The sequence below is a fragment of the Somniosus microcephalus genome, unplaced genomic scaffold (assembly GCF_052327205.1).
Source record: "Somniosus microcephalus isolate GS21.2 unplaced genomic scaffold, FLI_Smic_1.0 unresolved_chr4, whole genome shotgun sequence".
NCBI lineage: Eukaryota > Metazoa > Chordata > Chondrichthyes > Squaliformes > Somniosidae > Somniosus > Somniosus microcephalus.
The window spans coordinates 2706142-2769334 of NW_028225182.1; the positions used below are offsets into that span (position 1 = coordinate 2706142).

Genomic DNA, 63193 nt, shown 5'->3' on the forward strand with positions numbered 1-63193 from the left:
TCTCGAACTGATACACTATCTCAAGTTAATACACCTCAAAAAAATATAGCACCTCAAAGTAATACAGCACCTCAAACCAATTCAGCTCCTCAATCTAATGCAGCACCTCAAACTAATCGAGCACCTCAAACAAATACAGGTCAAACTAATATGGCACATCAAATTATGACAGAACCTCAAACTAGTACACCTCAAAATAATACACTACCTCCAACTAATACAAATTCTCAAACTAATACACTATGTCATAATAGTACAACACCTCAAGCTAATACACTGTGTCAAAATAATACAACACCTCAAAATAATACAGCCTCTCAAACTAATATCGCGGCTCAAACTAATGCAACAGCTCAAAATCATACACCTCAAAATAGTACACTGCATCAAACGAATACAAAACCTCAAACGAATACAGCAACTCAAACTAATACAGCCTCTCAAACTAATAAAGCACCTCAAACTAATACAGCACCTCAAAATAGTACACTACATCAAACGAATACAAAACCTCAAACGAATACAGCAACTCAAACTAATACAGCCCCTCAAACTAATAAAGCACCTCAAACTAATACAGCACCTCAAACTAATACAGCGCCTCAAACTAATACAGCACCTCAAACTAATAGAGCATCTCAAACTAATACAGCACCTCAAACTAATACAGCACCTCAATCTAATACAGAGCCTCAAACTAATACAGCACCTCAAATGAATACGGCAGCTCAAACTAATACAGCACCTCAAACTAATACAGCACCTCAAACTAATACAGCACCTCAAAATAATACAGAGCCTCAAAATAATACAGTGCCTCAAACTAATACAGCACCTCAATCTAATACAGCACCTTAAATGAATAGAGCGCCTCAAACTAATACAGCACCTCAAACTAATGCAGCATCTCAAACTAATACAGCCCCTCAAACTAATACAGCACCTCAAACTAATACAACACCTCAAACTAATACAGCACCTCAAACTAATACAGTGCCTCAAACTAATACAGCGCCTCAAACTAATACAGCGCCTCAAATTAATACAGCACCTCAAACTAATACAACACCTCAAACTAATACAACACCTCAAGCTAATACAGCGCCTCCAATTAATACAGCACCTCAAACTAATACAACACCTCAAACTAATACAGCGGCTCAATCTAATACAGCACCTGAAACTAACACAGCCCCTTAAACTAATAAAGTGCATCAAACTAATGTAGCACCTCAAGTCATAGAAAGATAGAGGATAGGAGCAGGAGTAGGCCATTCGGCCCCTCGATCCTGTTCCTTCATTCAATGAGATCATGGCTGATCATCCAAATTCAGTACCCTGTCCCTGCCTTTTCCTCATATCCCTTGATCCCTTTAGCCTTAAGAAATATATCTAACTCCTTCTTGAATATATTTAATAAATAAATTGGCCTCAACTGCCTTCTGTGGTAGAGAATTCCACAGGTTCACCACTCTCTGGGTGAAGAAATTCCTCCTCATCTCAGTCCTAAATGGCTTACCCCTTATCCTTAGACTGTGACCCCTGATTCTGGAGTCTCCCACCATCGGGAACATCCTTACTGCATCTAGTCTGCCTATTCATATTAGAATTTTTTAAGTTTCAATGAAATCCCCTCTCATTCTTCTAAACTCCAGCGAGTATAAGCCCAATCGACCCAATCTCTCCTCATACGTCATTCCTGCCATCCCAGGTAAATCAATACAGCATGTAAAACTAATAAAGCACCTCAAACTAATACGGCACCTCAAACTAATACATGCACCTCAAACTAATACAGCACCTCAAACTAATACGGCACCTCAAACTAAAACAGCACCTCAAACTAATACAGCACCTCAAACTAATACAGCACCTCAAACTAATACAGCCCCTCAAACTAATACAGCACCTCAAACTAATACAGCGCCTCAAACTAATACAGTGCCTCAAACTAATATGGCACCTCAAACTAATACAGCACCTCAAACTAATACAGCACTTCAAACTAATACAGCACCTCAAACTAATACAGACCCTCAAACTAATACAGCACCTCAAACGAGTACAGCAATGCAAACTAATACAGACCCTCAAACTAATACAGCACCTCAAACTAAAAGATCACCTCAATCTAATACAGCACCTCAAAATAATACAGCACCTCAAACTAATACAGCCCCTCCAACGAATACGGCACCTCAAACTAATACAGCACCTCAAACTAAAAGAGCACCTCAAATTAATACAGCACCTCAAACCAATACAGCACCTCAAACCAATACAGCGCCTCAAACTAATACAGCACCTCAAAGTAATACCGCACCTCAAACTAATCACAGAATCACAGAAACCTCACAGTGCAGATAGAGGCCATTTCGGCCCATCGAGCCTGCATCGACACATATCCCACCCGATCCCCGACCCCACCCTATCCCCGTAACCCCACATATTTAATCCCCCTAACACTAAGGGTCAATTTTTATCATAGCCAATCAACCTAACCCGCACATCTTTGGACTGTGGGAGGAAACCGGAGCACCCGGAGAAAACCCACGCAAACACGGGGAGAATGTGCAAACTCCACACAGACAGTCACCCGAGGCCGGATTCGAACCCGGGTCCCTGGCGCTGTGAGGCAACAGTGCTAACCACTATGCCACCGTGCTGCAATACAGCACCTCAATCTAATACAGCACCTCAATCTAATACAGCATCTCAAACTAATAAAGCACCTCAAAGTAATACAGTGGGTCAAACTAATAAAGCACCTCAAATTAGTACAGCATCTCAAACTAATACAGCACCTCAGACTAATACAGCGCCTCAAACTAATACAGCACCTTAAACTAATACAGCACCTCAAACTAATACAGCACAAACTAATACGGCACCTCAAACTAATACAGCACCTCAAACTAATACAGCACCTCAAACTAATACGTCACCTCAAACTAATACAGTACCTCAAACTAATACAGCACCTCAAACTAATACAGCACCTCAAACTAATACAGCACCTCAAACTAATACAGAACCTCAAACTAACACAGCACCTCAAACTAATACAGCACCTCAAACCTAATCAAAAATAAAGAATGTCAGAAGTGGGATCTGAACCCACACCTCCAGGGGAGACCGCTCGACCATCCTGACTTCTAAACGTTATGTCGGGGCACCTGCAAGTTGATTCTGAACGAATATCTGTGATCGTGTCTTGTCCGCTTATTTAACTGATGCCATCAGGCTCTTCTCTCCCTGACTCTGGGGAAACAGTGAGACAGAATTTCGAGCAAGCGTCTGGTTATTGTGAAGCAGCAAAGAAAATATTAAATCTGGATTTATCCAAAAAAGTTGTGACCCGACCTGATTTGAACACACAGCTAACGTTGTGCCATGAGGTCGACAACAACAAGCGGGGATGTTTATATATATAAACGTTCCTCAATAAAAGGGCTTTAAAATCCCACTCCCACTCGGTGTCAGACAGCTGCAGAAGCAGCGCTTACCTGTCAGTCACCGGACGTCTTTTGTTAAACTGTGGTCTTTTTTTCACGGGAAAGCATAATTAATTATCCGATTATTATCTTTTGCACAACTAAAGGAATGCTAACGGAGCGAGAATCGATTCTTCAATCATTTGTTCTGTGCTTTGCATGTTAACTGTTACCCATATCTCATTTTACAGACTGTGCTTTAGGAACCTGGTTTAAAATGTTCATTGCTGATGACACCAGGAATCTGGGCCAACTTTTGTCAAATTGAACAGGACCGGTTATATCTACCGTGCACAGAAAATAGAATCAGCAGTGAATATCAACTCCAATGGTGCTGACTTTCAGATTTAACGCAGTCAGATTTGCAATCAAGTGAAATAATTTCACAGTGAAAAGATTGTAAGTGTTACTCGCATTTGTGCCTTTAATTAAAGTTTGTGGCGTCTGACTCCCGTTCATGTCTCTTCTTCCTCCGTTGAATAAAACAGGAGGGGCTGGACGTTGACCAGACTGCACTGCCCCTGATGTCTGTGAGCTCATCCTTTATATTGAGTGGTTTCTCGCCCTTTGATCGGCTGCAGTGTGGCGGTTACCGTGTCCGCCTCACACGCGATGGATCACTCGGTGAATCAGTTTACTCTCACTCAAAGTTATCTATTTAGTGAAGTGAAATAAGAGCAATTGAAGAGTAAGTGAGCAGTCGCTGCAGCCCTTTTGGTTAGAGAATGAACTCGGAAGCAAGCTTAAACATAACGCTCACGCCCGGGATCGAATCGGGAACCTACTGCGTGCAAAGCGAACGTGATAACCACTACACAAAAGGAACCGCTGGCTAAGGACTTTTAACAGAGGGGAACTGACCAGTGAAGCAACTCTCTGCTGATTGGTTCACCTTAAACAGCATCACTCATGTAAAGGATGAGCTCACTAATATCAGGCGCAGTGCAGTCTGGCTAACGTCAAAACCCTGCTTTCTTATTAAACAGAGGAAGAAGAGACATGAACCGGAGTCAGACGGCACAAAATTTAATTAAAGGCACAAATACGATTAACAATTACTAACAATCGTTTCACTGATAAAATCTTTCACTTGACGTAAAAGCTGACTACGTTGAATCTGAAAATAAGCACCGTGGGATATTTTGTTCACTACTGATTCTATTCTCTATGATCAGCTGTGCAGCAGTGTCCGTAGTGTATCGGTTATCACGCTCCCCTCACACGCGGAAAATCCCCGGTTCGAGCGCAAGTAAACACAATACATTCGCAAAAATGTTATTCTGTTCAGTGAATAGTCCTGTTAATTTTAGCAAAAGTTGCCCCAGATTTATGCTTTGATAATCAATTAATATTTTAAACGAGATTCCTATAATGCAATGTGTAAAATGAGATATGGTTAACAGTTGATTACTTACAAAGGGCAAAATGCGTTATTGAAGTGTCTATCGCCTTTCTTTCATTCTGTAAATTATGGTAATCGGTTATTTAATGGTGATTGCAAAAGATTCAACTGCAGTTTGAATAGTGGCCGGCGACACGAGCGCTCGTTTGGGATTTGGGGCTTTATTTATTCAAACAACCGAAGCGAAAAATCGATCCCCGAGAACGCCGGTTCAAATCTAGCCAGGTGAGGAGCTAACCATTGCAAAACCATTTTGTGTGTGTGCCTATTCTTGATGACCAGAGCACTGGAGACCGAGACATTGACTTTGCCGTTTCGACCTGTCTTCTGAAGCGGCGCCCGGTCCCACTGCTACAGTTAATGAGCTGTTAGGATGTTAATGTATCCGGGCTGCAGGAGGGCGCTCCAGGTGCAGCAGAGGAGTCTCTGCATTAGTTCTCCGTGGAAACGGTAATTTCCCCTTCGCTCTTCCTGCTCTCTATATCCCTGTGCTTTTATGTCTCTATTTCTCCCCCGGCTCAGTTTCCGGAATCATAACACGGTGTGGGGCATTTTTGGAGACGCGTTTTCTTTGTTTCTTATTCAATGGACACTCAGGCAGACCGATTGAAACTGCACTTTGAATCCCGTCGCTGACCCTGTGTTTTCCTATTAATCTGTGTTGTTTTGCTTCCACATTCTCAATGAGAAAGTCCCCAGCCTCAAATTTTAAATAAAATAAGGCCCACCTCGTCAAATTGCGACACGCGCGGCGGAGATTCCCTAAATCAGCGCCAACTTTCCCCAAATCCTCCTTACAGTACCGCAACCCAAACTGTGTCCTATATGGGAAATACCATTGAGAATTACTTCACTCATTGTAACGCTGCCATTTGAATGGCATAATTCGCCTGTCCATAGGAAGAGGAGGAGGCCATTCAGCCCCTCGAGCCTGTTGCGCCATTCAATTAAATCAGAGCTGATCTGTATCTTCACTCCATCTACCCGCTTTGGTTACGTAACCCTGAATAAACTTACCCAACAAAAATCTATCGACAGTACCGGCAATCTTCAGCCGGAAGCCATCACCTCTCCCGGATCCAGACAGAAACGGTTTCTTACTGACTGCCACCCTGCAGATTCATGGATTACATTTCTGAACTTCAGCGATTCGGAGACTCCAGTGTTTAAAAGTGAACATAAGATGAAATGGGTCTCACTGTGGATCGGTTTTCTCTCACTCGAAGTTATCTATTCAGTGAAGTGAAATAAAGAACAATTAAAGAACAGGGGAGAAGCCGTTGTGGCCCTTTTGACAGGAAGATAAATTCGCCTCTGGTTGCTCGCCAAACCTCGAACGTGACAACCGCTACACTGCGGACACCCCGGCTCTATAGCAGCAGCAGAGGGGACCTGACTCAGTGAACTCCGTCTGTGCTGATCGGCAATGTGTTGCCTCACTTTAAACAACTTCTGTCCCACACTGAAAGCTCTCAGTCCTTCTTCTCCGCTGCCCTTTACAAAAAATGTCACTGATTCCCCCCGCACACCCCTAACGTGTTCTCTTCCACACCCACACAGTGGGGCCGCTCAGCCTCCCCCTGCCTGATCACGATCAGCCATGTCACCCAGTTTGTAATATTAAACCCATAACAAGCGCCCCGCAAAGAGAGTCTGTAACCTAAATCTGTAACAGAAAGTACTGGGTTTATTAACGGTGATGGAAGCAATTATAACTCGTCTCACAGACTAGAATTACTTATATAAAGTGAACTGTAGCCAAATCTTTTGTCACGCTGAATTCCTTGATTAAGCATCATAACCGGGTGAGTTCCAGTCGACCACCAAGGACCAGCAATGATTCTTGTCAACCTGAATATGATTGGGAGCTGTCTAGTCCTCGTGTCGCAACGGTAGTGCGCCTGATCCCGAGGCTGCGTGTTCAAATGACGTCGGGGTCATGGTTGCTTTGCAGCTCATATGAGTCTGGATAATTAATATATTAATGGTTATCTCACAACAATGAGAACTTGAATTAAATGTATTTTATTAGATTGGTTTCTGGGATGTAGGTCTCGCTGGCAAGGCCAGCATTTATTGCCCATCCCTGAGGTGCTGGTCAGCCACTGTAGTCGCCTTTCACCACTTACAGAACAACATCATAGAATCAGGGAATGGATACAGAATAGAAAGAGGCCATTCGGCCCGTCCAGCCCGCGCCGGCTCTCTGCAAGAGCCCTTCAGCTAGTCCCACTCCCCCGCCGTTTCCCCGTAGGCCTGCACACTTTATTCCTTCAGTTACTTATCCAATATTTACATGTATCGGTATTATTTATTCATTTATTTGGGTGAAGCTGTCTCATTCAAAAATATGTTCTGGCTATTTATTTCTGTCTTACTTTTAAATTACACGCAAATGACTTTAAGCAGAACACCGATACACACAAAGACATTGATCAATAACACACAGATACATTCACATTTATTCATCACCAGCGCAATGATACACCCAAAATCCATTTAGAAGGATCACAGTTTTAGACACAGATATTTATATATTAATATCCTGAAGTATGTTATAAAAATAAAGAAAATAAATGTACAACTGACTCCAGTATTTTTACATGTATGTGTAACCTTTAGGTCGATGACCTTTCACCATGAATTCTCTATGTACATATATAGAACTGGAAGATGCCAGCACGCCGTGTGAGATTACATTTGATTTGTGGCTCTTGTACAGCCGGCATGATGGAAATAGAAGAGGTTCGAGCACTTTAATGAGGTTTCCAATGAAGATAGATGCACCCCAATAAATGGCAAAATATTTCAGATATAATGTAAATTGATCTATAAGCCGCAGAGTCATGAAATTCTTTACATGTAAACACGCGAAATTAATTTGTATCCAATACAGATTGACTCATTCTAATTACGATTATTGCGTCACTTCACTTCAGTGTTCCCTGGCAGTCTCATGATTAGAATTCGGCACTCTTACTGTCTGGGTTCAATTCCCGGTCAGGGAAGACATTTTTATAACAGTTTTTTATTAAATTAAACTAATTTTGTTTCAACTCTAACACGCATCTAACCTGGAAAATTGTCTTAATTATTATGAATTAACCGATAATCTTAATTTACAGAATGACATAAATGCTAAAGATACTTCACTAACATATATTGTGCTTTCTATGTGATGAACTGTTATGCATATCTTATTTTACACCATGGCCCGGATTTTACGGTGCTTCCTACAGCGAATGCACAGCATCGGCGATTGTATGCCTTCAGAACGACTACACAAGTGCCAGGTATCCGCACGCCCAGAATTTGTGATCTGTCAAGTTTCGCTTTGACAGATTCACCGCATCCGCTACAACATCACTTTTGCTTTCACAGAGTTGGGCTAACTACTGCCCAGCGAATGCCCAGGAAACCCTTACACCTGATAACAGCAGGCATAAGGCTTTCTTTTACCATCGTAAGGGTTAAAATCAATATTAAAATATATTTTTAAAGTGATATAAACATACACTTACATTTAAAATTCGTTTAAGTAAATTTTGTTACGATTTAAAATGTTACATTTATATTTCAAAACATTCAATTTGAATTTTAAATCATAGATTGATAGAATCACAGATGATACGGCACAGAAGGAGGCCATGCAGCCCATTGAGTCTGCACTGGCACTTTGAAAGAGCTCTTCAAATAGTCCCACTCCCCTGCTTTTCCCCATAGTCCTGCAAATTTCTCCTTTACAATTATTTATTCAATTCACTTTGGAAAGTTACTATTGTATCTGCTCCACCGCCCTTTCAGGCAGCGCAGTCCCGATCACAACAACTGGCTGTGGTAAAAAAACACTCATCTCCCCTCTGGTACTTTTGCCGGTTAGGTTCAATTAGTCTCCTGCAGTTACCGACCCTCCTGCCACTGGAAACAGATTCTCCTTATTTACTCTTATCAAAACATCTTGTAAATTTAGAAACCCCGATTAAATTTCCTCTTAACCTTCTGCAGGAAACAATTCCAGCTTCTCAGTCTCTCAACATAACTGAAGTCAACTCATCCCTGGGACCACTCGCTCTTTGTGCTTGTCTCTCTTTCTTTGTCTCTATCTGTCTCTCTCTTTGTCTCTGCCTCTCTCTTTGTCCCTGTCTCTCTCTCTGTCTGTCTGTCCCTTCTGTCTCTTTCTCACTCTGTTCACAGGTCCATTCTAGTTCTGATCAAAAACTGCAGTTTTCAGTTCTTCGTTGGTATAGTGGTGAGTATCCTCGCCTGTCACGTGAGCGACTGGGGTTCACATCCCCGACGAAAAGGATTTTTTTTTAACAACCCCAATTTTAAACTTCTTCCCAGCTCCTTGAAATGCTCCTTTGAAAAGTTCAATTGAAATAATTTTAAAAGATTTACTGGCATATGAAGAACTGTATAAAAACTTCCTGCACCTGTTCCTCGTTGGAATCGTGCTCGCCCTCTATGTCCCTCTCACTGCTCTGTGGGACAGAGAGGAGTCATAACGTCACAGAATGAGACCATTGAATGCTTAATTAAATTCATTTATTTTGAACATGTGACCATTTATTCTTACTTCCGTGGTGTGAAATGTTATTTATTTGGAGATTTCTATTATGCTTATGGGATTCCGTACATAAAGCATCATAGGAATCCCCCTGTTAGATTGGTTGGCATGGCCAACGTGAATCCAGGGATGCTGCCGAACCGTGAGCGCCAATGGTATCCGTGGGTCTTTATGCAGGCGTACGCCAGCAGGCCCAAGACTGCAAGTGTGCGAAACTCCGGAGACACCAGTTAATTGGGATTTGTTTCTCGGTTCGGAGCCGTAAGCCGGAGCCAAACCTCCGATCGCAATTTCAAGGCCCATCGTATTTTAGGAGGCTGGTTTAAAATGTTCATTACTTACGACATCAGGAATCTGCGCAAATTTTGTTCAACATAAACGGACCGGTTATTGCGCAGAGTAAAAATGTTCCACTCGAACATATCCACCCGGGCTCGATTTGGGAACTGTTCATGTAGGAGGCGAACATGATAGTCGCTGCACTACGGAAACCGGAGCGTTAGTGTCCACGGAAAAGCGAATCAGCAGCGAACATAAAATCTCATGGTGATCATTTTCAGATTCAATGCAGTCAGCCATTAAATAAAGTGAAATAATTTTACAGTGAAAAGATTTGGAAGTGTTACTTGTATCTGCGCCTTTAATTAAAGTTTGTGGCGTCTGACTCCCGCTCATGTCTCTGAATAAGAAAGGAGGGGCTTGACGTTGACCAGACTGCACTGTGCCTGATGTTTGTGAGCTCATCCTTTATATTGAGCGGTTTCTCATCCTTTGATCGCCGTTAGCATCAGCTCAGCGGTAACTTCGCAGCCTTAACTTAATTGTAAGCTCGAATCCTCTCTCACCACGGATGTTGTATGGTGATTTTATAGTCATATTCAACCCCCTTCTTCTACACCGAAACAAATTGCAGCCGTGATTTTAAACCTATGCTGCGTGATTCATAGCGATCACCTTTAAATGATTCAGAAAACCAGTCCTTTCACCTCCGCAACACGATTTCGATTCCTGGTCAGGAAAGTGACTTTTATAACACAGTTCTTAAATCACAACCTGATGAAATTGACTACATTCAGCTGATTTGAAAAATGTAGAATTGTATAAATTACCATTACTTACCCCATAACTTTCATTTGCAGAACGAAAGAATTAATAGCTTTGCACCATTAAAAATTATTCTGTGTGTCTATTCTTCCTACCAAAGTGAATAACCTCACATTTCCCTACATTATATTCCATCTGCCACCTTCTTGCCCGCCCACTCACTTAATCTGTCTATATCCCATTGTAGGCTCTTTGTGCCCTTCTCACAGCTTACTTTCCCACCAAGCTTTGCATCAACTGAAAACTTGGATACATTACACTCTGTCCCTTCATCTAAGTCAGTAATATCGACTGTAAATAGCTGAAGCATGCGCACTTGATCCTTGCGGCACCCCACTATTTACAGCCTGCCAATCTGAAAATGACCCGATAATTCCTCCTCTCTATTTTCTGTCCATTAACCAAACCTCTATTCTTGCTAATACATTACCTCCAGCCCCATGAGCCCTTATCTTGTGTAACAAGCTTTTACGTGTTTGCTTATCGAATGCCTTTTGGAAATCCAAATATGCTGCCTCCACTGGTTCCCCTTATAGTTCCAATGAATGCCTGAAGCAGAACATCCCGTTGTGCGAATGGAGCCTGTTTGTCGGACAAGGCTACATGTAAGGAAGGAGTGTGGTAAGGAGATAAGGGAAGTGATACTCTGGTAACAAGGTCGGGTAATAAAAATATAAAGTGCTGGAAACACTCAACAGGTCAGGCAGCATCTGTGGAGAGAGAAGCGGATTTAACGTTTCCGGTTGAAAACCTTCCACCAGAAAGTGGGCAGTTGTGTTAGGTTACACTATTAAACGTGCACATTGTCACGTAGTAGAGGTATGGAAAAGATATCAAAAGTTTGGAACAGATACTTTAGAATTCGTTAAAGGTTTGATTAACTTGTATATCGAACTCGGAACTATAACGTGTTGGAGATCCTCGGCTAAAATTCGCAAAGATTTGTTTAAGAGCTGTTGTTAATTATACAAAATTTGTCTCCACTTGGAGAGGCAAGGATTAATCAGGGATAGTCAACATGGCTTTGTCAAGGGAAGATCATGTCTGATTAATTTGATTGAATTTTTTGAGGGGGTGACTAGTTGTGTGGATGAGGGTAACGCAGTGGATGTGGTATACATGGATTGCAGTAAGGCCTTCGATAAAGTCCCGCACAGGAGACTGGTCAAGAAGGTAAGAGCCCATGGAATCCAGGGTGCCTTGGCACATTGGATACAAAACTGGCTTAGTGGCAGAAGGCAGAGGGTGATGGTCGAAGGTTGTTTCTGTGACTGGAAGCCTGTGGCCAGTGGGGTACCACAGGGATCGGTGCTGGGTCCCTTGCTGTTTGTGGTCTACATTAATGACTTGGATATGAATGTAAAGGGTATGATCAGTAAGTTCGCGGATGATACAAAAATTGGTAGGGTGGTAAATAGCGAGGAGGGTAGCCTCAGTCTGCAGGACGATATAGATGGGTTGGTCAGATGGGCGGAACAGTGGCAAATGGAATTTAACCCGGAAAAGTGCGAGGTGATGCACTTTGGGGGGACTAACAAGGCAAAGGAATACACAATGAATGGAAAGACCCTAGGCAAGACGGAGGGTCAGAGGGATCTGGGTGTGCAAGTACACAGATCCGTGAAGGTGGCGGAACAGGTGGATAAGGTGGTAAAAAAGGGATATGGGATACTTGCCTTCATTAGCCGAGGCATTGAATATAAGAGCAAGGAGTTTATGATGGAGCTGTATAAAACACTGGTTAGGCCACAGCTGGAATACTGTGTGCAGTTCTGGTCGCCACACTACAGGAAGGATGTGATCGCGTTAGAGAGGGTGCAGAGGAGGTTCACCAGGATGTTACCAGGGCTGGAGCGCTTCGGCTATGAAGAGAGACTGGGCAGATTGGGTTTGTTTTCCTTGGAGCAGAGGAGGCTGAGGGGGGACATGATTGAGGTGTACAAAATTATGAGGGGCATAGATAGGATGGATGCTGAGGAGCTTTTTCCCTTAGTAGAGGGGTCAATAACTAGGGGGCATAGATTCAAGGTAAAGGGCGGGAGGTTTAGAGGGGATTTGAGAAAGAACTTTTTCACCCAGAGGGTGGTTGGAGTCTGGAACTCACTGCCTAAAAGGGTTGTGGAGGCAGAAACCCTCACAACATTTAAGAAGCATTTGGATGTGCACTTGAAATGCCATAGCATACAAGGCTACGGGCCAAATGCTGGAATATGGGATTAGATTAGGCAGGGCTTGATGGCCGGCGTGGACACGATGGGCCGAAGGGCCTCTATCCGTGCTGTATTACTCTATGACTCTATGACTTCTAATTATTGCATGATTAATAAATCTGACATTTACGGTTGCGAACCCTTTTACTGCACTGCGCGTTCTCCAGCTGAGCTCGGAGCGTCGTCCCCTTCAATCCATCGCTCACAGGGACTGTTCCATTCAGCATTTCTTTTCTCTGGGCCTTGGTGAAATTTCATAGAATGAAAGCGACGCGTCTCAACCCCAAGCTCGTCACCGACTTGCAAACCGCTGCACAGCGACCACACTCTGCTCCCGTGAGATGGAGGCCCAGGAGCTGTTTCAAGCTCGAGTGCAGTTACAAGCAGAACTAATTCAAAGAAAGTCCACATCATTGAGGCGCCTGAGTCTTTGCACCGAACTCCTTCCCAAAGAGTTGAGATTAATGTGGGGGTGATTTGGGCACATTTTTCCCCACATTACAACACTTCAAAGGGACTTCAATGGGGATAAATCCTTTTGGGACGTCCTGAGTTCGTGAAAAGCTCTGTTTAAAAGCCAGTGTTTTTTTTCTCCAGAAGTTCGAACAGCAAGTTCATAATTCGCGGGCAAAATAAGGGCTCGTCCGGGATCTCTCGCAAGTTTCATCCAATAACCCCGAAGCGAGAATCATACCAACGAGCCAACTGATAAATTTGACTGGAGATAAGAGGTAAGCATTGTAAAACCATTTTGTTTGTGTGGTTGTTCTTGATGAGCAGAGCACTTAAGACCGAGACAGTGACTTTGCCTTTTCGAACTGTCTACTGAAGCGCCGCCCGGGCCCACTGCTACAGTTAATGTGCTGTAGTTGAATATTGGATGGGATAAAAATTGAAAAAGAGGAGGTACTAGAAAGCTGGCTGTACCAGGACCAGTTGAAATGGATCCTAGGATGCTGAGGGGAGTAAAGGTGGGAATTACGGAGGTACTGACCATAATCTTCCAATACTCATTGGATGTGGGGTGGTGCCAGACGTCTGGAGAATTGCAAATGTTACACCCTTGTTGAAAAAAGTGTATAAGGTTCAACCCAGCAACTACACGCCAGACAGCTTAACGTCGGTAGTGAGGAAGCTTTTAGAAAGGATAACCCTGCACAAAATGACCAGTCACTTGGACAAGTGTGGATTAATTAAGGAAAGTCTGCTCGGATTTGTTAAACGCAACTCGTCTTTTCCCAACTTGATTGAATTTTTTGATGAGGTGAAAGAGAGGGTTGATGAGGGAAATTCATTTGATGTGGTGGACATGGACTTCCAAAAGGCATTTGATAAAGTGCCACGTAACAGGCTTGCCGGCAAAGCTGAAGCCCATGTAATAAAAGGGACAGTGGCAGCATGGATGTCAAATTGGCTAAGTGACAGGAAACAGAGAGTAGTGCTGAACTGTTGCTTCTCTGACTGGAGGAATGGACACAGTGGTGTTCCCCAGGGGTCGGTACTAGGAGCCTGCTCCGTCATTCAATGAGATCATGGCTGATCATCCAAATTCAGTACCCTGTCCCTGCCTTCTCCCCATATCCCTTGATCCCTTTAGCCTTAAGAAATATATCTAACTCAGTGAAGTGAAATAAAGAGCAATTAAAGAACGAGGTAGAAGCCGCTGTAGCCCATTTGACAGGAGAATAAATTCGCCTCTAGTTGTTTGCCACAGCAAGTTTAAAACATATATGTTACCACCCGGGCTCGAACCTGATAACCGCTACAATGTGGAAACCACCGGCTCTGTAGCAGCAGCAGAGTGGTACTGAGTCAGTTAACGCGCTCTGTGCGGATCGGCAATGTGTTGCCTCACTTTAAACACCTTCTGTCCCACACTGAATGCTCTCAGTCCTTCTCCCCCGCTGCCCTTTACAAAAAATGTCACGAATTCCCCCACACACCCCTAACATGAATCCTTCCACATCCTGACAGTGGGGCCGCTGAAGCTCCCACTGTCTCCCCGCGATCAGCCATCTCACCCAGTTTGTAAAATTAAACGCGGAACAAATGTCACGCAAAGAGCGTCTGTAACCGAAATCTGTAACAGAAAGTGATGGATTTATTTGTCAAGATTAAAGCAATTATTACTCGTCTCACAGACTTGAATTATCTTTCTGCAATGCACTGTTCCCAAATCTTATGTCAAGATGAATTCCTTGGTTGTGAATCGAAAGCAGGTGAGTGTCATTCGACCAGCACGGACCAGGTATGATACTTCTGTATATATGAACCTGAATACACGAAGAAAGTTGTCGAGACTTCGTGGCGCAACGGTAGCGCGTCTGACTCCAGATTATAGAGTCATAGAGTCAAAGAGTTTTACAGCACAGAAAGAGGCCCTTCGGCCCATCGTGTCAGCGCCGTCCATCAATCCCTGTCCAGTCTAATCCCATTTTCCAGCATTTGGTCCATAGCCTTGTATGCAATGGCATTTCAAGTGCTCATCCAAATGCTTCTTGAATGGTGTGAGGGTTCCTGCCTCTACCACCCTTTCAGGCAGTGAGTTCCAGATTCCAACCACACTCTGGGTGAAAAAGTTCCTCCTCAAATCCCCTCTAAATCTCCTGCCCCTTACCCTGAATCTATGCCCCCTTGTTATTGACCCCCCTACTGAGGGGAAACGTTCCTCTTTATCTTCCCTATCTATGCCCCTCATCATTTTGTACACCTCAATCAGGTTCCCCCTCAGCCTTCTTTGCTCCAAGGAAAACAACCCCAGCCTGTTTAGCCTTTCTTCATAGCTGAGGCGCTCCATCCCAGGTAACATCCTGGTGAATCTTCTCTGCACCCTCTCCAAAGCAATCACATCCTTCCTATAGTGAGGCGACCAGAACTGCACACAGTACTCCAGCTGTGGCCTCACCAGCGTTTTGTACAGCTCCATCATAACCTCCCTGCTCTTATATACTATACCTTGGCTAATGAAGGCAAGTATCCCATATGCCTTTTAACCACCTTATCTACCTGTTCCGCTGCCTTCAGGGATCTATGTACATGTACACCAAGGTCCCTCTGACCCTCTGTACTTCCTAGGGTCCTACCACTCATTGTGTATTCCCTTGCCTTATTTGTCCGTCCAAAATGCATCACCTCGCACTTTTCAGGGTTAAACTCCATTTGCCACTTTTCTGCCCATCTGTCCAACCCGTTTATATCGTCCTGTAGCCTGAGACTTTCCTCCTCGCAATTTACCACCCCACCAATTTTCGTGTCATCTGCGAACTTACTGATCATACCTTTTACATTCTCATCCAAATCATTTATGTAGATCACAAACAGCAAGGGACCCAGCACCGATCCCTGAGGTACCCCACTGGACACAGGCTTCCAGTCACAAAAGCAACCTTCGACCATCACCCTCTGCCTCCTGCCACTCAGCCAGTTTAGTATCCAACGCGCCAAGGCACCCTGGATCCCATGGGCTCTTACGTTCTTGACCAGTCTCCTATGCGGGACTTTTTCAAAAGCATTACTGAAGTCCATGTAAACCACATCCACAGCATTTCCCTCATCCACACACCTAATCACCCCCTCGAAAAATTCAATCAGATTGCTCAGACATGATTTACCTTTGACAAAGCCATGCTGACTATCCCCGATTAATCCTTGCCTCTCCAAGTGGTGACTAATTTTGTCCCTCAGAATTTTATCCAATAATTTCCCTACCACAGATGTTAGGCTCACTGGCCTGTAATTCCCTGGTTTATCCCTGCTACCCTTCTTGAATAATGGTACTACGTTAGCTGTTCTCCAGACCTCTGGTACATCCCCTGTGGCCAGAGAGGTTCTGAAAATTTGTGTCAGAGCCCCTGCAATCTCCTTCTTTGCCTCACACAACAGCCTGGGACACATCTCGTCCGGGCCTGGGGATTTATCCACTTTTTGGCCTGCTAAAACAGCTAGTACCCCCTCCATCTCGATGCTAATATGTTCAAGTATGTCACAGTCCCCTTGCCCGATTTCTATGTCTACATCGTCTTTCTCCATAGTGAACACAGATGCAAAAAATTCATTTAAAACCCCGCCTACATCATCTGGCTCTACACACAGATTGCCACTTTGGTCCCTAATCGGCCCTAACCTTTCCCTGGTTATCCTCTTGCCCTTAATATACTTATAAAACATCTTAGGTTTTTCCTTTATTTAGCTCACCAGTGTTATTTCATGGCCCCTCCTCGCCCTCCTAATTTCTCTTTTAAGTATGCCCCTGCACTTTTGATACTCCTCTAGGGCTTCCTCCGTTTTTAGTCTTTTGTAATTGCCAAAAGCCCCCCTTTTTTCCCTTATGCATTTTTGTATATCCCTTGTCATCCAAGGTTCCCTTTGCATGTTGGTCCCACCCTTGACCTTTACAGGAACATGTTGGCATTGTACTCTCTCTATTTCCCTTCTGAAAGTCTCCCACTGCTTTGATGTGGATTTTCCTATAAGCAGCTGCTCCCAGTCCACTTTGGCCAGATCCTGCCTTATCATATTAAAATCGGCCTTCCCCCAAATTAGAACCCTTCTTTCCGGGCCGTCTTTGTCTTTTTCCATGACCACCTTAAATCTCACCGAATTATGGTCACTGTCGCCAAAATGCTCTCCTACTGACACTTCCACCACTTGCCCGACTACATTCCCTAGAATTAGGTCCAGTACCGCCCCCTCTCTTGTAGGACATTCTACATGTTGGCTCAAAAAGCTCTCCTGGATGCACTTTAAGGATTCTGCACCCTCTAAGCCTTTCACACTCTGACTATCCCAATTAATATTGGGGAAGTTGAAATCCCCCACTATTATTACCCTATTATTTTCGCACTTCTCTGAGATTTGCCTACATATCTGTTCCTCTATCTCCCCCTGACTGTTTGGGGGCCTATAGTACACTGCCAGCAAAGTGCTTGCCCCCTTTTTGTTTTTAAATTCTACACATATGGCCTCATTAGAGGAACGCGCTAATATATCGTCCCTCCTTACAGCAGTAATTGACTCCTTAATTAATATTGCAACAACCCCTCCCCTTTTACACCCCCCTCTGTCTCGCCTGAAGATTCTATACCCCGGAATATTGAGCTGCCAATCCTGACCCTCCCTCAACCATGTCTCCGTGATAGCAACAATATCGTACTCCCATGTGTTCAACAACAACTTCAGTTCATCCACCTTATTTGCAAGGCTCCTTGCATTAAAATAAATGCCTTCCAGCCCTGCCATATTCCCTTTTGCCTTCACATATTTGCTCTGCCTTCCCAGCTGACTTGTTTTTTCCTCCGTATTTGGCTGTAAATCACCCCCTACTATAGCTCCACTCTCTATTCCATCCCCCTGCCAAGTTAGTTTAAACCCCCCCCAGCAGTGCTAGCAAACCTCCCCGCAAGGATAAGAACATAAGAACATAAGATATAGGAGCAGGAGTAGGCCAATCGGCCCCTCGAGCCTGCTCCACCATTCAATAAGATCATGGCTGATCTAATCCTAACCTCAAATCTTCTATCACTCTGCATCCACCCGAACCCATGTGATCTACCGGGAGAGGCGAAAAACCAGATAAAGACCCAATGGCCAATTTGGGAGAAAAAAATCTGGGAAATTCCTCTCCGACCCAGCTAGGCGATCGAAATTCTTCCAGGAGATCACTCTGTTCCTATATTTTCTACAGTACTTACCTTCTGTAAAGGCGATCTCCACCCCAGCCAGGAATAGGTTCAGGTGTTAACCGTCTGACTTGTACAAGTCCCACCTTTCCCAGAAGCAGACCCAATGATCCAGGAAACTAAAGCCCTCCCTCCTGCACCATCCCTTTAGCCACGCATTCATCTGCTCTATCTTCCTATTCCTATATTCAGTAGCACGTGGCACCGGGAGTAATCCAGAGATTACAACCTTTGAAGTCCTGCTCCTTAATCTTCCACCTCGCTCCCTAAATTCTTGCTGCAGGAACTCATCCCTCTTTTTTCCTATGTCGTTGGAACCAATGTGGACCACGACCTCTGGCTGTTCACCCTCCCCCTCCAGAATGCCCTGCAGCCGCTCAGTGACATCCTTGACCCTGGCACCAGGGAGGCAACAAACCATCCTGGATTCATGTCTATGGCCACAGAAACGCCTATCTGTTCCCCTTACTATAGAATTCCCTACCACTATTGCTCTCCCACTCTTTTTCCTCCTTCCTGGGCAGCAGGAGCTCCCACAGTGCCAGAAAGTTGGCTGCTGCTGCCTTCCCCTGGTGAGTCATCCCCCTCAACAGTATCCAAATTGGTATACCTGGTATCAGAAGCCTGCGTTTTCAAATCACGTCGGGGTCACTGTTCTTTTACAGCTCATATCAGTCTCGACAATTAATATCTTAATTGTTAACTCACAACAATGAGAAATTATATCAGATGTATGTTTTATATTGGTTAGATGTAGGTCTCGCTGGCAAGGCCAGCATTTATTGCCAATGCCTGAGGTGATGTTGTGTCACTGTAGTCGCCTTTCCCCACTTACAGATCTACACCATAGAAGCAGAAAATTGATACAGCACAGAAGGAGGCCATTCGGCCCGTCCAGCCCGTGCCGGCTCTCTGCAAGAGCCCTTCAGCTAGTCCCACTCCGCCGCCCTCTCCCCGTAACCCTGCACATTTTTTTTCCTTCAGGCACTTATCCAAGATTTACATGCATCTGCGTTATTTATTCATTTATTTGGGTGAATCTGTCTCATTCAAAAAGCATGTTCTGGCTATTTATGTCTGTCTTACCTTTAAATGCCACGCAAATACATTTATACAGAACACCAATACACACACATCCATTGAGAAATAACACACAGATACAATCACATTTCTTCATCACCAGCCCACTGATATTCACAAAATCCATTTAGAAGAATCTCACTTTCAAACACAGATATTTATATATTGATAACCTGATGGATATGATAAAAGTCAAGAATATAAATGTACAACTGACACACAAAGGGAGACTGGATAGGCACTTGAGGGAAATAAACTTGCAGAGCTACGGGGATAGAGCGGGGGGAATGGGACTGACTGGATTGCTCCACAGAGAGCCAGCACGGACTGGAAGGACCGAATGGCCTCCTTCTGTGCTGTTATGACTCTATGACTCAATGACATGCAAAGGATCGCACTCAGAACACAAACACTCGCTTGATATAGAAACATGCCACCCATGTACACACAGTCACAGCTCATATTGTCACCCGAAGCCGGTTCCATTTCTGTGAAAAGTTATTCTGTAGAAATTCAATCATTTATTTAGCTCTGAGCATGTGATGAGCCTTTATCCCTAGCTCATTGTATTTTAGGAACCTTGGTTTAAAATGTTGAGTGTTTATGACACGCACCCAGCCCCAGAATCGCCACTGTGAAAGTAGGGAACTGCTCGAAATACACAACAGGGCGGGCAACTTCTGAAAAACAATTAAACTTTTGGCGGGTAGACTGTTCACAGAAATGGAACCAGCTTCCTGTGAAAATATGAGCTGTGAGTGGGTGTACATGGGTGGCACGTTTCTATATCAAGCGAGTGTCTGTGTTCTGAGTGCGATCCTTTGCATGTCATTGAGTCATAGAATCATAACGGCACAGAAGGAGGCCATTCGGCCCTTCCAGTCCGTGCCGGCTCTCTGTAGAGCAATCCAGTCAGTCTCATTCCCCCCGCTCTATCCCCGTAGCTCTGCAAGCTTATTTCCCTCAAGTGCTTATCCAGTCTCCCTTTGTGTGTCAGTTGTACATTTAATTTCTTGACTTTTATCATATGCATCAGGTCATCAATATATAAATATCTGTGTTTGAACGAGAGATTCTTCGAAATGGATTTTGTGTGTATCAGTGGGCTGGTGATGAATAAATGTGAATGTATCTGTGTGTTATATCTCAATGTATTTGTGTGTATCTGTGTTCTATATAAATGTATTTGCGTGGCATTTAAAAGGAATACAGACATAAAGAGCCAGAACATGCCTTTTAAATGAGACAGATTCACCCAAATAAATAAATCAATAATACAGATGAATGTAAATCTTGGATAAGTGCCTGAAGGGAATAAAATGTGCAGGGCTACGGGGAAAGGGCGGGGGAGTGGGACTAGCTGAAGGGCTGTTGCAGAGAGCCCGCATGGGCTGGACGGGCCGAATGGCCTCCTTCTGTGCTGTATCCATTCTCTGATTCTATGGTGTAGATCTGTAAGTGGTGAAAGGCGACGACAGTGTTTCACCACCACCCCAGAGATGGGCAATAAATGCTGGCCTTGCCAGCGAGACCGACATCCCAGGAACAAAATAAATTAAATATATCTAATACAAGTACTCATTGTTGTGAGTTAACAAATAAGATATTAATTATCCAGACTGATATGAGCTGTAAAAGGACAGTGACCCCGACGTGATTTAAACACGCAGCCTTCTGATCTGATGTCAGACGCGCTACCGTTGCGCCACGAGCTCTAGACAGCTTCGATAGTGTATTCAAGTTCATATATACAGAAGTAACATACCTGGTTCCTGGTGGTCGAATGACACTCACCCGCTTTCGATTCTCAATCAAGGAATTTATGTTGACAAAAGATTTGGGAACAGTAAATTGCAGAAAGATAATTCAAGTCTGTGAGACGAGTAATAATTGCTTTAATCTTGGTTAATAAATCTATTACTTTCTGTTACAGATTCTGGTTACAGACGCTCTTTGCGTGACATTTGTTCCGCGATTAATTTTACAAACTGGGTGAGATCGCTGATCGCGGGAAGACAGTGGGAGCTTCAGCTGGCTCCACCGTCAGGATGTGGAAGGATTCACGTTAGGGGCGTGTGGGGGAATCAGTGACATTTTTTATGAAGGGCAGCGGGGGTGAAGGACTGAGAGCATTCAGTGTGGGACAGAAGCTGTTTAAATTGAGGCAACACATTGCCGATCAGCACAGAGGGAGTTAACTGACTCAGTAGCCCTCTGCTGCTGCTACAGATTGTAGCAGTTATCAGGCTCAAGCCCGGCTGGAAACATATATTTTTTAAACTTGCTGTGACGAGCAACCAAAGGCGAATTTATTCTCCTGTCAAAAGAGCCACTGCGGCTTCTACCTTGTTCTTTAATTGCTCTTTATTTCACTTCACTGAGTTAGATATATTTCTTAATGCTAAATGGATCAAGGGGTATGGGGAGAACGCAGGGACAGGGTACTGAATTTGGATGATCAGCCATTTTAAGATTGATTTTAACTCTTACGATGGTAAAAGAAAGTCTACACGCCAAAAGAACCACGCAGAGCTAGAGACAGTACTAGGCCTGGTTAACTACTTAGCCAAGTTTGCCCCGAGTCTCTCCAAAATCAACGCACCCATGCGTCAGTTGCTCAAACAATCCAATGAGTTCCTGTGGGACAAACAACACGACACAGCATTTCAGAAAATGAAAGACCTAATCACCAGAGAACCAGGACCAAAGTCATACATGAAGGATGGCCTGAGGAAAGGAGGAAACGCCCTCAGAGCATTTCTGAATTCTGGAACCACAGAGACAAACTGTCACAAGTCAACAGAATCGTCTTCAAAGGGGAGAAAATCGTCATTCCTACCAGTCTCAGAGAAGAGATGTTGACAGAAATTCATGCTGGACATATGGGCATGGAAAAATGCAAACAAAGAGCACGTGACATTATGTTTTGGCCCGGAATGTGCAAACATATTGAGGACATTGTTGGAAAATGTTCCATTTGTCTCGAACGCCGCCCAACAAATGTGAAAGAGCCCATGATACATCACCGTATCCCAGACAGGCCCTTGCAGGTTGCAGCAATTGATCAGTTCACATGGAACAACGAGGACTACATAGTGACTGTTGATTACAACAGCAGATTTGTTGAACTGGACAAGCTTCACAGCACCACATCTGCAGCTGTGATCCACATGCAAAAGGCAGCCATTGCCAGGCATGGCATGGTAGAGACTTTAGTCTCAGACAATGGCCCCCAATATAAATCAAAAGAGTTCGAGTCGTTTGCCAAGGCATGGGATTTCACACATGTCACATCAAGGCCACATTACCCTCAAAGTAATGGCCTTGCTGAAAAAACTGTCCAGATTGCAAAAACACTCATGGACAAAGCCAAAGCGGGCAAAAGAGACCCCTACGTCAGTCTCCTTGAGTACCGCAACACTCCGGTTGACAACTTCAAGTCACCAGCACATCAGTTGATGAGCCGCAGACCTCGCTCAATCCTTCCACGCACCAACCAGCAGCTGCAGCCAGAGCTCGCCAGCTGCAAGCAAGTGCATGCAAAACGTGTACAGAGACAGCAACACCAAAAGAAATATTATGACAGGTCAGCTAGACTACTGCCGCCACTGCAAAATGGAGAATCCATCAGAATCCAGGAGCATGACTACTGGAAGCCAGCAGTCGTCATCCAGCCAGCTGACACTGAGGGATCGTATCACGTCTGCACCCCAGAAGGACAGGTGTACCGCCGCAATCGCAGGCACCTCCTGAACACCAAGGAACAACACCGTCATTCCGACGAGAGGATCAGTTCAACAGAGTGTGATGAACAGAGCAATACACAAAACAAATCATATTTACCTGAACCTAAACCTGAACCTGAATTGTTGACCGATTCAGAGGCATGCTCAGTTCCATACCACACAAGGTCGGGACAAAAGGTCAAGCCTAGAGTTATCCTTGACTTGTGAACTGTCAAAGGGTGTAGGCGGATCGCTGCCTTTAAAAAAACTGTACATCATTATTGAAACGTTGAGATGTTTTCACTGTTAGTTAAATGCTGAGTTTACTTATATGTTGATGCTACTGAGAACATTATGTAGAAGAAAAGTTTAAAAGTAAAGCATAACATTTTTCTTTTAAAAGAAAGGGGCTGTAACATTTGCATATTGAATTTTCATTGGCCCGCAGGCATCTGTAAGGAATACCTAGTATGTTCACATGTGATCACATGCTGAGTTGTCATTGGCCTGCAGGCATCTGTAAGCACTGCTATTGTTTTGAAGTACAGGCTAGGGGTCCTTACTCCATCTTGTCTCCACGGTGCTGCTGTGAGTAAGATCAGAGCTAATGCTTCATAAAAGAGTTTAAACTGCAATACTCCATTGTCCTGCAAGTTATTATTTTGAACAAAGTGTGCAAAACAAGACAGGTATGATTCTGGCTGGTTGAAACTTGCGAGATATTGGCCCAGAAATTCGGGTCGGGGGCTTCCCGTGGGTGTAAGCCCCCGACCTGCACTTAGCTAGCGCGCCGGCAGTTGAGCTGTAGGGCCCCGTGGAATTCCGATCCGGGGCCTGGTCCAGCTGCCGGCGCGCAGTGCTTCATATCGCAGGGGTGCAGTTAGTGCGATGCGTCCCCTGGGATCACGTGAGCCATGGGCAGCCAATCGGAGGAGGGAAAGCCCATTCATAAATCTGACAGGAAGACCTGTCAAGACTTATAAATACTACGGCCCCAAAATAGCATTAAACCTTCAAATAAATTTTTAAAAAATCACACTTTTTAAAATAAACTATAAATTACATTAAATAACGATTTAAAACAATAATTTAAGTTTTTGAAAAAAATAATTTTATATTCTAACAGGGCTAAAAATAAACTTACCTTGCTTTAAAGTATTTAAAAATAATAAACCTGTGGAAAAAATGTTTTAATTTTAATTAATTGACCACTTACCTTGTAAAAAGCAGGCCTTACACCTGCTTTTGACATTTCTAAATCCTGCAGGCTTACGATCCCGGGAAAACCTGCAAAAAAAACCTAAGTTCAAAGCGCACGCGCAGCCTCTCCCGCGCACGCGTTCGACCTCTGAACCTCTTCGTTCAGGGGAACGGAAGTGCCGGAGACACGAATTTCTGGGCCAATATTCTGGGTTCAAATCCCCGACATGCCCTTCTTTTGTCCGCGGATTTTGCACTTGCAGTTGAAACTGTTGAAAAGAATGACTTGCATTGATACAGCGCTTTTCATGAACTCAGGACATCCCAAAGCGCTTTATAAACATTGAAGTACCTTTGAAGTGTTGCAATGTGGGGAAAGGTGAGCCGAAATGCCCCCCACATGAATCTGCACTATTTGGGAAGGAGTTCGGTGCAAAGACTCCGGCTCCTCAATGTCTTGGACTTTCTTTGAATGAGTTCTGCTTGTAACTGCACTCGAGCTTGAAACAGCTCCTGGGCATCCATCTTACGGGAGCAGAGTGTGGTCACTGTGCAGCGGTTAGCGAGTCGGTGAACAGCTTGGGGTGAGACACGTCGCTTTCATTCTATGACATTTCACCAAGGGCCAGAGAATTGAAACGCTGAATGGAACTGTCCCTGTGAGCGATGGATTGAAGGGGACGGCGCTCCAAGCACAGCTGGAGAACGCGCAGTGCAGTAAAAGGGTTCGCAACATTAAATGCCAGAGTTATTAATCATGCAATAATTAGACATATAATTAACAACAGCATTTAGACAAATCCTTGCGAATTTTAACCGATCAACTCAAATACGTTATGGTTCCGATTTCGATATACAAGTTAATCCAACATTGATCGGATTCTAAAATATCTGTTCCAAACGCCACTTTTACATCATTTCCTCACCTCTTCTACCTTATCATTTGCACGGTTAATTGTGTTACCTATCACAACTGCCCAACATCTGATGGAACGTCATCGACCGGAAATGTTAACTCTGTTTCTCTCTCTACAGATGCTGCCTGACCTGCTGAGTTCGTCCATCATTTTCTCTTTATATTACCGGAACATGTAACCAGAGTATCAATTCCCTTTTCTCCAAACCACACTCCTTCCTTCCATGTAGCCTTGTCCAATCAACAGAGGGGAACGGACCAGGGAACTCAATCTCTGCTGATTGGCTCACCTAAAATAGCTTCACTCAATATAAAGGATGAGCTCACAAACATCAGGCACAGTGCAGTCTGGTCAAAGTCAAGCCCCTCCTTTCTTATTCAGAGACATGAACGAGAGTCAGACGCCACAAACTTGAATTAAAGACACAAATACGAGTAACACTTACTTCCAAATCGTTTCACTGATAAATTATTTCACTTGATGTAAACGCTGACTGCTTTGAATCTGAAAATGAATACCGTGGGATAGTTTGTTCACTACTGATTATATTAGCTGTGAGTAGCAATGCAAAGTTTTCCGTAGTGTACTGGCTATCACATTTGCTTTACATGCGAAAAGTCCCGCGTGCCAGCCAAGGCGGGCGGGAACATTACAATAGCCAGTATTTTATTCTGTGCAGTGACCAGTCCTTTAATTTTTATCGAAAGCTGCCCCATTTTTCTGCTTTCATAAGCAATGCAATTCTAAACGAGGTTCCTAAGATACAATGTGTAAAATTAGATGTGGTTAACAGTTCATTACTTACAAAGGGCAAAATGCTTTATTGAAATGTTTTTCGCCTTTCTTTCATTCTGTAAATTATGGTAATCGGTTATTTAATGGTGATTGCAAAAGATTCAACTGCAAGTTGAATAGTGGCCGGCGACGCGAGCGCTCGTTTGGGATTTGAATCGAGGACTTCACGGAAGCTTAAACAACCACCGAAGCGAAAATCGGACCCTGAGAACGCCGGTTCAAACCTAGCCAGATGAGAAACATAGAAAACATAGAGATAGGAACAGGAGTAGGCCATTCGGCCCTTCGAGCCTGCTCCGCCATTCAATGAGATCATGGCTGATCTTCCTCTGAGATCTTAGCTGATCTTACCAGTTCAGTACCCCATCCCCGCCTTTTCTCCGTAACCCTTAATCCCCTTAGCCTTCAGAAATATATCCAATTCTCTCTTGAAAATATTTATTGAATTAGCCTTCACAGCCCTCTGTGGCAGGGAATTCCACAGGCTCACCACTCTTTGAGTGAAGAAATTCTTCCTCATCTCTGTTTTAAATGATTTGCCCGATATTTTTAGACTGTGGCCCCTGGTTCTGTGCTCCCCTGCCATTGGAAACATTCTCTCTGAATTCAGCCTGTCCAGGCCTGCCATAATTTTATATGTTTCGATGAGATCCCCTCTCAATCTTCTAAACTCCAGTGAGTACCAGCCCAAACTATTCAATCTCTCCTCGTAGGTCATTCCCGCCATTCCAGGTATCAGCCTGGTGAATCGCCGCTGCACTCTTTCCATGGCAAGAACATCCTTCCGCAGATGGGGCGACCAAAATTGTACACAATACTCCAGATGCGGTCTCACCAGCACCTTGTACAGCTGTAGTAAGGTATCCCTATTCCTATACTCGAACCCCCTTGATATGAAGGCCAACATACCATTTGCCTTCTTAATCGCCTGTTGCACCTGCATGCTCTCCTTCAGTGACTGGTGCACAAGAACACCCAGGTCCCTCTGCACTTCCCCATCTCCCAATCTATTGCCATTTAGATAATAATCTACCCTCCTGTTTTTACCCCCAAAGTGGATAACCTCGCATTTATCCACATTATAGTGCATCTGCCACGTATCCGCCCATTCTCCCAACCTGTCCAAATCGCACTGTAGCCTCCTGACATCCTCATCAGAGCCCACCCCTCCTCCTAGTTTAGTGTCGTCAGCGAATTTGGAAATATTGCATCCAATTCCCTGATCTAGATCATTTATATATATTGTGAACAGCTGGGGGCCCAGGACAGATCCTTGCGGCACCCCACTGGTCACTGACCATTGTAAAACCATTTTGTTTGTGTGGCTATTCTTGATGAGCAGAGCACTGGAGACCGAGACAGTGTCTTTGCCTTTTCGACCTGTCTTCTGACGCGCCGCCCGGGCCCACTCCAACAGTTAATGAGCTGTTAGGATGTTAATGTATCCGGGCTGCAGGAGGCCACCCCAGGCGCAGCAGAGGAGTCTCTGCATTAGTTCTCCGTGGAAACAGTATTTTCCCCTTCTCTCTTCCTCTTCTCTATATCCCTGTGCAGTTTCCTGAATCATTAAAGGGAGGGGACATTTTTAGAGACGCACTTTTTTATTACTTATTTAATGGACAGCCAGCCGGACCGATTGAAACTGCAATTTCAATCCTGTCGCCGACCTTGTGTTTTCCTATTAATCTGTGTTGTTCTGCTTTCCATATTCTCAATGAGAATGCTCCCACCCTCAATTTTTAAGTCAAATAAGGCCCACCTCTTCAAATAGCGACACGCGAGTGGGAGATTCCCTAAATCAGCGCCAACTTTTCCCAAATCCTTCTTACAGTATCGCAAGCCAAACTGTGTCCTTTATGGGAAATATCATTGAGAATTACTTCATAATTCGCCTGACAATGCGCGTTTTATTTATACTGAACCAAACATGAAATTATTCCAGTTGTCATATTTACTAAACTTGAATGGAGAAAATACCTTAAATTGCCTCTACCCACTTTCGAACCGTTGAGTTTTCGTAAAGCGATCACCAGTACACACCGGAAAACCTCCAACACTTGGGTGCATTGCATTGCAGCGCCTCAATAGGAACAGGGGGAGGCCATTCAGACCCTCGATCCTGTTGCGCCATTCAATTAGATCAGGGTTGATCTGTATCTTCATTTCATCTACCCGCTTTGTTTCTGTAACCCGTAATAACCTTACCCAACAATAATCTATCAACAGCAGCGGCGATCTTCAGCCTGACTCCAGCTGCACTCCCGGATCCAGACAGAAAAGGCTTCTTACTGAAGGCCACCCTGCAGATCAATGAATTACATTTCTGAACTTCAGGGATTCGGGGATTCCAGGGTTTAAAAGGGAACAAAAGATGAAATGGACCTCACTGTGGATCAGTTTTCTCTCACTCAGACGTATCTGATTGGTGAAGTTAAATAAAGAACAAGGGAGAAGCCGCTGTAGCCCTATTGACAGGAGAATAAACTAGCCATACATCTCTCACGTTTCCCAATTCTAACAGAAGTGTAATCGAATTGAAACGTTCACTCTGTTTCTTTATCCACATATACTGCTTGACCTCTTAAGAATTTCCACCATTTTCATTTTCTATTTGCGATTCCCAGCATTTGCAATAATTTTCTTTTGTCACTTAAAATAAACCCGCTGGTTGTTCATCCACAGCAGCATTAAACACAATGTTCCCGCCCAGGCTCAAACCAGGAACCTTTCGCGTGTAAAGCAAACGTGATAACCACTACACTACGGGAACCGCTGGGTACACATCGTCAACAGAGGGGAACTGACCAGTAAAGCCTCTCTGTGCTGATTGGTTCAGCTGAAACAACATCAGTCAATATAAAGGATGAGCTCACAAATATCAGGCGCAGTGCAGCCTGGTCAACGTCAGCCCCTCCTTTCTTATTCAACAGAGGAAGAAGAGACATGAGCGGGAGTCAGACGTCACAAACTTTTATTAAAGCTACAAATACGAGTAACACATACTTCCAAATCGTTTCACTGAAAACTTCTTTCATTGATGAAAAAGCTGACTGCATTGAATCTGAAAATGCGCACCGGGCGATATTTTGTTCACTACTGATTCTATTCTCGGTGGGTTACGCCGCAGCGGCTGCCGTAGTGTACCGGTTATCCATTTCGCTTCACACGTGAAATATCTGCGGTTCGAGCCCGGTCAGATATACGATATTCGCCAGGATTTCATTATATGCAGTGACCGATCCTGTTGGCTTTAACAAAAGTTGCGTCAAATTTCAGCTTTCATAAGCAATTAACAAATTAATCGTGATTCCTAAAATACAATGTGTAAAATGAGATATGGTTAACAGTTGATTACTTACAAAGTGCAAAATGCGTTGATGAAGTGTGTTTCGCCTTTGTTGCATTCTGTAAATTATGGTAATCGGTTATTTAATGGTGATTGCAAAAGATTCAACTGCAAGTTGAATAGTGGCCGGCGACACGAGCGCTCCTTTGGGATTTGAACCGTGGGCTTCTCGGAAATTTAAACAAACACCGAAGCGAAAATCGAATGCCGAGAACGCCGGTTCAAACCTAGCCAGGTGAAGCGCTAACCATTGTAAAACCATTTTGTGTGTGTGGCTATTCTTGATGACCAGGGCACTGGAGACCGAGACAGTGAGATTGCCTTTTCGACACGTCTTCTGAAGCGCCGCCCGGTCCCACTCCTACAGTTAATGAGCTGTGAGGATGTTAATGTATCCGGGCTGCAGGAGGCCGCTCCAGGCGCAGCAGAGGAGTCCCGGCATTAGTTCTCCGTGGAGCAGTATTTTTCGTTTCTCTCTTCCTCTTCTCTATATCGCTGTGCAGTTTCCTGAATCATAACAGGGTGGGGACATTTTTAGTGAGGCGCATTCTTTGTTTCTTATTGAAAAGACACACAGACAGACCGATTGAAACTGCACTTTGAATCCTGTCGCTGATCTTTTGTTTTCCTATTAATCTGTGTTGTTCTGCTTTCCACATTCTCAATGAGAAAGTCCCCAGCCTCAATTCTTAAATAAAATAAGGCCCAGCTCGTCAAATAGCGACACGCGAGTGGGAGATTCCCTAAATCAGCGCAAACTTTCCCCAAATCCTGCTTACAGTACCGCAACCAAAACTGTGTCCTATATGGGAAATATTATTGAGAATTACTTCACTCACTGTAACACTGCCATTTGAATGGCATAATTCGCCTGTCAATGTGTATTTTATTTATACTGAACCAAGCATGCAAATTATTCCAGTTTTCATATTCACTAAACTTGAATGGGTAAAGGGCATTAAATTGCCTCTACCCACTTTCGAACCGTTGAGTTTTCGTGCGTTAGCGGAATGCGATAACCATTACACACCGGAAACCCTCCAGCACTCGGGTGCATTGCATTGCAGTGACTCCATAGGAACAGGAGGATGCCATTCAGCCCCTCGAGCCTGTTGCACCATTCAATTAGATCCGAGCTGATCTGTATCTTCACTCCATCTATCCGCTTTTGTTCCGGAATCTTGAATACCCTTACCCAACAAAAATCTATCTCCAGTATCGGCAATCTTCAGCCTGAAGCCATCTCCTCTCCCGGATCCATACAGAAACGATTTCTTACTGACTGCCACCCTGCAGATTAATGGATTACATCTCTGAACTTCAGCGATTCGGAGATTCCAGTGTTTAAAAGTGAACAAAAGATGAAATGGCTCTCACTGTGGATCAGTTTTCTCTCACTCGAAGTTATCTATTCAGTGAAGTGAAATAAAGAACAACTAAAGAACAAGGGAGAAGCCGCTGTGCCCCTTTTGACAGGAGGATAAATTCACCTCTGGTTGTTCGCCAAACCTCGAACGTGACACCCGCTTCTCTGCGGACACCCCCGGCTCGATAGTAGCAGCAGAGGGGACCTGACTCAGTGACCTCCCTCTGTGCTGATCGGCAATGTGTTGCCTCACTTTAAACAACTACTGTCCCACACTGAAAGCTCTCAGTCCCTCTTCTCCGCTGCCCTTTTCAATTAATGTCACTGATTCCCCCCGCACACCCCTAACGTGATCTCTTGCACACCCACACATTGGGGCCGCTCAGCCTCCCCCTGCCTCAACGCGATCAGCGATGTCACCCAGTTTGTAATATTAAACCCGGAACAAGTGCCCCAGAAAGAGAGTCTGTAACCTAAATCTGTAACAGAAAGTACTGGGCTTATTAACGGTGATTCAAGCAATTATTACTCATCTCACAGACTAGAATTACTTTTATACAGTGCTTTATACAATCTTTTGTCACGCTGAATTCCTTGATTAAGAATCGTAACCGGATGAGTTCCAGTCGACCACCAGGGACCAGCTATGATTCCTGTATATATATATAGATATCAACCTGAATATGATTAGGGAGCTGTCTAGACCTCATGTCGCAACGGTAGTGCACCTGACTGCTAGATCCGGAAGCTGCCTATTCAAATTATGTCGGGGTCACGGTTCCTTTGCAGCTCATATGTGTTTGGATAATTAACATATTAATTGTTATCTCACAACAATGAGAACTTGTATTAGATGTGTTTTTTATATTGGTTCAAGTGATGTAGGTCTCGCTGGCAAGGCCAGCATTTATTGCCCATCCCTGGGGCGGTGGTGAGCCACTGTAGTTGCTTTCACCACTTACAGATCTGCATCATAGAATCAGAGAATGGATACAGCATAGAAAGAAGGCATTCGGCCCGTCCAGCCCGTGCCGGCTCTCTGCAAGAGCCCTTCAGCTAGTCCCACTTCCCCACCCTCTCCCAATAGCCCTGCACATTTTATTCCTTCAGTTGCTTATCCAATATTTACATGTATCGGTATTATTTATTCATTGATTTGGGTGAATCTGTCTCATTCAAAAATATGTCCTGGCTATTTATTTCTGTCTTACTTTTAAATTACACGCAAATGACCTTATTCGGAACACCGATACACACAAATACATTGATCAATAACACACAGATACATTCACATTTATTCATCACCAGCGCAATGATACACCCAAAATCCATTTAGAAGAATCACAGTTTCAAACACAGATATTTATATATTAATATCCTGAAGTATGTTATAAAAATAAAGAAAATAAATATACAACTGACTCAAGTATTTTTACATGTATGTGTAACCTTTAGGTCGATGACCTTTCGTCATTAATTCTCTATATGCATATATAGAACTGGAGGATGCCAGTGCACCGTGTGAGTCTGTGGCTGTTGCACAGCCGGTCTGAGGGAAGTAGAAGAGGCTGGAGCACTTTAAAACGGTTTCGAATGAAGATGGATGCACCCCAATAAATGACAAACTTTTTCAGATACATTGTAAATAGATCTGTAAGCCGCAGAGTCATGAAATGCTTATACATGTAAACACGCAAAATTAATTTGTATCTAATACAGATTGACTCATTCTAATTACAATTATTGCGTCACTTTACTTCAGTGTTCCCTAATAGTCTCATGATCAGAATTCGGCACACTTACTGCCCGGGTTCAATGCCCGGTCAGGGAAGTCATTTTTATAACAGTTTTTTATTAAATTAAACTAATTTTGCTTCAGCTCTAACACGCAGCTAACCTGGAAAATTGTTTTAACTATTATTAATTAAACGATAATCTTAGTTCATAGAATGACATAAATGCTAAAGATACTTCACTAACATATATTGAGCATTCTATGTGATGAACTGTTATGCAGATCTTATTTTACACCATGGCCCGGATTTTACGGTGCTTCCGACAGCGAATGCACAGCATAGACTATTGTACGCCTTCAGAACGACTACACAAGTGCCAGGCATCCGCACGCACAGAAATTGCAGTCTGTCAAGTTTCGCTTGGACACATCCACCGCATCCGATGCAACATCACTTTTGCTGTCACAGAGTTGGGCTAACTGCTGCCCAGCGAATGCCCACGAAACCCTTATACCTGGTAATATCAGGCGAAAGGCCTTCTTTTACCATTGTAAGGGTTAAAATCAATATTAAAATATATTTTAAAAGTGATATAAACATACACTTACATTTAAAATTTGTTTCGGTAAATTTTGTTAAGTTTTAAAATGTTACATTTATATTTCAAAACATTCAATTTGAATTTTAAATCATAGATTCATAGAATCATAGATTGATATGGCACAGAAGGAGGCCATGCAGCCCATTGAGCCTGCACTGGCACTTTGAAAGAGCTCTTCAAATAGTCCCACTCCCCTGATTTTCCTCATAGTCCTGCAAATTTCTCCTTTACAAATATTTATTCAATTCTCTTTGAAAGTTACAATTGCGTCTGCTCCACCACCCTTTCAGGCAGTGCATTCCCGATCACAACAACTGGCTGCGGGAAAAAAAAACTCATCTCCCCTCTGGTACTTTTGCTGGTTAGGTTCAATTGGTGTCCTCCAGTTACCGACCCTCCTGCCACTGGAAACAGATTCTCCTTATTTACTCTTATCAAAACATCTTGTAAATTGAAAAATCTCTATTAAATTTCCTCTTAACCTTCTGCAGATAACAATTCCAGCTTCTCAGTCTCTCAAAATAACTGAAACAGCGATTTACATGTACTTCTTGCAATTTAATATACTGTATTCGCTGCTCACGATACGGTCTCCTCGACATTGGGGAGACCAAACGCAGATTGGGCGACTGCTTTGCGGAACACCTCCGCTCAGTCCGTACGGGTGACCCTGAGCTTCTGGTCGCCTGTCACTTTAATTCACCGCTTCACTCCCACTCTGATCTCTCTGTCCTCGGGCTATTGCATTGTTCCAATGAAGCTCAACGTAAGCTGGAGGAACAGCACCTCATCTTTCGATTGGGCACTTTGCAGCCTGCCGGACTCAACATTGAGTTCAACAATTTCACTTAATTATCCCTGCCCCCATTTATCATGCAGTATGATTTTTGCCATTCCCATTTGCAACATTTTATCTTTCCTGCCTCTTACAAAAGTACAGGATGTTCTTTCTATTTCTTCCTCCCCTCCTAACCCCGCCCCCCTGTCTCTGCACCTGCTTAATATCTGTTACATCTCCAGCTTTTTCCAGTTCTGATGAAGGGTCCCAGACCTGAAACGTTAACTCTGTTTCTCTCTCCACGGATGCTGCCTGGGCCTGCTGAGTATTTCCAGCATTTTCTGTTGTTATTTCAGATTTCCAGCATCTGCAGTATTTTGCAATTATATTGAAGTCAACTCATCCCTGGGACCACTCTCTCTTTGTGCGTGTCTCTCTTTCTTAGTCTCTATCTGTCTCTCCCTCTCTCTTTGTCCTTGTCTGTCTCTCTGTCTGTCTGTCTCTTCTGTCTCTTTCTCACTCTGTTCACAGGTCCATTCTAGTTCTGATCAGCACTGCAAGTTGCAGTTCCACGTTAGTATAGTGGTGAGTATCCCTGCCTATCGCGCGGGAGACCGCTGTTCAATTCCCTGATGAGGAGGCTTTTTTTTTTAACAACCCCAATTTTTTAACTTCTATCCAGCTCCTTGAAATGCTCCTTGTAAAAATTGAACTGGAAAAGTTCAAGTGAAATAATTTTAAAAGACTTACTGGCATATGAATAACTGTATGACAACTTCCTGAACCTGTTCCTCGTTGGAATCGTGCTCGCCCTCTATTTCCCTCTCACTGTTGTGTGGGGCAGAGAGGAGTCATAACGGCACAGAATGAGACCATTGAATGCTTAATTAAATTCATTTATTTTGAACATGTGACCATTTATTCTTACTTCCGTGGTGTGAAATGTTATTAATTTGGAGATTTCTATTATGCTTATGGGATTCCGTACACACAGCATCGTAGGAATCCCCTGTGTGATTGGTTGGCCTGGCCAACGGATGCTGCTGAACCGTGAGCGTCAATGGTATCTGTGGGCCTTTATGCAGGCGTATGCCAGCAGGCCCAAGACCGCAAGAGTGCGAAGCTCCGGAGACACCAGTTAATTGGGATTTGTTTCACGGTTCGGAGGCGTAAGCCAGCGACAAACCTCCGATCGCAATTTCAAGGCCCATCGTATTTTAGGAGGCTGGTTTAAAATGTTCATTACTTACGACATCAGGAATCTGGGACAAATTTTGTTCAATATAATCGGACCCGTAATTGCAGAGAATAAAAATGTTCCACTCGAACATATCCACCCGGGTTCGATTTGGGAACTGTCCATGTAGGAAGCGAACATGATAGTCACTGCACTACGGAAACCGACACGTTAGTGTCCACAGCAAAGCGAATCAGCAGCGAACATAAAATCTCATGGTGATCATTTTCAGGTTCAATGCAGTCAGCCATTAAATAAAGTGAAATAATTTTACAGTGAAAAGATTTGGAAGTGTTACTCGTATCTGTGCCTTTAATTAAAGTTTGTGGCGTCTGACTCCCGTTCATGTCTCTGAATAAGAAAGAGAGGCTTGACGTTGACCAGACTGCACTGTGCCTGTTGTTTGTGAACTCATCCTTTATATTGAGCGGTTTCTCAACTTTTGATCGGCGTCAGGTTTAGCTCAGCGGTAACTTCAACAACCTTAACTTAATTGTAAGCTCGGACTCTCTCTCACCGCGGGCGTTGCATGGGGATTTTTTCGTCATGTTCAATCCCCTTCTTCTACACCGAAACAAATTGTAGCTGTGATTTTAAACCTATGCTGCGTGATTCATAGCAATCACCTTTAAATGATTCAGAAAAGCAGCCCTTTCACCTGCGCCACACGGTTTCGATTCCTGGTCAGGAAAGTGACTTTTATAACACAGATTTTAAATCACAACCTGATGAAATTGACTACATTCAGCTGATTTGAAAAAATTAGAATTGTATAAATTACCATTACTTACCCCACAACCTTCATTTGCAGAACGAAAGAATTAATAGCTTTGCACCATTTAAAAATATTCTGTTTGTCTATTCTTCCTACATTATATTCCATCTGCCACCTTCTTGCCCGCCCAATCACTTAATCTGTCTATATCCCATTGTAGGCTCTTTGTGTCCTCACAGCTTGCTTTCCCACCTAGCTTTGGATCATCAGAAAACTTGGATACATTACACTCTGTCCCTTCATCTAAGTCAGTAATATAGACTGTAAATAGCTGAAGCATGTGCACTTCATCCTTGCGGCACCCCACTAGTTACAGCCTGCCAATCTGAAAATCACCCGATAATTCCTGCTCTCTATTTTCTGTTCGTGAACCAATCCTCTATTCTTGCTAATACATTTCCTCCTGTCCCATGAGCCCTTATCTTGTGTAACAGGCTTTTATGTGTTTCCTTATCGAATGCCTTTTGGAAATCCAAATATGCTGCCTCCACTGGTTCCCCTTCTAGTTCCAATGAATGCCTGAAGCAGAACATCCCGTTGTGCGAATGGAGCCTGTTGGTCGGACAATGCTACATGTAAGGAAGGAGTGTGGTAAGGAGATAAGGGAAGTGATACTCTGGTAACAAGGTCGGGTAATAATAATAGAAAGTGCTGGAAACATTCAACAGGTCAGGCAGCAGCTGTGGAGAGAGAAGCAGATTTAACGTTTCCGGTCGAAAACCTTCCATCAGAAGGTGGGCAGTTGTGTTAGGTTACCCTATTAAACGTGCAAAATGTCACGTAGTAGAGGAAAGGAAAAGATATCAAATGTTTGGAACAGATACTTTAGAATTCGATAAAGGTTTGATTAACTTGTATATCGAACTCGGAACTATAACGTGTTGGAGATCCTCGGCTAAAATTCGCAAAGATTTGTTTAAGCGCTGTTGTTAATTATATGTCTAATTATTGCGGGATTAATAAATCTGACATTTAATGCTGCGAACTCTTTTGCTGCACTGCGCGTTCTCCAGCTGTGCTCGGAGCGCCGTCCCCTTCAATCCATCGCTCACAGGGACTGTTCCATTCAGCATTTCTTTTCTCTGGGCCTTGGTGAAATTTCATAGATTGAAAGCGACGCCTCTCAACCCCAAGCTCGTCACCGACTTGCTAACCGCTGCACAGCGACCACACTCTGCTCCCGTGAGATGGAAGCTTGGGAGCTGTTTCAAGCTCGAGTGCAGTTACAAGCAGAACTCATTCAAAGAAAGTCCACATCATTGAGGCGCCTGAGTCTTTGCACCGAACTGCTTCCCAAAGAGTTGAGATTCATGTGGGGGTGATTTGGGCACACTTTTCCCCACATTAAAACACTTCAAAAGGACTTCAATGGGCTTAAAGCGCTTTGGGACGTCCTGAGTTCGTGAAAAGCTCTGTATCAAAGCCAGTGTTTTTTTTTGCAAAAGTTCGAACAGCAAGTTCATAATTCGCGGGCAAATTAAGGGCTCGTCCGGGATCTCTGGCAAGTTTCAACCAATAACCCCGAAGCGAGAATCATACCAACGAGCCAACTGATAAATTTGACTGGAGATAAGAGGTAAGCATTGTAAAACCATTTTGTTTGTGTGGTTGTTCTTGATGAGCAGAGCACTTAAGACCGAGACAGTGATTTGTCTTTTCGAACTGTCTACTGAAGCGCCGCCCGGGCCCACTGCTACAGTTAATGAGCTGTAGTTGAATATTGGATGGGATAAAAATTGATAAAGAGGAGGTACTAGAAAGCTGGCTGTACCAGGACCAGTTGAAATGCATCCTAGGATGCTGAGGGGAGTAAAGGTGGGAATTACGGAGGTACTGACCATAATCTTCCAATACTCATTGGATATGGGGTGGTGCCAGACGTCTGGAGAATCGCAAATGTTACACCCTTGTTGAAAAAAGTGTATAAGGTTCAACCCAGCAACTACACGCCAGTCAGCTTAACGTCGCTAGTGAGGAAGCTTTTAGAAAGGGTAACCCTGCACAAAATGACCAGTCACTTGGACAAGTGTGGATTAATTAAGGAAAGTCTGCTCGGATTTGTTAAACGCAAATCGTCTTTTCCCAACTTGATGAGGTGAAAGAGAGGGTTGATGAGGGAAATGCAGTTGATGTGATGGACATGGACTTCCAAAAGTCATTTGATAAAGTGCCACGTAACCGGCTTGCCAGTAAAGCTGAAGCCCATGGAATAAAAGGGACAGTGGCAGCATGGATGTCAAATTGGCGAAGTGACAGGAAACAGAGAGTAGTGCTGAACTGTTGTTTCTATGAATGGAGGAAGGTACACAGTGGTGTTCCCCAGGGGTCGGTACTAGGACCACGGCCCTTCTTGACATATATTAATCATTTGGAGTTAGGTGTCCAGGGCACAATTTCTAAATTTGCAGATGGTACAAAACTTGGAAGTATAGTGAGCAGTGAAGAGTATAGTGATAGACTTCAAGAGGACATGGATCGGCTGGTGGAATGGGCGGACATGTGGCAGATGAAGTTAAAAACAGAAAAGTGCGAATTGATACATTTTGGTCGGAAGAATGAGGAGAGGCAATATAAACTAAAGGATACATTTCCAAAGTGGTTGCAGGAACAGAGATACCTGGGGGTGTATGTACACAAATCGTTCAATGTGGCAGGACCGGTTGAGAAATCAGTTAAAAAGCTGACAGAATCCGGGGCTTTATAAATAAAGGCGCAGAGTACAAAAGCAAGGAAGTTATGATGAATCTTTATAAAACACTGGTTCGGCCACAAATGCAGAAATTATGTGTTCCAGAAAATTTTATCCTGTGCAATAACTGGTCCCATTAAATTAAACAAAAGTTGCCCCAGATTCCTGGTGACATAAGCAAAGAACATTTTAAACCAGACTCCTGAAATACAATCGGCCTGGAAAATGCGATCGGAAACTCTCCGCTGGCTAATGCCTCCGAATCAAAAAACCAATACGACTTACCTGGTGTCTCCAGAGCTTCGGACTCTTGCTGCCCTGGGCCTGCTGGCATACGCCTGCATAAAGGCCCATGGATCCCAGGGGCGCACACGGTTCGCAAGCCTGTGTGTCCCTGTGCACCAGTCGCTGAAGGTAAGCATGCAGGTGCAGCAGGCGGTTAAGAAGGCAAATGGTATGTTGGCCTTCGTAGCGAGAGGATTCGAGTACAGGAGCAAGGATGCCTTGCTGCAGTTGTGCAGGGCCTTGGTGAGACCACATCTTGAGTATTGTGTGCAGTTTTGGTCGCCTTATCTGAGGAAGGATGTTCTTGCCATGGAAGGAGTTCAGCGAATATTCACCAGGCTGATACCTGGGATGGCAGGAATGACATATGAGGAGAGACTGGGACGATTGGGCTCGTACTCGCTGGAGTTTAGCAGAATGAGAGGGGATCTCATTGAAAGTTATAAAATTCTGACAGTACTGGAAAGACTAGATGCAGGAAGGATGTTCCTGATGGTCGGGGACTCCAGAACCAGGGGTCACAGTCTAAGGATAAGGGGTAGGCCATTTAGGACAGACATGAGGAGGAATTTCTTCACCCAGAGAGTGGTGAACCTGTGGAATTCTCTACCACAGAAGGCAGTAGAAGCCAATTCATTAAATATATTCAAGAAGTGGTTGAATATATTTCTTAAGGCTAAAGGGATCCAGGTGTATGGGGAGAAAGCAGTGACGGGGTACTGAAATTGGCTGATCAGCCATGATCGCATTGAAAAGCGGAGCTGGCTCGAGGGTCCGAAAGGCCGACTCCTGCTCTGATCTTCTCTGTTTCCATGTTTCATCCCTGGGATCACATGGGCCAGACCAACCAATCAAAAAGGGGGATTCCTATGAGGCGAATTGGGATTCCATTTATGTACGGAATCCCCATAAGCACATTAGAAATCTCCAAATAAAGAACATTTCACACCACGGAAATAAAATAAATGGTCAATTGTTCAAACGTAATGAAATTAATTAAAGATTTAAAATATAATTGAAATTTATGAAATATAAATTTGAACATTTTAAAGCAGGCCAGAATTTAGCCAAAGTAATTTTAAATGTATGTATGTTTATATCATTAAAAAAATATGTTATAATCAACCGACAAAAAATTGTGTTGCACAATGAAGGAATTGCTAACATGTTTGCTGGGTGACAGTCAAACTTTAATAGCCTTTTTTATAGAATCAGAGATTTATGACAGACGCCGATTTTTCACTTCAATGTTATCGTAGTGTAGTGGTTATCACGTACGCCTCACACGCGAAAACTCCACGGTTCGAAACCGGGCAGAGACGTTTTGTAAATCGTGTTCATTTAAATAGTAGAAAAAATGGAACAATTCGCATTTCTAATGCAATGTAACAAAATCCTGTTACATTTGTGTTTCTCTGTGCAGTCCTGCACTCAATCAAAGCACTACAGTGTCACTCGCTCACTCTCATTTCCAGCTCTGACCATGCAGACAGTCCCTCTCAAAGCTGCACATTCCGGCTGCTATCAGTTGAATTGTGAAAGATTATTCAAGGATCCTGCAGCTATACCTCGGTTCACAACAGCAGATCGAAGCCGCGTTTCTGCAAAATACAAACCATGTTTTCCAGAATTCCAAGGTGTATAAGGAACTCAATCATTAAAATCCCTTTCATTAACCACAGGATTTCAGGAAATTTCCTATGATTCTATAAAAACTTATTAAAGTTTGACTGTCATCCGGTATACATGTTAGCAATTCCTGCAGTGTGCAACAAAATGTTGTGGGTTGATTAATGATAATAGAAACAATTATGAAGTGCCTCACAGACTTCAATGATCCCTTAATACCGTTGGTTAACTAAAATCTATCAATCGCAGGTTAAAATGAGCAATTCATGTTGCATCTTTGAAAGAGCTATCCAATCAGTCCCACTCCGCTGCTCTTCCCCCATAGACCTGCTGACACTCCTGCCAGTGGAAACTGTTTCCCCCATAATTTTGATCACCTCTATTAAATCTCCCCTGACCAGTGATTAATGGAGTTCAACGCGGGCAAGTGTCAGGTCATTCACTTGGGGCCGAGCAAAGATCGGTCAGTGTGTGGTCTGAAAACATCATGTGAGAGAATAGGTTTTTTTTCTGTGAAATAGCCGGTCCCGTTAAATTTAACAATTGTTGCCCCAGATCGCTGCTCTCTCAAGCAATGAACATTTTAAACCATTCTCCTAAAATGCAATGTGTAAAATGAGATGTGGGTTAAAAGTTCAGGAGATGCAAAGAGCAAAATAAATGAATGAAGTTTCGACTGTCCCTCAGTAACCATATTATCATGTCTTTCATTCTGCAAAATAAAGTTACCGGTTAATTAATGGTGATTAAAGCAGTTCTTATTTATTCACATTAGATGCATGTAATTAATTTAATAAAATTACATCGCATTCATGAATAAAAAACGGTGATACCAAAATTTCTTCACTAACTGGGAATCGAACCCATCTCGCAGCGCTGATAGGAATACGTTATTGAATAATTTTGTGATGCCCTCGAAAAATGTCACAGTGCTAAATTAAAATCACTGCTATAATGTGTTTTTTTGTTGAAGAAGGGGATTGAAAATGACAATAAAAAGCCCAAACTGCGCCCGCAGTGAGACAGAGTTCCAAATTAGAAAGAAGTTGGTGCTGCGAAGTAACCGCTGAGCGAAAGCTGACACCGGTTAAAGAACGAGAAACCGCTCAATATAAAGGATGAGCTCACAAACACCAGACGCAGTGCAGTCTGGTCAACGACAAGCCCCTCCTTCCTTATTCAGAGACATGAACGGGAGTCAGACGCCACAAACTTTAATTAAAAGCACAAACACGAGTAACATTTACTTCCAGATCTTTACTGTTAAAATGATATCACTTTTTTACAATTCGGGCTGCGTAGAATCTGAAAATCAGCACCATGGGATTTGATGTTCACTGCTGATTCTATTTTCCTGTTCAATATGACAAAAGTTGGCCCAGATTCCTGGTGTCATCAGCAATGAGCACTTTAACCCAGACTCCTAAAGCACAGTGTGTAAAATGAGATATGGGTAACAGTTAACATGCAAAGCAAAAATAAAGTGATTGAAGTATCGACTCTCGCTCAGTTATCATTTCTTTAATTGGGCAAAAGAATATTATCGGGTAATTAATTATGCTTTTCCGTGAAAGCAACATAAAAGTTGAACAAAAATAATTCTCCCAACATGGGGCTCGAACCCACGACCCTACAATTAAGAGTCGCGGCCGACTGAGCTAGCCGGGCTGGAGAAGCTGATACGTTCTTGTCTTTGATTGCAGCCAGGCGCCTAATGGCTCGGCCCCAGGATAAACCACGAACCAGGTTCTCCTTAATTCCAAGGTGTGTAAGGAAATCAAGCATCAAAAGCCCTTTCATTAACCACAGGGATTCAGGCAATTTTCTGATCGCAAAGTGCTTTCTCACCTTGTCAATATCTCTCGTCTATTTGCCGGTGTTTCCCGATTCTGCCTGTCTCTCTGGCGCTGTTTATTCTGTGTGACCACCTGCAGGTTGATTTTGAGCGAATACCTGTGCTTGTGTCTTGTCACATTAAATAAATGAGGAATTGTGGCGCTTCTCTCCCTGACACTGGGGAAAGAGTGAGACAGTCTTTGGAGCAAGTGTCTGGTTATTGTGAAATAGCAAAGAAAACAATAATTCTGGAATTACCCAGAAGAACAGTGACCCCGACGTGATTTGAACACGCAGCCTTCTGATCTGCAGTCAAACACTCTACCGTTGCGCCACGATGTCTTACAATTTGGACAGCGCTGTTTTATATACACACGTTCCACAAACACTGTTTCATTCCTCCTGCCTTCTCCTGATTCCTCAGTGTCATGCACAGAAGCGCCTGATGCCCTCATTTGTTTAACGTAACAAGCAGACACAAACACAGGTATTCCTTCAAAATCAACCCGCAGGTGGCCACAGACACAATAAACAGAGCCAGAGAGAAAGACAGAATCGGGAATCTCCGGGAAATAGACAAGAGATATTGACAAGGACTAAAGCGCTTTGCGATCAGAAAATTGCCTGAACCCCTGTGGTTAATGAAAGGGATTTTGCTGCTTGAGTTCCTTATACGCCTTGGGCTTCTGGAGAACTTGTTTCGTAGTTTGCAGAAACGCGGCTCAGACATGCTGTTGTGACCGGGCCGGAGCCACCAGGTACCTGACTGCAATCAGCGACAATGAAATACAATTCCAACAGGCCCGGCTAGCTCAGTCGGTAGAGCATGAGACTCTTAATCTCAGGGTCGTGGGTTCGAGCCCCACGTTGGGCGGTATTTATTTTGTTAAACGTTTATGTTGCTTTCAAAGTGTCAGTAATTGAGCGATAACCTTGTTTTGCACAATGAAAGAAATGCGAACTGAGAAAATGCTGCAGATGCTGGAAATCTGAATTGAAACAGAAAATGCTGGAGATACTCAGCAGGTCAGGCAGCTACTGCGAAGAGAGAAACAGAGTTAACGTTTCAGGTCGATAACCTTTCGTCAGAACTGGAAAAAAGAGGTAATGGAACAGATTTTTAAGCAAGTGTAGGGGATTCTATGAGATCATGGCTGATCTCCTGCCTCAATTCCATTCACCGGCCCTAACGCCATATCCCTTGATGCCCTTACCAGTCAGAAATCTACCGACTTCTGTTTTGAACATACCCAATGACTGAGCCTCCACGGCCCTCTGGGGTAGAGAATTCCAAAGATTCACCACCATCTGTGTGAGGAAATTTCTTCTCCTCTCAGTCCTGAATGACCTACCCTTCATCCTGAGGCTGTGGCCCCTGGTTCTAGACTCCCCAGCCAAGGGAAACATTCTCCCAGCATCCAACCGATCAAACCCTGTAATAATTTTGCATGCTTAATGAGATCCCCTCTCATTCTTCCGAATTCAAGAGATTGCAGGCCTAGTTTACTCAATCTCTTCTCATACGAGGTCAGTGACAGTCTTGCAAATGGTGACTTGATATTCGGTAGTGTGGTCATGGTCCAGGCGGAGGTAGGAGGAGGTGTTGGAGATTTGGCGTACAGCTTCCGCTAGGTAGAGGTCGGTTCGCCAAACAGCAACAGCTCCACCCTTGTCAGCAGGTTTTGTGCTTTGCATGTTAACTGTTAACTATTACCCATATCTCATTTTACACAATATATGAGCTACTCCAGCTCCTAATTCTTTTGTTCTTAGTTGTTATTTCCTCACACAGGAGAGCAATCTCGCCCCTGGACAAGCAGAAGGAGCAAGTTCCAACAAAATGATTCCGCAAACGTGATAACTGCTACACTGTGGAGCCGTCTCCACTTTCAGTACCAGGTCAGATGGAAATGTTAACATTTTTTGAGGATGTAACTGGTAGAATAGATAAGGGAGAACCAGTGGATGTGGTGTGTTTGGACGTTCAGAAGGCTTTCGATAACATCCCACATAAGAGATTGGCGTGCAAAGTTAAAGCACATGCGATCGGGTGTAAGGTACTGACTTGGATAGAGAACTGGTTGGCAGACAGGAAGCAAAGAGTATGTCTAAACGGGTCTTTTTCCAAGTGGCAGGCAGTTACTAGTGCGGTAGGGCAGGGATAAGTGCTGGGACCCCAGCTACTCACAATATATATTAATGATCTAGAAGGTTGAACTAGATGTAATAACTCTAAGTTTGCAGACGACACAAAGCTGGATGGGCATGTGTGCTGTGAGGAGGATGCAGAGAAACTCCAGTATGATATGGACAGGTTAGGTGATTTAGCAGAAGCATGGCAGATGCAGTATAATGTGGATAAATGTGAGGTTATCAACTTTGGTGGCAAAAACAGGAAGACAGCTTATTATCAGAATGTCAATAGATTGGTAAAAGGGGAACTGCAATGAGACCTGGTTGTCCGTGTGCACCAATCGCTGAAGGTAAGCATGCAGGTGCAGCAGGTGGTTAAGAATGCAAATGTTGGCCTTTATAGTGAGAGGATTCGAGTACAGGAGCAAGGATGTCTTGCTGCAGTTGTACAAGGCCTTGGTGAGACCATACCTTGAGTATTGTGTGCAGCTTTGGTCACGTTGTCTGAGGAAGGATGTTCTTGCCATGGAGGGAGTGCAGCGAAGATGCACCAGACTGATACATGGGATGGCAGGAATGACGTATGAAGACAGATTGAGATGATTAGGCTTATATTCGCTAGAGTTTAGAAGAACGAGAGGGGAGCTCATGGAAACTTACAAAATTCTAACAGGACTAGACACACTAGATGCAGGAAGAATGATCCCGATGGTGCGGGAATCCAGAACCAGCGGTCACAGTCTAAGGATAAGGGGTAAGCCACTTAGGGCTGAGGAGAGGAGGAATTTCTTCACCCAGAGAGTGGTGAACCTGTTGAATTCTGTACCACAGACGGCAGTTGAGGCCAATTCATTAAAAATATTCAAGAAGGAGTTAGATATATTTCTTAAGGCTAAAGAGATAAAGGGATATGGGGAGAAAGCAGGGACAGGGTACTGAATGTGAATGATCAGCCATGATCTCATTAAATGGTGGAGCAGGCTCGAGGGGCCGAATGGCCTACTCCTGCTCCTATCTTCTATGTTTCTATGTGAATGGAGCAGGTGAACCGCTGAATCCCACTTTTGAGGGATGTCCCAAAGTGCTTGACAGTGGTGTGAAAATAAATGAGTTCCGCTTGGTAATTAAAAGTAAAGACTGTCAGAAGTGGGATTCGAACCCACGCCTCCAGAGGAGACTGCGACCTGAACGCAGCGCCTTAGACCGCTCGGCCATCCTGACTTGTTCTATTAATTTCTGCATCTCATCTTTTCCGCATGAAGAACGTTTCCGTCCGGGTGCTTGTTCAATGCTGTTGAAGGCTCAGTGACCGGGATATCATCTCCCCCGGGGTTTTCCTCAGCTTGTGCTCGGTGTATGGGGAGGTTTGTCCCGGGTCCCTGGTATTTTGCAGCTCGAGGGATGGGCAGTAACAATCTGACCTCTGGAGCTGGGGAGAAGCGAATAATTAATGGATTGTTTACTGGCCTGAAATGCGGCTTAGATCTGTTGGCATTAACCGAGGCCGGGGCTGCGAGGTATTTCAGTTTGTTCACGTTTAATCAGAGGAATATCCGCAGTCAGGAGCTGAAAAGGACCAAGAGCTGAAAAAACACCAGAAAAAAGATAAGAAATATCAGCAATTGTGATCAACTCTTTAATGTGTGTTCTGGTAGTTTAGTGGTTTAATTGTTTAAACAACATTCATTAACCGAAAGCGTTGTTTTGCAGAATGAAAGAAATGCTCACAGTAAGGGACAGTCGAAAGTTGAGTAATTTAACTTTAATAATTTGTGAAAGTTTATTCATTGACGAAGATTTATACCCTATCAGAATTTACACACTGTGTATTTTAGGAGTCTGCTTTAAATTGTTCGTTGCTTCTGACACAAGAAACCTGTTAAATTTATTTCACAGAAAAATAACATTTCCGCCCAGGCTCGAACCAGGGATTTCTCGCTTGTGAGGCGAACGTGATAACCGCTACACTATGGAGACCTCTGCTTAATGCAGCATCGAGAAAGCACTATTCAGACAGAAGGAACGCTACAGAATCGCTTTTTCTGCAATGATTTCCTCTGACTGGCATTTCTCTGACCGAACTGCACAAGTCAAAAATGTTCCTTTCAAACTCATTAAACTGCCGAATTTCCTTCCCTTTGAATCTGATGCCTCTAGTTTTGCCCACTCAACCAATGTCCCTTTGCAATTTTCTGCTCCCTTCCGCACTACTTAATCTGCCACTAACTTAGTGTCGTTAAACTTGGTAATATATGCCTATAGAAGACTTTGGGATTAACTTTTATGTTAGCTGCCATTCTATTCTCAGACCCTCTCTTTTCCCCTCTTATTTCCCTTTTCACTTCTCATCTGAACTCTCTATAGTCAGATATATTAGGATAGTTGAAGCCCCCATTATCACTAATCTATAATTCATCGTCATAGAGTCATAACGGCTCAGAAGGAGGCCATTCGGCCCATCGATTCTGTTCCAGCTCACTGTGGAGCAATCCATTCAGTCCTATTCCCCCGCTATATCCCCATAGCCCTGCAAGTTTATTTCCCTCAAGTTTCTATCCAGTCTCCCCTTGAAAACATTGAGTGTCTCTGCTTCTACGACTTCTGTCGGCAGCGAGTCCCAAGTCCTCACCACTCGCTGCGTAAAAACGTTTTCCTCACATCCCTCCTGTATCTCTTGCCCAAAACCTTAAATCTGTGTCCACCAGTCCTTGTACCATGAACTAGTGGGAACAGCCTTTTCCCGTCTCGTGTATCCAAACCCGTCATAATCTTGTACACGTCTATCAAATCACCCCTCAACCTCCTTTGTCTTAAAATCATCCTGTCCAGCGCCTTGGGACGTTTTACTACGTTGAAGGTGCTAGAAAAATAGAGGTTGTTGTTGTTGTTGTTGTGGTAATGAAAACAAATCCAGCTTCTCCAACCTGTCCTTTTAGCTAAGATGCCCCATCCCCAGAACCATTCTGGTAAATCTCCTCTGCACCCTCGCAAGGGCCTTCACATCCTTCCTAAAGTGTGGTGACCAGAACTGGACGCAATTCTCCAGTCGTGGCCTAACCAGCACTTTATAAAGGTTCAGCATAACTTCTCTACTTTTGTACGCAATACCTCTATTTATGAAGCCCAAGATCCCATATGCTTTGCTAACCATTCTCTCAATATTTCCTGCCACCTTCAGGGACCTATGTACATTAACTCACAGGTCCCTCTGTCCCTGCACACTCATTAAAACTATGCCATTAAGTATATATTGCCTCACCCTGTTCCTTCTACTAAAATTCATCACTTCACACTTCTCTGTATTAAATTCCATCTGCCATTTGTCTGCCCCATTCTGCAAGACTTTCTATGTCCTGCTGTATTTGACTGGTATCATCCTGACTGTTTGCCACACCCCAAAGTTTGTTGTCATCGGCAAATTTAGAAATTCTACTCTGTATTCCAATATTCAGGTCAATTACATATATATCATAAAAAGCAATGGCCCCAGCACTGACCCTTGGGGAACACCACTGTCTACCATCCTCCAGTCTGAAAAAACACACATTTACCACAACTCGCTGTTTTCTATCCTTAAGCCAATTCCTTCTGCAAGCTGCCACTGACCCACCTATTCCATGAGCCTCAATTTGGTTATCCAGCCTTCTACGTGGTACCTTATCAAACGCCTTCCTAAAATCCATGCAGACAACATCCATTGCATTCTCTTGATCAATGTTCCCTGTTACTTCATCAAAAAATTCAATTATATTAGTCAAACACGATCTGCCTTTTACAAATCCATGTTGGCTCTCCTTAATTAGCTTAAACCTCTCCAACTGGCCGTTGATATTTTCCTTGATTATTGTTTCTAGAACTTTACCCACCATTTATGCTAAACTGACCAGCCTGTAGTTACTGGAATTATCCTTACAGCCTTTCTTGAATAGTTCTTACATCTCTCTGTAATTTCTCTGCAAATTTGCTTCTCCATATTTTCTCACTAGTTGGTGGCCTATAGAATACATCTAGTAGTGTAACGGCCCCTCTATTATATCTTAACTCTAGCCATATAAATTCGGTCCTTGTCCCCCCAGGACATCCTCTCTCCCCAGCACTGTAACATTCTGCTTAACCAATAATTTCGCACCACCTCCTGTCATTCCTTCCCTATCCTTCCTGAACACCATCTATCCAAGATTATTTAATACCCAATCCTGCCCTTTTTTGAGCCAGGTTTCAGTTATTTTCACAACATCCTATTCCCATGTGACTATTTGCGCCTTCAGCTCACCAACCTTGTTTACTATGCTTCGTGCATTCACATACATGCACTGTAACCCTATCTTAGAACATCCTGTGTTCTCTCTAAGTCTGACCCCACCTAATACCTTACTATTTTTTACGTTAGCGTTATCCCTCTCTCCAAATCTGGTGTACACCATTTTCTTCTTTCTATTGGTACATCCTGGTGCCCATATCCCTGCCAACTTAATTTAAATCCTCCCCAACAACACTAGCAAACCTCCCCATGATGATATTTCTACCGGCTCTGTTGATTTGCAACCCGTCCGGCCTGTACCGGACCCACCTCCTCCAGAACCGGCCACAATGCCCCAGGAATCTCATCCCTCTTTCTACCACAACCTCTGGCTGTTCTCCTCCACCTCAGAATATTCTGCAGCCGCTCAGTGACATCCTTGACCCTGGCACCAAGGAGGCAACATTACCATCCTGGAGTCATGTCTGTTCTCCTCGTCTGTCTAACGATCACCCATTCCCTCTCTGCCTGTACACTCCTTAGCTGCGGGGTGACCACCTCCTGAAACGTGCTGTCCACGTAGCTCTCAGCCTCGCGGATGCACTGCAGTGACGCCAGCTGCTGATCAAGCTCCGAAACCGCGAGCTCCTCCAGCTGACGACACGACCTGCACAAGTGGTTGTCCAGGACATGGGATACATCCTGGATTTCCCACATGGCACAGGATGCACATTCCGTGGGACTGAGCTGCCCTGCCTTTATTTATTCGACTATTAACTAACTTTACAGAATATTAAGACTAAGATGTACCTAATTAAAGTTATTAATGCAATATATTATTAACAGTTACTAATTTAACGTAGAATTAAATTTTTGCTAACAGTCGCTTGTGTGAAATCTTCTCAAATGCCTGCTAGAAATCATCATATTAAATCTAGAAAATCCCTCCATAGTGTCCTATGTACATTAACTCCCAGATCCCTCTGTCCCTGCAAACTCGTTAAGACTGTGCCATTAATGTATATTGCCTCTCCCTGTTCCTTCTGCCAAAATGCATCACCTCACACTTCTCTGTATTAAATTCCATCTGCCCATTCTGCTACCTTTCTATTTCCTGTTGCCGTCGATTGGTATCAACCTCAATGTTTGCCACACCCCCAAGTTTGGTTTGATATTTAAGGGGGAACTGATAGGGTAGGTAGAGAGAAACTATTTCCCCCAGTTGGGGAGTCTAGGGTTAGGGAACATAGCTTACAAATTAGATCCAGGCCTTTCAGGAGTTGTACTTGGGAAACATTTCTACACACAAAGGGTGGTAGAAGTTTGGAACTCTCTTCCACAAACAGCAACTGATGCTGGGTCCATTGTTAATATTAAATCTGCGATTGATCGATAATTGTTAACCAAAGGTAATATGGGGTATGTGTAGTGTCCGTGTGTAGATAAAGACACTGAAGACAGGAGTTGGTTCATAGGTATTTACTAAGCAAGTCTGGGGGGGGGGGTTCTAAAGGATATACACAATACACAGGCTTATATAGCCCAAGTGGCAATTACCGGCAATACGCACACCTGGGGCTCTTAAAGGCACATACACCACAATTGCTCTTAAAGGCACATACACCACAATTCCTCCCCTTCTAGCTAACTAGTACATCATATTTTAAGTAATTATTAATTACATGTTATATGCAAAATAATATACGTTGCTGTATTAATTAATTATAGGTTAGTCTCTCAGGAGGCTTCCTGACTCGGTCCGGATAATGCCTCGGGGGTGTAGTAGTTTCTGGTGGTGTAGTAGGTTCTTCTGGCAAGGCTGATTCAGCTTGAAGGCCAGTGTCGGGTTCATCGGGTTCCAGTATCACCGGATCGGAGGTAGATATGGGTATCCCTATTTCATTGTTAGATGTATAGCGTGGTGGTGTAGGTTGTCCCTTTTCGGATGACTTGATGATTTGGTCAGCATGGTGCCTTATTATGCTTTCTCCGATGTCCACGGTATACATCAGTGGTCCTAGTCGTGTGCAGATAGTTCCAGGCTGCCATTTCTCGGTATGGTAGTCCCGGGCCAAAACCGGTTGGCCTATCTGGAAGGCCCGAGTTGGCCTTTCATTCATGCCCTGAAACTGCCGGTTCTCCACGTCCCTTCGGATGTTGGGCTTGACCAAATCCAGCCGGCATCTTAGGTTTCTATTGTAGAACATCATGGCGGGAGTTTGGTTTGTAACCATATGTGTTGCATTCCTATATGCAAATAAGAAGTTATCCACCTTGTGCTGAAGTTTTATGTCTTCATTACCCATGGCCTTTATGGCCTTCTTAATGGTCTGGACAAACCTTTCAGCCAATCCATTGGTGGCGGGATGGTATGGGGCGGACGTGTAGTGCTTTACCCCATTGTTCTTTAAGAACTTTCTGAATTCTTCGGACACAAATTGCGGTCCATTATCAGAACATATCTGTTCCGGCAGCCCATTCCTGGCAAATATGGTCCTTAATACTGTGATGGTTTTTACCGTGGTGGTGGAGGACATCTTTATTACCACCAGCCACTTGGAGTGTGCATCAACTGCGATTAAGAACATTGAGTCCATAAATGGACCAGCAAAGTCGATGTGCACCCTTTGCCAGGGAGATGAGGGCCACTCCCATGGATGTAGAGGGGCCTGTGGTGGAGCATTTTGGACCTTCTGGCATCCGAGGCAGCTCTTGGTCATGTCTTCGATGTCTCCATCGATACCTGGCCACCATACAAACGCCCTAGCTAGGTTCTTCATTTTCACTCCACCCAGATGCCCCTCGTGAAGCTCCTTTAGCACTTTATCCTGGAGTTTGGGTGGAATCACCACCCTGGATCCACACATCAAGGTTCCTCGGCACACTGACAGCTGTTCTCTTCTTTGCAAGAATGCTGGCAACAGTGGTTCGCCATGTGCTGGCCATCCCTTCATTGTTAAATCGTAGACCCGTGAGAGAGTAGGGTCATTTCTTGTCTCCCTTTCAATGGCAGAATTTGTCACCGGTAGACATTCCACTATGGTAGAGTGGAATATCTCTGCTGGGTCTACTGTAGGTGCCTCTTCTATCGTTGGCAATGGCAGGCGCGATAAACCGTCAGCATTCCCATGCTGTTTTGACCCTTTGTATTCAATGTTGTATTGGTGTGCCCCTAGAAAAAGGGACCACCTCTGTAGTCTTTGTGCCGTCATAATGGGGACACCTTTCTTAGGGTTGAATATGGAGATGAGGGGTTGATGGTCAGTCAGCAAGGTAAATTTTTGTCCGTGTAGGTAATGGTTGAATTTCTTCACTCCCCATACCAGGCTGAGTGCTTCCCTGTCTATCTGGGAATAGTTACGCTCAGCTGAGATCAATGAGCGTGACGCAAAAGCTATCGGCCGTTCCGAGCCATCAGGGAATCTATGGGGCAATACCGCTCCTATGCCGTAAGGGGATGCATCGCACGCCAGTCTGATTGGTAGTGATGGGTTGTAATGAGCCAAAACTTTCTCGGATGTGATTAAGTCTTTACATTTATGGAAGGCACGTTTACAGTCTTCGTTCCATTTCCAAATCACTCCTGTGTGTAGAAGATCATTAAGATGGTGTAGAATAGTTGATAAGTTCGGTAAAAATTTATGATAGTAATTTATTAATCCCAGGAATGATCTCAATTGTGAAACATTTTCAGGTGCTGGGGGTTTTATAACTGTTTCAATTTTTTCAGGTGACTTATGCAACCCTTCCTTATTAATTATGTGGCCACAATATGATATCTAATTTTGGAAAGATTCGCACTTGGGGCGATTTGCTCGTAGGCCCCGCTCTTTCAGCCTAGTGAGCACCTGCTCCAAATTGGCAAGGTGCTCGTTGTCGTTTTCTCCTGTTATAAGGATGTCATCTAGGTAGCACTGAGTCCCCGGAATCCCTTGCAGGATTTGCTCCATAGCTCTTTGCCAGATAGCTGGAGCTGATGCTACTCCAAAAACCAGTCGATTGTACTGGTACAGGCCTTTGTGTGTGTTTATTGTGAGATACTTTTTAGATCTCTCCTCAACCTCCATCTGTAGATATGCCTGTGCCAAGTCAATTTTTGTGAAACGTTTTCCTCCGGATAGTGAGGCGAAAATATCTTCTATCCTCGGAAGAGGATACTGTACCGTGTGAAGGACTGGGTTTACAGTCACCTTAAAGTCTCCACAGATGCGAATTTTTCTCTGTTCCTCAGAGTTATTTTTCAATGTTTTTTTCATGACTGGAACGATGGGTGTTGCCCATTCGCTCCAATCTATTTTGGATAATACGCCTGCCTTTTCCAAATTCTCCAGCTCTGCCTCGACTGCCGGACGTATTGCGTATGGCACCGGTCTTGCCTTAAAAATTTTTGGAATTGCTGCATCTTCCACTTTTATTGAGGCGGTGATGCCTTTCAAGGTTCCTAGTTTCTCTTGAAACACTTCTTTGGAGTTGGCCAAGATGTCTTTTAATCGTTCAGGTATGATGTCATCATTGTTTTTTTCCTTACTGGTCACCGTCAGTGCCTGAATGGAGTGCCAGTCTAAACGTATCTTCCTTATCCATTCACGTCCCAACAACGGTGGACCACCATCTTGTAGAATGTATACATACAACTTTTGTATTTCTTTGCCGTTGTATACCACAGGCACCTTTATTTTTCCTTTGGGGTATACTTTCTGCCCCGTATATGTTTTTAAGATAATGGATGTGTCTTTTAGAGGTATATGTGAAAATCGTCTCTCGTAATCTCATCGATTTATTACGGTAAGAGCTGATCCTGTATCTAGCTCCATTTTAACTGGGGACCCTGCTATTATGAGGGTAACCCAAATGGTCTGGTAATCTTCATTGGCAATTACATTATGTAATTTGAGAGAGCTTAGTCTCTTGTTCCCGGAGTGGCTATCGCTCTTCTGGTCTTTGGAGCTACTGTCCGTCATCATTTGTACCTTTCTGTGCTTTTCCTTATTGATTCTTTTCCTGTTAGTGGATTTTTTATTTTCAGATCGGCATACACGTGGAATGTGTCCCATCTTTCCGCATCACCTGCATGCTTTTTCTTTGAACCAGCAATCCGTCTGGTCATGGTTGGATCTGTCGCAGCAATAACATCTCTTGAAACCCCGCGTCATTTCATGGGTGCCGAAGTCCTGTGACCTTTGCTGTATATTTGCCGCTCCTATTGCACTGAAAGCCTTGTCCAGTGTTAGATCTTTTCCAGAAGATACCTTTTTTTTGTGTTTCTACACTTAGGGGATCGCAGATGAATTTGTCTTGAAGAGAATCTGCCAGTCCTGCCTCGAATTGGCAGTGTAGGGTATCAACAATCTCCTCAAAATTCTTGTCCATCGGTTTGGCTGGAGTGATTAAGTTATGTAACAGCTTGTATGTTTCTGCGCCCATTAGATCCAGAAGCACTGAAGCTTTTTTTTCGTCTTCTATTCCATTTGCGGTGCAAAACACCTCCACTCTTTCTACATATGTGGTCCAATCCTCTATCTTGTTATCAAAAACATCAATATTGCCAAAGTTAGGCTCTGTTTCGTTATCAAAAGCATCAATATTGCCAGACTTAGGCATTTCAAAAAAAGATATGGCGCTTCCTGTGCTTTTTTTTTCTTCTCTGGAGCAACGATATTGCGCTTCCTGCGCTTTGCCGCCGCTGCTACCGATAACAACGCTGTTTTACTGTGGTTTCCGTTTATTCACTGTTGGAGACTCGTTCCCGACGGAGGTCTAAACGCTGACCTGCTTGCCGCGCCGGCCGTCTCCCGAGTGCACCCTCCCAGTCCGTTATTGCTTGCCTCCGATTTCGCTGCCTGTCTCAGCTGTAGAGCCCACCGCTGGAGCCCCAGCCTGACGCCCAGGAAGGATTTGCGCAGTACCTGCCACCAGCTTGGCCAGCTGGTGAAACCACAGTTTCTATTACTTCCTTGAGTCTTCTGGACGCTGGAGGAACCGATGTCCTTGAGGTGCTGCCGAATTGCAGGTAAGTCCGTTTCCACTTCGTCGCCACTGTAGTGTCCGTGTGTAGATAAAGACACTGAAGACAGGAGTTGGTTCATAGATATTTACTCAGCAAATCTCGGGGGGGTTCTAAAGGATATACACAATACACAGGCTTATATAGCCCAAGTGGCAATTACCGGCATTATGCAAACCTGGGGCTCTTAAAGGCACATACACCACAATTGCTCTTAAAGGCACATACACCACAGTATGGGCAAAGGCAGATAGATGGAGTTAGATCACAGATCAGCCATAATCTCATTGAATGGCGGAACAGGCTCCAGAGGCTGAATAGCCTCCTCCTGTTCCTATGTTCCATGGGGATTGACAGGGTAGACACTGAGAGGTTGTTTCCCCTGGCTGGAGTGTCTAGAAGTAGGCATAGTCTCAAGAAGCGGGGTCGGCCATTTAAGACTGAGATGAGGAGGAATTTCTTCACTCAGAGGGTGGTGAATCTTTGGAATTCTCTGCCCCAGAGGGCTGTGGATGCTGAGTCTTTGTGTATAGTCAAGGCTGAGATAGATATAATTTTTGGACTGTAGGGGAATCAAGGGACATGGTAATCGGGCGGGAAAGTGGAGTTGAGCTCGATGATCAGCCATGATCACATTGAATGGTGGAGCAGGCTCGAGGGGCCGTATGGCTGACTCCTGCTCCTAATTCTTAGGTTATTCTGTTTTAAGGGGGCTTTCTGGTTGATGTTGGCTGTCAGCCTCGGCTCAGTTGTTCGCGCGCTCGCGTGAGTCGTAGGTGCAAGCTCCACTTGACTGAAGCACAAATTCCTGTGAAATAGTCCTGAGGGAGCGCAGCACTGTCGGAGGTGTCGTCTTTCGGATGTGATGTTAAACCGAGGCTCTGTTTTCCCTCTCAGGTGGATGTAAAAGATCCCACAGTTGTATTTGGAAGAACACCGGGGTGTTCTCCTGGACAAATCTTTATCCTTCAACCAACACCTCCAAGTCTGCAGATGACACAAAGCTGGGTGGGTGTGTGTGCTGTGAGGAGGATACCGAGAAACTCCAGGATGATTTGGACAGGTTGGCTGATTGGGCAGATGCATGGCATATGCAGTATAATGTGAATACATTTGAGGTTATCCACTTTGCTGGCAAAAACAGGAAGGCAGATTATTATTTGAATGGCAATAGATTGGGAGAAGGGTAAGTGCAACGAGACCTGAGTGTCCTTGTGCACCAGTCGCTGAAGGTAAGCATGCAGGTGCAGCAGGCGGTTAAGAAAGCAAATGGTATGTTGGCCTTCGTATCGAGAGGGTTTGAGTACAGGAACAAGGATGTCTTGCTGCAGTTGTACAGGGCCTTGGTGAGACCACACCTTGAGTATTGTGTGCAGTTTTGGTCGCCTTATCTGAGGAAGGATGTTCTTGCCATGGAGGGAGTGCAGCGAAGATTCACCAGACTGATACCTGGGATGGCAGGAATGACGTATGAGTTCAATTGGACTTATACTCGCTGGAGTTCAGAAGAATGAGAGGTGATCTCATTGAAACTTATAAAATTCTAACAGAACTAGACAGACTAGATGCAGGAAGGCTGTTCCCGATGGCGGGGCAGTCCAGACCCAGGGGCCACAGTCTAACGATAAGGGGTAAGCCATTTAGGACTGAGATGAGGAGGAATTTCTTCACCCAGAGAATGGTGAACCTATGGAATTCTCTACCACAGAAGGCAGTTGAGGCCAATTCATTAAATATATTCAAGAAGGAGTTAGATATATTTCTTAAGGCTAAAGGGATCAAGGGATATGGGGAGAGGGCAGGGACAGGGTACTGTGTTTGGATGATCAGCCATGATCTCATTGAATGGCAGAGTAGGCTCGAGGGGGCGAATGGCCTACTCCTGCTCCTATCTTCTACGTTTCTATGTTTATTTTTCCCTGTGTACACAGAGGTCATTGACAGGCTGGTGGAATGTGCAAGCACATGGCAGACGACATTCAATGGGTTGGAATGTACGAGTGAGGAAAGTGTCGCTGCGATTGTAGAGGGCCTTGCTGAGACCACACCTGGAGTACTGTGCAGAGTTTTGGTCTCCTTTCCTAAGGCAGGATATACTTGCCTTAGAGGGAGTGCAATGAAGGTTCAGCAGACTGATTCCTGGGGTGAGAGGGCTGTCCTATGAGGAGAGATTGAGTAGATTGGGACTATGCGCTCTGGGGTTTGGAAGAATGAGAGGTGATCTCATTGAAACGTGTAAAATTCTTAAGGGGCTTGGCAGGGTAGATGCTGAGAAGCTGTTTCCCCTGGCTGGAGAGTCCAGAAGGAGGGGGCGACTGAGATGAGGAGATATTTCTTCATTGAGGGTGGTGAATCTTTGGAATTCTCTACCCCAGAGGGCTGTGAATGCTGAATCGTTGAGTATATTCAAGGCTGAGATCGATAGCTGTTTAGACTCTAGGGGAATCAAGGGATATGGGGATCAGGTGGGATCAGGTGGGAAAGTGGAGTTGAGGTCGAAGATCAGCCATGATCTTATTAAATGGCGGAGCTGGCTTGAGGGACCATATGGCTGACTCCTGCTACTATTTCTCATGTTCTTGAGAGGGGAAGATAATGGGCGGGGTCAGTGGGAAGGTAACGGTACAGGGGATGCAATGGGAATGAGGGGTGGGAGGCGTGAGTGTTTGGGGATGTGTCGGGAGGGAATTCCGGCCAAGTCCTAACCACAAATTGCTTCCGGAAGACATTGGCGGCTGCTTATTGTGCACCACCACACGATGCAAACCAGCAGCTCCCATGCGAAAGGAAAAAAGAAAAATGGTAGGGGGAGAAAAGGAGAAAAAGAGACGTGAACATAGGAATTGAGGATTGAAGAGAAGGGAAATAGGGAGAAAGAAGCAAAGGAGGAGACAGAGAGAAATAGCACACACAGCGAAGAGGAACCTTGCCATGTGCAGTACCTTAGGATACTGACTATATTTATATCTTTCAATAGCATTCTATTATTATCAGTTAATCTCCATTAGTGCCACACACGGGGCACTGTGACTAGGGGGGAAAAGTTCAGTATCACCCCGTTTGGGGCGGCATTATCGGCCATGCGCAAAATTTAGTGCCTGGCGCACTAATTATCACCTCCGACGGCAAACTTGGCTTTTATTGCCCCTGGAGATGATTGGAGCGCTAAATCAGGTGCTTCACACCAGTCTTAAGGCAAAAAGTCCGAGGAGTGATGCGATACCTCAGAGCGCTGGCGAAGCAAGGAAGGGCAAACTAAAATAAACCTGCAAAGTGCTTCTCTGTACCCAAAACTCCTTCACACAGCATTGAATCTCTCCAGAAGTCTCTCTCGCTCTCTCTCTCAGAATGCGTGGTGCAAAAATGTCACCAACAAAAAAAGGCAGGAAGCGGTTGCCTTTAAGTAGCGCTCCCCCAGTCCCTTTCTGACTGCATAACGCTCTCCTCAAACTGTTGTTGCTAGCAGCAGGCGGTAAGGCAGGGGGCGCCACTAAATATCTGGTCCGGGGCACTACCGGGGCATTGTGCACTTGACTGATGTCACGATCTGCCGGCCCAAGAGATCGTGGCGGTAGTGTTTAGTGCCGCCACAAAAGTCTAGTTAATTTCGCGAGTGGCGCAAGCATCGCCGCGCCCGGGCACTAGTTGCTTTACGCCCATTTAGTGCCCTCTTAAGGCGCTAACGGGAGGTGCAAACAACTGAATTTCCCCCCTAGGTGTGGTATTAAGGCGAAACACTCTATATCAGTAAGTTAGATGAAGGGAGCGATTGTAATGTGCCCAAGTTTGCTGACGATACAAAGATAGGTGGGACAGTAACCTGTGAGGAGGACACAAAGAACCTGCAAAGGGATATAGACAGGTTAAGTGAGTGTGCAATAAGGTGGCAGACGGAGTATACTGTGGGGAAATGTAAGGTTATTCACTTTGGTAGGAAAAATCAGAAAACAGAACATTTTTTTCAACGGCGAGGCACTGTTAAATGTTGGTGCTCAGAGGGCTTTGTCTGCCTTGTACACGAAACACAGAGAGGTAACATTGTAGGGGTTCGCAAAATCCCCTCAGCCCCCAAAGATCGGGAAATATTAACCCACATCGTGGACGAAGACGTTGCGTGATTTAAATTGTCTCTGGGTTGGACAATGTTTTAAAACATACCCAGAACCGCAAGAAGGCTGCGTTAAGCTAGGCAGCACTTGGACAACACCGGATTCAAAGAACTTTGTAAAAAAATCGCACACCTTAAGACAGTACATTTTTATTAAAAAAAGGAACTCTTGAGTTTGGTAAATTGCCCAGGGATAAAATGGCTGTCAAACTGCATGGCCAAGGACAAAGGGCATGGAAGCAGCTTTCTGTGTCTGTGAAGCAACGGCAGTCAAATTCTGTCAATCAAAAGGGGAGTTTCCCCTCCCTGCAGAGACAATCGATGTTTGTTTACAGAAACTGCTACAAGGATATTTGCACAAGGGATTAAACCAATTGACTGCGGTTTCAGTGACTACAAGATAATGGGTTTCTGTTTACATAGCAATACAACTCCATTCAAAACCCATCAGGTTGAATGGAGATGGATCGAAGGCTCAGCACAGACATTTGAAAAGAAACACTTAAACTGAGGAAGGGAACAGTTTAAAATGAATGGGTTTGAACCACCCATTACTGGAAAATGGGGACAGTTGGATCCCTTTTGTTTTAGCCCAGAAACTTCCGGATCTGGGCGGGCACATTTCGGCACCAAAACTGGGGTATAAGAGATTGCTTCTCAGAGGCATCTCTCTCTCTCTGGCTTGCCTCCGTGTGCCCTCTGCAGCGTGGGAGTCTGTCTGAAGAAGTAAGAACACCAGCAGTTTACTTTTAAAACATTGCGGTGTTTCTTTACTTCAGGACAGTGAAGATCTCGTTGGACATGGAGCTGGCACTGCAGTGGTGAGCATATATTTTTCTGGCCTTCCACAAGGCAACTTATGATAGGTTTAGGGGTGGGAGTAAAGTGGGGATTTCGTTAGAATTGTATTTTAGTCGATTTCCCTCGTTGTGTCCGTTTTTTTCCTTCCCTATTTAAGCAATTTTACCGTGATTACAAGATCGTGTGTTGTAGTTTCTTAGTTTTAGTAAAGTTTGACTTTCTTGCATCCAGACCATTTGTCCATTTTAATATATCATTAATTATAAGTTCCTCCAGTCAGAACTGGAAGGAGGGGTTTTGTGATTTGAAACCGCTGTGCAGTGCAAAAAGTGCAGTGGCAAAAACGCTGCCTGCCCAGGTAAATTACCGTAAACCAGGTAAAGGAAGGTAAATTACCGTAAACCAGGTAAAGAATGCCCCCTTCAAATTTGCGACCGTGGCAGGACTGGAGGCAGTTTTTGATATGATAAGTGGTCTGGACCTGGAGAAAGCACCAGCTCTTGCTTTTCTTGCTTTTAGTCTGTGGGTAGCCCTGCAGAAGTTAGCGGCAGTGTGTAAGCTCACCGTTTATGGTATAGGTGGCTGGGTTATGAAGGGTGAGATGAGGGTGCGGGAGGAGGTTAAAGAGGCCAAGAATCGGGAGTCAGAGTTTGAAAAATGCCAGGCGGAGGTAGAATGCCTCATAAGAGAGGTGAATAAGGCCAGAGATAGTGGGATGAGGGTGCGGGAAGAAAATGCACGCCTTACACTAGAGGTCATGAAATGCCAGGCTGAGATAGAGCGCCTTGTGCAGGAAGCCACAGTGGCTAGGGACAGTGAGATGTAGCTACAGGAGGAAAACGCACACCTCACCCAAGAAACTAGTGATGGCAAAAGCCACGTGAGGCACAAGATAGAGTTCCTAAAGTGCCAAATTACAGAAGCAAGGAGGAACGAGATGAGACTGCGGGAAGAGAATACCCACCTCACCTCAGAAGTAACAGAGCAGGAGGAAAAGGTTAAGGAGGTAAAGGCAGCTTATAAGCTGGCCTGCGACCAAAGGTTTAGTGGAGCAGATCATACCCCATGTAACAGAATGATTGAGAGTTTGGGTATGGAGTTATTAAGGACTGAAGGGATGGAATGCCTCATAAGTCCGAAGGGAAGTCCATCGGACAGTACCAGCAGCCCAAATAAAACCGCCCCACAGGCAGCACCCAGAACAGAGCTTGCTAGGGAATTAGAGATTCCAAGACAGCAGCCCACGGCACCGAGTTTTGAGGAGCTCTGGCAGCAAGAAGGGGTGGACAATGGGGTGGTAGCAGAACGCCAGCAGGTCCCGCTAGGCAGGCGGGGATCAGAACCAGTATACCCCCTCCCACAACGGAGGTACGGGCCGCCCGTGAACGATAAAGACCCAGGGACTGCTCAGCATATCTATCTGGTGCCCTATGATACCCCACAGCTCAGAGGCCTGGTGAAACATATTCCCCTGCTCTCCAAAAAGAGAGACCCCTCAGTGCACTTGCAAGGGATAGAACAGGCAGCCTGTGTTAATGGCTGTGATGATGAAGAGAAAGCCAAAATGTTCCTTTTCTCTGTAGATACTAAGCTCTATCAGACCCTTTCAGATGAGGCTAAGAGAGGGCAGAAGGGTTTTGAGGACCTAAAGGAGGAAATACTGGAAGCCATGGGTGCGAACGACGGCAGTCCGTTCGATCGCATAGGAAAAACACCGCAGAAGGAAGGGGAGACCCCACAGACATTTGCAGACAGGCGGTAGCCAGTCTACAACAGTGCATGTACAGGGGGACAAAATAGGGCACGCCTGAACCCACAGCAGCGGACCCAATGGCTTTGTTGCCTGGTGTCCAATTGTCTGCCCCAGATAAAAGCAAAGGCTGATACTTGGTTTGACCACCGAGACCCCCTAGCAACCGAAGAGACTGTAATCCGGCAGCTCACAGTAGCATATAGGAACAGTAGGAATAGTGGGACCCCCAGCAAAAGGGTAAGGTCCACGAGGTTAAACCTGGGACTCAATTCAAGAAATAGCGTCGCCAGGAGGGGAGCCGACCCTCCAAGAACAAGGTCACTTGTTACAGGAGCGGGGAGGATGGCCACTGGCGTAGGGATTGTAAAAAGCCTGGAGAGACGATAAAGCCAGCACCCCCGCAGCCCCAACTCAGAAGGCAGAGACAGAAACTCCTCCCGATACAGTCGAGTCCATCATGGAGTCGATAAAACCGTTCCTCAGGGCCAATCAGGGAAAGGTAGCAGCCATCAGTGGTGCTGCAAACCCCTTGCCCACCTTTGCCTCCCCACAATGACTGGAGCATGCGCAGCCTGTCCGTCTGTGTAATCTCCGGTAAGATGAATGGAAGAGACCGCTCGTACAGATGGAGACAGAGAAGGTTACAGGGACTTATCTATTGGATACGGGGGCATCATGCATCGTGATCCATACGGATAATCCCACCACCACACCTCTGTTTGATGGGGTTCCAAACATACTATCGGAATTCACCAGTCAGTAGCAGGCGGGGGTATACTCCAGATCCCTCTCCGTCCATCTGGGCACGCTCCTAACTAAGTGGACGTGCATCCTGGCAAAGTGGAATAAGGAGGAAGGAAACGGGATCCAAGGAGCCGACTTCCTGGTGGGCCACGGGATCCTCGTGGATCTCCGCAACCATTGCCTTTGGGGGGCTAGCACAGATAGGGAAGAAGGTGTAGTGGTCATCCCGGCCAAGGAGGGTAAGGGGACCTTGTGTACTGTGAAGCCCAAAGAAGGTTACGACCTCAGGCTCATGGTAAATGGTGTCCCGGAGGCACTGCAGGCAGTCGTGCAGGCAAACCTCACAGCCTTTGCCACCCATAAACACGCCTGCGGAAGGATCACAGGGTTTGAGTTTAAAATAAATGGGGAACCCATGACCCGACCACAGAAGCAGTACAATTTCCCCAAGGAGGCAGAACCCGACATGGAGGCAGCCATCACCTCCTTCGTTAAACAGGGAGTGTTGAGGCCCATAGCCACTCATGTTAATTCTCCACTTTGGCCGGTTAGGAAACCGGACAATTCATGGAGAGCCACGGTGGACTATCGGGTGCTTAACAGCAATATCCCCGTGTGTGCCCCCACAGTAGAAGCAGTGACTAATATTATTAGCAGTATTCCAGAATCCGCGAACACATTCACGGTGCTGGAAATTTCGAATGGGTTCTGGTCCATCCCTTTAAAATGGGAGGACCAATATAAGTTTGCCTTCACCTTTAAGGGACAGCAGTATACCTGGACCTGTCTGCCACAGGGTTTCTACAACAGCCCCGGCATCTTCCACCAATGCATGAAGGATAGTTTAAAGGAGTTCAGTCAAACCACTCAATTACTGCAGTATGTGGATGATCTGCTCTTATTTACCGACTCGGTCGGGGAGCATGGCCCACTGCTGGCTGAGCTGCTGCAGAGAAAGTG

The 63193-nt window shown here is 44.5% G+C and overlaps 3 non-coding genes across 3 annotated transcripts; 1 reads left to right on the forward strand and 2 right to left on the reverse strand.

Moving 5' to 3' along the window:
• Positions 1-28869: 28869 nt before the first annotated feature.
• On the reverse strand, positions 28870-28942 carry trnav-uac (transfer RNA valine (anticodon UAC)). The gene has a single exon. It is a non-coding gene; the product is annotated as a tRNA-Val (tRNA).
• A 14309-nt stretch (positions 28943-43251) lies between these two features.
• trnak-cuu (transfer RNA lysine (anticodon CUU)) lies at positions 43252-43324 on the forward strand. The gene has a single exon. It is a non-coding gene; the product is annotated as a tRNA-Lys (tRNA).
• Positions 43325-45721: 2397 nt separating this feature from the next.
• On the reverse strand, positions 45722-45804 carry trnal-cag (transfer RNA leucine (anticodon CAG)). Its single transcript has one exon. It is a non-coding gene; the product is annotated as a tRNA-Leu (tRNA).
• Positions 45805-63193: the final 17389 nt, after the last annotated feature.